The sequence below is a fragment of the Chelonoidis abingdonii genome, chromosome 3 (genome assembly GCF_003597395.2).
Source record: "Chelonoidis abingdonii isolate Lonesome George chromosome 3, CheloAbing_2.0, whole genome shotgun sequence".
Taxonomy (NCBI): Eukaryota; Metazoa; Chordata; order Testudines; family Testudinidae; genus Chelonoidis; species Chelonoidis abingdonii.
Genome location: NC_133771.1, coordinates 182,399,385 through 182,471,473, shown reverse-complemented (window position 1 = coordinate 182,471,473; position 72,089 = coordinate 182,399,385). Strand labels below are relative to the sequence as shown.

The 72,089-nt window shown below is 40.5% G+C and overlaps 1 protein-coding gene and 2 long non-coding RNA genes across 4 annotated transcripts; 2 read left to right on the top strand and 1 right to left on the bottom strand.

Annotated features, from left to right (window-relative positions):
• Positions 1-17,552: 17,552 nt before the first annotated feature.
• SIX3 (SIX homeobox 3) lies at positions 17,553-24,542 on the bottom strand. Its single transcript, XM_032774899.2, has 2 exons — positions 23,540-24,542; positions 17,553-21,035 (listed from the first exon to the last, which is right to left on the bottom strand). The coding sequence occupies exons 1-2, from the start codon at positions 24,295-24,297 to the stop codon at positions 20,843-20,845; spliced, it is 951 nt and encodes a 316-aa protein (XP_032630790.1). The 5' UTR covers positions 24,298-24,542; the 3' UTR covers positions 17,553-20,842.
• Positions 24,543-27,285: 2,743 nt separating this feature from the next.
• On the top strand, positions 27,286-52,086 carry LOC116821582 (uncharacterized). Its single transcript, XR_004372955.2, has 6 exons — positions 27,286-27,614; positions 42,890-43,004; positions 46,557-46,704; positions 50,515-50,569; positions 51,187-51,280; positions 52,008-52,086. It is a non-coding gene; the product is annotated as an uncharacterized LOC116821582 (long non-coding RNA).
• Positions 52,087-52,104: 18 nt separating this feature from the next.
• LOC142046503 (uncharacterized) lies at positions 52,105-65,429 on the top strand. Of its 2 annotated transcripts, none has more exons than XR_012655446.1 (4): positions 52,105-52,125; positions 53,448-53,553; positions 55,027-55,102; positions 62,943-65,429. It is a non-coding gene; the product is annotated as an uncharacterized LOC142046503 (long non-coding RNA). The 2 variants fall into 2 exon arrangements; XR_012655445.1 differs by lacking the exon at positions 62,943-65,429 and adding an exon at positions 55,357-56,332.
• Positions 65,430-72,089: the final 6,660 nt, after the last annotated feature.

Here is a 72,089-nt window from a genome sequence, read left to right as displayed (position 1 = left end):
CCTAATATCCTGTTTGCTTTTTTGACCACCTGTGCACACTGCATGGACATCTTCAGAGAACTATCCACGGTGACTCCAAGATCTTTTTCCTGACTCGTTGTAGCTAAACTAGCCCCCATCATATTGTAGGTATAGTTGGGATTATTTTTTCCAATGTGCATTACTTTACATTTATTCACATTAAATTTCATTTGCCATTTTGTTGCCCAATCACTTAGTTTTGTGAGATCTTTTTGAAGGTCTTCACAGTCTGCTTTGGTCTTAACTATTTTGAGCAGGTTAGTATCATCTGCAAACTTTGCCACCTCACTTTTAACTCCTTTCTCCAGATCATTTATGCATAAGTTGAATAGGATTGGTCCTAGGACTGACCCTTGAGGAACACCACTAGTTATCTCTCTCCATTCTGAGAATTTACCATTAATTCCTACTCTTTGTTCCCTGTCTTTTAACCAGTTCTCAATCCATGAAAGGACCTTCCTTTTTATCCCATGACAGCTTAATTTATGTAACAGCCTTTGGTGAGGGACCTTGTCAAAGGCTTTCTGGAAATCTAAGTACACTATGTCCACTGGATCCGCCTTGTCCACATGTTTCTTGACCCCTTCAAAGAACTCTAATAGATTAGTAAGACACGATTTCCCTTTAGAGAAACCATGTTGACTTTTGCACAACAATTTATGTTCTTCTATGTGTCTGACAATTTTATTCTTTACTATTGTTTCAACTAATTTGCCCAGTACTGACGTTAGACTTACCGGTCTGTAATTGCCGGGATCACCTCTAGAGCCCTTTTTAGGTGACAGCCCCAGCGAGGATGGTCCAGTAAAAGATATTACCTCACCCACCTTGTCTTGCTTATATCCTGGGACCAACATGGCTACAGCAACACTGCATAGAACACCAGGGAGATACATTTTATTTACATCTTCTTTGGACTAGTCAGAGCTAGATTGTGCAGCCCACTCCCCAGGTGGGCAGCGCTTACTCACATGAGTAGTCCCATTGACTTAAATGCTCACTCTCATGAGTAAGGGCTGCACAACCTGACCTCCAGGGTGTGCTGCGAAGCTTTTCCCTTTCATGTGATTGCATAGTGTTAAAATGCAGGTGACGTAATCCCCTTGTTAATTCTCATTTGCCAGGGTTAACCTTCTTCCTTCCTCCAGCCCCCCACCCCCACCCCACCACCTCCACAGTAACAATAAATAAATAAACAACCAAAAGCTACTGAGTGAAAAATTATATTGATTAAACAGCGTTTCTATTCGACTACAAGTGCCCTGAACTCAGGTTCCAGCTGCCCTTCATTTCTGTATAGTATTTAAATAAATGTTTAAGTTCTCACATGCCTTGTTCTATGTCATATACATCTGTGGTGCTGTATACATGATTTTGATACAGAAATCATAATACTAGGAATGAACATTTGAGGTCAGAATTATTATTTTGCAGAGCTATCAGTTTCTTTATTCTGCTGTCCACATCTCTTACATTGTGACCAGAGCTGGTCAAAAAAATTGTGATTTATTGATTTACTGATTTTGTCAAATTTTTGACAAAAAATTATTGAAAAGTTTTGTTTCAATAATGCTGAAGCACTTCTTTTTGACTTTTCTTGTTTTGATTCATTAGTATAATAGTACAGAATATTTGAAATGATAAACCTGAGACCAAGCCATTTGACTTCATGGAAATGAAGCATTTCTACAAGATTGTTTTGATATTTCTGAAATCATTTTTTTCAGAAATATCATTGGGTGGGAAATTTCAAAATTTCAATGTTTAGTTCCAGTTCGGGAGACAAGGACATTTTGAAATGCCAGAATTTCTTGTAAAACAAAATTCCAAGTTTTAACCAGCTCTAATTGTGATGAACCCTGGACTTTTGCTGACGGAAAGGCAGCACTTGTATGTTAGGACCAGAAGTACCGTGAACCATCTTGAAAAAAAAGTGTATTACTATGAATTAGTGCTGCAGTAAAATGTTCAAGCTGTGGTTATCTTTCACAGCGTCACATACTGAACAGCACCTCCGGGCCTTTCGAGATCCCAGAGATCATCCTCATCCTTTTAACATCCTGGAGTTGTGGTCTCCCCTATTCAAGGCCCCCCTGGCTAGTGTTAGTCATTCTCTTAAGTAAGGAGAGCTGGCTGTGGTTCCCAACACAAAGCACATCACTACCACTCTTGACTCATCCACATATATAACTGGAAAATGACACAAGACACTCACACCCACCTCCTCTAAGGCTTGGAGGCTGCCTCAGCCATGCTTCCTGTGCAGAGACCAAGCTTGCATCTCAGGTCCAGATCCCACCCATCCATACACTGTGTTACCCAGCAGTAACTTTCTCATATCCAGGAGGCCAGTGATTCTCTAGCCATCTGTTCAGCCTGTGAAGCACAGGTACTTAAGAACCACTCACAGGTTAAATGCACATAGCAAATATTCCCTGCAGCACATATCTGTATTGTATCATAATGCATTAGTACATTTTGCAAGTATAAGTGAAAGTGACAATTGGGATACAAAATGAATGTTCATGTGTCACGGCAGACTTTTTTGATATTGTATTGTTAAAGCTATATGTATAAAACAACAAATACATTCCACTGATTTTTAGACAATACTGTTAAATGCATTTAAATGAAATATACTGTCTTACAGTTTGCCGGTTGAAATATGCTGGAAACAGTAAGTATTTGACATTCAAATTCCAACTGTTAATAAAAATAAGAAGTGAAGACACTGAGATAGTGGGGTGATCAGCACATCTCTGCCTAATCCATTTAGGCCTCAGTTTGCAAACCCTTACTCAGACTGAATAAAATTCACTCCTGTATATTGGGCCCAGTACAAGGTCTATGCGTCACTTAAATTTTAAGTCCTCAAACAAGGACATGAATGGCACAGAGGTCTCACATGGGGTATCTGAATAGAAGGAGAATTTCATGAGATTCCCAGGCAACGTGCCTCATTGAAGCTACTTGCCACAGTAGGCACGACTCACATGAGTAAAGTATTGCCACAGAGATATGTGTTATGACATACTGTGAATAGGAATCACTTACAGATTTTCTTTAAAAAACAACTAACATTTGTAAAGACATAAGGTCAAGCACATTGCTTGTCTTAACACATCTTTGAAGAGAATTGGGGAAGGTATACAGGAGAAAAAAAGGCAGGGTAGGAGTCATCTGTACAATGTAGATTTTACTCATCTTGTAAAGCACTTTGGAAATGCTAAGTATTACTACATCTATGCTCTCTATCTCTCTCTATATATTCTCTCAAAGCATCATATATGATGCATGTATATACAGTGTATCTTTCATGTCACAAAATAATGTACATATATTGGCATAAATTTCAAAATAGCAGTTTTAAATCAGAGACAATAATATGAGACAATATACCATGGAAAATGCTTTTGCTATAAATACAGCACATTAAAGAGAAAATATTCATAGAACAACAATTTATGCTGCTCTTATAAAAGAAATATGCCATTTTGGGTATTTTGAGGATGAGGTCCAGATAGATAAAGAGGTATAGGGATAGGAAACATCTATACATATTGACAAATCTGGGATAGAAATTGATATAGCACATTAATAACATCTTTTTCAAGGGACTCGCTGGTCCAATACTTAGGATATTTTGTTGATATCAGTGGGTATCAAAAGTATAAGTATTTCAACATCTAACTATCCCTAATTTGGCATCTTCTCATATTTAGGCCTCAATTCTTCAACAATTTATGTATATGCTTAACTTTAAGCATTGTTAGTATTCCAGTGAAGAAAATTGGACTATCTCCACTTCTTACAACTAAACGTGTGTTAGTCTTTTCAGGATTGTGACCTTAATGTTCTATCAACATGTTGACCAAAACCATCATATAACATGAGTACTTACTGGGAGGTCAGATACAGCAATCTATAAAACTGTTGGTTCTTACCAGCCTTAAACACTAGCCATTGTGTCAAAACAAAAATCTCTAGGGAACAAATGTAGACAGTAAACAAACTAAGCTATAAATTTAAATATGAATCAAAGATCCCAAATGAATCACAAATGTATGCTTTGTATAGGTTACTTAGAGCATGGACAGGACAGCAGCAGCACTCCAAGCTGAAACAGGCATTCACACTTCTATGGCCTGTGTTTAGTTCTATGGCTGGTGTTATACATGAGGTCAGACTAGATGATCACAATGGTCCCTTCTGAAGGCTTGACTCTCCGAGAATGTGTGTGTGTAAAAGTAATATAGCTCACTTGCTCCACAAGCAGACATTTCTAGTTACCTTTTTCACACACAATAAACTCCCATATAATTGGCTACAGCATATCAAAATAGATCTGTTTATTGTGAAATACATTTTCTCAAAATTTTGCCTATAGTAGAAAAAATATTTCATTCCATCTCGGAGTTTTTCCTCTTTGAGAAGATTCTTTGAATCTCACTGTGAAAAACCCCACTGAAAAAATATAAACTCTTAACAAATGAAAAGCAGAAGTTTTAAATTGAAATCTTGTTCATCAAAAAGAAACAACTCTTATATTAACTTTTTTGAGCCCGTAGTCTGGATGGAGAGAAGAGTTATGAACCAATAGTTATTGGTTAAGGCTGGTAGGGACATTATGCTTTATTTAAAAAGTAGATTTATGTCTCTTTTTTCGCATTTTCTGTTTGCAAGGGATGTTTCTTCTGCCCTCTGGGGAAATGGAAAATGTTTCTTGAGAAAATAACTGAATATTATATGACCAGTAGATGGCAGCATAAACACACTGAAAATGTTTTATTGCCCATACATTTCGTCTGATAAGTGGTCCAACTTTAAATAGGTTCAATATTTGTCTTTCATATTTGGAGAGTGAAAAGTATATGCGGCAATTAGAGGGAAATGCAATATTGCAGTGTAAACAAAAGGGTAAAATGAGTGTGTAACCACCGAACAGTTCCACGTTTTAATTTGTTTGTCTGTCCAAACTTCTTCTGCAATTGCAAACTCACCTCTGAAGAACTTGAACAGAGGGATGGAGCTTTGATTCCTTTGACTCCTAATGGATCATTTTTAATTGTCCCCGGTTTCCCTTTGATGTTTGTTTGTTTTTTCACTGCTGCCTTCTATAGTAAATGGAGAAGAACGATTATTCCCCTTAGCCTCAAAACTCACCGCAATTCTCTAACGAAAAGGAGCAGCATTTACCTGGTCATCAAACTTCTGCAATGTAAGAGATTCTCCCCTTTGTTATCTGGGCAACTGGAAGCCTGTGCCGATTCAAAGTGATTAAAACAAAACACGCACACACTAGGATTGAAAAGTCAAAAAGAAATTTGGATTTGGATTCAGTTGCAATGTGTTTCAGTAATTAAGAATGTGAGTTACAGGAAACTGCCGAAAACATATTCACATTCTCAAAATCAGTGACTCAAAGGGGCAGCTGGGGGTCTGTCTACTGGCAAACGTATTTACATAGAAATATTTAGCCAAGCCTTACTTGAATGAAAAGTTCCTGTGAAGTGACCTTTGCTTTCCTTTGTTTCGTATTTCTGCACACCTTCACGACTAGATAGATAGATAGATAGATAGATAGATCACACACAGTCTAGCCAAAACGCAAACGGTCCCTGAATAAAACGGAGATGAATATGAAACGAGACATGAATGCAGGCACCGATTTCAGAACTGTGAAAATATGTCACAGAGCATCGTTTTTGGTTCAGATTGATAATCTGGAGCTCAGATACAGTCAGCCCCCCTAGAAAATGACCCCTCTAGCCTATGTAATAACAATCACTTCAAATGCCGGGCTCCGAAGGCAGCCGGGGAGGAACAGATTGGCTCCAGATCAGTATTGATTATACGTATTTAAAACATCCAGATCAGCTTCACTTCTCTGGAGTTTTCTTTCCCCCTCCAAAAAGTGATTCTAACACATTACACGAGCCTAACGGGTGGCTTTCTTATGCTGTGGGAGAAGTCAGCATCCTATGAACAACACAACCCGGGGAGCTGTTCCTGGCAAGGATCCATATTTGCCGCCAGTCGGATACATGTTAATTTTCTAAGAGAGTGACTGATTGACTCATGCACATCCGCAGCAGACAGGTGTAACATTCAGTGCCTCTGGAACAGGTTCTGAACCTGCAGTTAAAATTAAGAGTCTCCTCTACTGCAGTGACACAAGGACATAGAAGTCAGTAGCCGAGGGAAAGGGTGCATTTGCCAGAGGAGTGTCAGCTACATTTCTCCTCTAACTTTTCCCAGTGTCACAATTTCGTAGCTAGCCCCCCATGGAGAGAAATCTCGATTATTTTATAGGCAGAAGGAGACTAACTGTGCCCTTGCAAAAAGGGGCAGAAGAAACAAATCCTTGTAGAACGAATCCAGGTTCTAATGCAGATCAACCTGTATTGTATTGCGAATAGGGAAACAATGCTTACAGATAGGACCAGCAGTTTCAGGACTTTAGTTGGGGATGGGATGCTGAAAATTCACCCAATCCGTCTGCTACAATGGGAGGAATACGATTTGAATGTTGCTTCTACCGAAACCGTGCGGTAGAGCCCTGGGGTGTTTCGAAGGGGGTTTTATCACTCTGATGGTAGCGGTTTCTCCTCGTTTGCGCGACACCGCGGTTTATATTCACCGTAGAGTTAGGTGGTGTTTGGAATACATTCCGCACCAGACAGGAATCCTCGTTTGTTAGGGCTCAAGGCTCGCCCACCAAAATGCCCCCGGGCCCGAAGATGGAATCAGCCTGTATCTGGATTGAATGGCGTTCCCCTGAATGCGAGGCATTCGCAGTCTGTCACTCTGCCTGAGCCCCAGAGGAGGCTCCATTGGCACTCACAGATGCTGGGCACTGTCCCAGCCAGCTGCAAAACGAGGTACAAGAGATTAAACAAATTTCCAAACCCCTCTGACGCCTGCACTTACTCAAGATGAGCAACATGTAAAACAGCAAAACAGAACAACCCCGCAAGGAGCAAGTGTTCTCGTTACACTTCTGGGTCCCCTTTCCCCAGCTAGTGACCCAGGGGGCTCAGTAACCGCCACGGCTGCAGTGTGGACAACACTAGGGGATCTCGGTGGTGTAATTAGCAGGAACCCCAAACTGGCTCCGTTTTTATTTTGCCACTAATAAAACATCCCACGTTTACAAAAACAAACCAAAGTCAGGTCACTGACCGAGGATTGCAGTTTGCACACATCAAGAACGGTCACTCTTTCGGGTGACCACGATAATGTCGCACTTCGATGCCAACCAGGTCTTTTTATCCAGTAGCAAAATCATTTCGAGTGTCGTGTTAAAAAGCCAGCAAAGCTGTCTAATCTGATGCCTCTCTGTAATATCTCTTGATAGATAAATCCTGTGTGTAATTCAAATCTTTCTATCTTGAGAGACAGAGAGCGATTGCGTGAGTGAAATATACATAAACTAAAATACACGCAAGGCTAATATATGTACTGCTATAATATCTATCTATCTATCGGGGGCTATAGCTAGCTAGCTAGGTATTTTGATATATATACATACCTATACATAACTATCAAAATACCTAGATAGATAGATAGATCTACCTCCCTTTTTGAAATAGGTATATATCTATCTATTTTCATTGACATAATTTTCTCTGTATTTTCCTATCTATTTACGTGTGTGCGCGCGTGCCTACTTGCGAACGAGTATATATGAATTAGTCGTACATATGTATATATTTTTGCACTCACTTAATCTCTCTGCGCCTATCTAGCTCGGAGGATTAGTTCTCTCTTTACCTATTGAGAGTTAGAAAGAGAGAGGGATTGTAAATCTATCTCCAGACAGACAGCTGATGTGAATATGAAAAGCTAGGTACCGATGTAAGGCTAATTCAGGCAGCCAGTCAGCTGTACAGCTCGTCTTTATGGCTGTTTAGTCTCATCACCCCCAAAGTCTTTAGACAGTTTGCTCTGAGTGTCTCCATCAAGGTAAAAGCAGAAGATGACTGTGCCGCACACCCCTGCTTTTCACATCCGAAGTCTACACAGAATGACATATGTCACCGCCATTCCGGTACTTCGCTGGGAACTGGCAGCTTCCCCCACCCCGGCGCGCACACACCTTTTGTTCCAAGCAAAATAAACATTTCTGAGGAGCTGGTGAACAGTGTCATGTAAGGGGGACAGAAATGTGAGGCCAGCCCTCCCCCCACGCCTTGCCCTGCAGCTCTACTGCGCTGATAGGTATCCCAGGGAGCGCATTAGCCCTTTCCTTTGCATCGGGTGCGAGGGGACCAGTGAGACCGAGAGGGGACCCTGGGGGCAGGCGGTAGAGAGGGAGTGGAGGGAAAAGGAGAAGGGGCCCCGGGGTGCAGAAAGTGAAGAATGTCTCCAGAGACGGAGAAGAGGGGAAGAGGCCCCAGAGCGCAGGGGAGTGAGGATGAAGCCCCAGGGCGCACGGGAATAGAGTCCCAGAGCGCAGGAGGATTATGGAAGGGCCCCAGGGCTCGGGGGAGTGGAGAAGGGCCGCGGGGTGCAGAGAAGTCGGGGAAGGGACCGAGGGAGCCCGAGAATGGGGGTGGCTCCGGGGTGCAGGACAGTGCGCCAGGGCCTAGGGGCGCGAGGAGGCTGTGGAGGGGTCCCATGATTGAGGGAAGTCCGGGAGGGGACGTGGGGAAGGCGGTCCATAGGGACACAAAAGCAGTGGGGTCCCCAGACCTGAGCAAGGCGCAGAGAAGTGGGGAGAGGCTCCTGGGTGCGGGGAAGGGCTCTCGGCGGCGGAGAGGAGGCTCCAAGGGGCCGGAGAGAAGAGGCGGGGCTCGGAGAGGTGGCGCTAGATGCAGACACTGGGGAGGTGTCCCCGAGTGCAGGGAGGATCTGGGCTCCCAATGCAAGGCCCGCTGAGCGCAGGGCGAGGGGCCGAGGAGAAGGCCGCAGCGATGCGCTGCTGAGGTCCCTCTCTGGTTCACAAATGCCTGCAAAGGACCTTATTTTGTGGCAGAAACTCTCTTGAGCGCAGACAATGGAGCGGGGTGTTTACTGAGCGCGGGGAAGACAATTAGCAATTCATTGCGAGAGATGTGTCACCCAAATGTCACAGGGAAGCTAACATGACATCTGTTTTAATGGCTCCTTGCTAATAAACTCCTCTCGAAGGGCGTCTTTGTAGGGACGTCAAAGATTATTTACAGAATGAGTCAATTTCTAAATGGTTTCCTGATCGCTGGGCTGAGCCGCTGTAGGTGGTGGCGAGGACCAGAGTGGATTTAGGGGGCCAAGTCTCCCTCCTCCCGGCAGGGGGGGCGCTGGGGGAGGGGAAGGAGACAGGAGGAGCCCTCATTGTGCAGAGCCACAGAGAGAGGGGGGTTAGACCTGCTCGCCACAGATTTAGCATTTCATCGTCTCAGGGAGCAAGTAACCTTCTCGCACAGCTCCCAAAACACTGACATAAACACGGAGCCAGGCAAACAAGGCAGCGCAGAATACAGGGGGCTTGGCTTCCTCATGCTCAGTCTCTCCCCTTCTCCCTCCACCCCGCAGCCCCACATTAACGCCGTGAGTGGGACAGGACGCGAGAACCCATGTGCCCAGCGGTGCTTGTTCCAGTGCCCCGGGGAAACCTGCTCTGAGCCCATAGGCCGAGCTCTCTGAGCTCCCGACTCCCTCTGTCCCCGGCAATCCGATCATCTACGGGCCCCCAGCAGCCTCCTCCTGCGGGTCCCCATTTGCTCCTTTGGAGGGAGTCTCCCTGGGGACTGTCTTACTTGCCCCCTTCTCTGGCTGCTTTCTCCGCCCTCCTCCAGCAAACTCGGGGCTCGCACCCCGCTCCTCTCTAACCAGCTATGAAATGGTTGTGGGGAGCGGCCCAGCTGCTCACGTGGGGTTTCCAAGACCCTGCTGGAGCCCAGGATCACGCTCGCTAGTCCCTCGTGTTTGTGTGTTTGGATTCTGTTCGGCTCACTCCCACCGAGCTCCAGTGTTCCCTTTTCATCTCTTCCCCTCTTCCTTTGCGTCACCGCTCAACCCCTCTACTCTGCTGTGTTTGCCAACTGGCATCCGGTTCATTCTCCTGGGCACCTACCAGCATCCCCCCCCCCGTCCCTTCTTCTCCTTATTGGCAGGCATCATTTGGTGGAGCCTCTTTGGGGATTTTGATTTAACTCTTTAGCTCTGCCCCCTTCTGCTCCTTTGGCAGCATCTAGTTCTGCTCAGCCCCTTCACCCCCCTCCTCCAGCAGCCCTCAGTCCCATGTCCTGCACTTCAAATACCTCCAATGACTATGCAGCTGGGGAAATTTCCCTTTTTTATTGGCTCACTGAGCCCACTACAGAGGGTCAGGACCTGCAGAGAAGAATCCCCCCCCCTCCCTTTTGAATCTAGGCCTTCACAATCTCAACACAAGCTTAATGGGGGACCCAAGCCGGGGACTGATTTTTTTAAGAGGGCTTAGATGGGCTTTTTCAACAGAATACAAATCACTAGTAAACAGCTCCCTGTAGCTCCACCGCTGACCTTCCAGATAAATTCCAACTAATATAATCATAGTCGATTTCTAAACACTCAGGGACACACAGGAGGGAAGGAAGTGGGGAACTCCATAAGTAAAGCAAACGGTGAAGACGTCGCTGGATTTTACATCTGTCTAAATATTAATTCCCGTTTTAAACCCTTGCCCAATATTTTTTATAGCTAAGTGGAACAATAAAGGGAGGCAGCATCCTCCAAGTAGGGTTAAAATAAGTTCAAGAACTCTAAAAGATTTCTATGTCTGCATGAAATAAACGAGATTTGCTAAACTGTTTTATGACCAGGAAAGTCAGATCTAGGAACAAGAAGAGCAGATTGCAGAGCTGTAACCCATCCCAGAGATGCCAGTGGATCTATGAGAAAAAGTTATTCCCATAATGGAACGACAAGATTTGGATAAACTACAAGATTCCTTCTTGTGAGATGACTTGATTTCCCTGTGAATTTAGCGGTGCGAGTCTCTGTCTGTGAAGGGAACATATAGGAAGAGTTTCTGGTTCATTGTCTATATGTGTACAGAGTAAACACACGTCTTGTTTTGTCGTTTCACTAGGGAATTTTGGGAGCCACAGTCTCAGACAAATACACGCTTTACCTAACGCCCAAGTGCTCACTGCACTGACAGTGAGTGCACTTTCCTTTCCTGCTCCTTCTTTTCGCTCTGCGAACAGGTTGGTAGCAAAGGCAAACACATACTGGCAAGATGAAATTCCATGACGTTTAGAAGTAAAAAGGCCCCAGAACACCCACCAGATTTCCACCAAATGCCACATTCCGTGTTATTTAACAAGACGTGCTACAGTAAAACACGTAAGTAGACAAACCGAGAGAATCCATTTGGAACAGTTAACACAGCCTGACTCGCTCACAAGCACACAGTAGGGGAAGACAATTTAATTTCACTCAAATCCATCAGGAGGATCTAACGTTCAGATGATTGCTTAGTTGGCATTAAGGGTTGCTTTAAAAAAAACAACAACCTTGAAGTCCCTGGTCAATGGTCTATATCTTCATACTTATTTGATTTTCCTACTCTGTAGTGGATGGCTGGAAAATATCACTATACATAGCTGGCGCTTGTCAATAAATATACAGTTTATGCAGAATTGAAGCCTAAACTTCTTGAGAGGATAGGTAGACAGATGAATAGAGCCAAACCTGGAGTATATACTCAGTCAAAGCTCCCATTGACTTTAATAGAGAGTTAAAACAAAACCATCTTCAGGGCTTCTTAATCTTTTTATTGTATTATATCATCCCATAGTATAATTTATAGAGAGAGTGAGAATAAGTTACAGAAATGCAAGTATCCCAGGTGTTTAATTCCTTCACGAACACCGAAGACATATGGTAGTGGTAGGTCTGAAAGTAACAGAGCCATCATAACTTAAAGAGACAGTGGGAATGGAGTTTGGGAGGACGGAGTTTGCAGGAAAATTCTCATTGTCCATAACAGTAAGCATGAATTCGGGGGGTCCACTATATACATATAACTTAGTTTCCCTTTACAAAAGCTGTGTTCTCTCTTCCCCAACATATTGTGTTAGTCTATGTAGCTGGTAATTCTGTTCCGGCCACAGTGCGAAGACAGGATGAAGGGCTAGATGGACCATTGGTCTGACCTAGTCTTATGTTCTTATGCTCGTGGCTACTTCATTTGAACATAAACGTTCAGGGCAAATGGGTGCCGACTGTGCATGTGCAAATGACCCAGGAGACAAAAAGACACAAAGACAGGGTAGGCTGCTAGAAGTTAGAGCGCTGAAGCTGGAACTAACTCTACACTAAGCAACTCCGTAGTTCCCAAGCCAATGTGGAAAAGACAAGACACTTCTGTCTTGGCTCCTTGCTTAAAAGAAACTGCGTTACAAAAGGCTATATACCTGTCCCTCTCCCACACACCCATCCCATTTTAAAGAAAAACTCAGTTTTTAGGATCCACTTCCGTTGGCTTTAACTGAGCGTAACAATTTCTCCAGAATGGCTTATGCAGTGCCCGAAGCTAGTTCACAGAGTGGAAAATGAAATTGGTATTTTTTCTGGAGCAAACCATTACTCCCTGAGCCTTTTTACCTTTTGGTGGGCAGGAAGGTATAAATGACATACAGCATTTCTATGAATAATATCTGAGCCGCTCTCCAGTCTTCAGCGTATGCTGGTCACACTCCTTTGCTCTCTGTGTTTTTATATAGACGTACACTATTCAGGGTCAGCCTGCCTGATACACTTTGTAGCAGGGAAGCTAAGGAAGCTAACAGCACTAACCTGAGAACAATGGTGTACTCTGCGGAACAACCACAAATGTTTCAGCTTCCTGAGCTACAGAATGGATGTGGACAGACATCACAGGACTGCCAGTGTAGGGCTGTAACAGCTCAAGAGCACGGTAGAAACAAAAAAATCCCATTCAGTATTTCATTTCTTTCCACTTGTTAGGAATCTGGAAAATAAAATGCTCCTGTTATCTAAATGCACAGATAAGGCGGGAATGGCTTTCTTTAATAGCATGATTGAAATGTGAGGGGTCTGATGCCTCCTCGTTAGTAATATTGGCTTTGCATGCAAAGCACAATCCCATCCCTCTAGACTGCTTAGCCAAAACAGAGCGTAAACTCTGTAATTAGTAACGTGTTCCATCATTAAAGAGCCCTGCTGAGAATTTCTATTTAATAATGGTCTTAAATTAGTTATGATGGTAAATACTCATCTGAAAATTCAACATCTAAAACCATCTACAATCTGGAAGTGCTCCAGTATTGCTGTAATCTCCTGTAACACAGAAATGACTATGGCAAGCAACCATCGCATTAGAAATTCTCTGTACCCTTTGGTCCACGAATATACAGTATGGATGTGTTAATTAGGTTAACTCATAAATTGTCTGCTTTACAAATATTTAGAACTAAACAATGAGGGGGGGGGTTAAATAGGATGCCAACAAGAGGCTGAGAAAATCTGCTAGTGAGATTTGAGTCTTGCAACTGGAAAATCTTTTGTTTTCAGATAAGGTGGCACGACACGATCTTGAGGCCTAAGAGTTCACCAACACAATACAATACCCCCCAACACACTGCTCCACCAATACCCACTGTACCTGTACCGGCTAATAGGCAATAGAGATTTTACATAGCAACATGCTTGATTTTCATTTAAGAATTTTGTATTTATTTTTACCTTCTGAATCAGAGAGATCTATTCCTAACGCAGTTTTTTTGAACCCCTCCCCCCCCCCCACACACACTGTATTCCTTTTCTGTAACGTCCACAAACATTCAGCACGGCTTTGTTTAGCGAGCCCTTTGAAGAAGACAATTATATTTAATAAGTAGTGAAACAAGAGGGTGTGACAGATAGCTGAGGAAAAAAGATTTCTGTTTCCTCATGTGAAAGTTGTTCCTTCCATCCTCTTAAAAAAGACCAAACCAAACAAAAATCTTTCTAGCTATTAGCATACAATGTGGAATGAAAGTTTCGAATATAAAATGTGATTCCAGGTATAAATAAATAATTCAGATATAGTTCATCCCCGTTGGGGATATAAACAAAAGTTTTTTACAATAACAAAAGAAAATCAGTAACTGAGATAGTTGGGGGGGTTAAGGGGGAGGGAAGAGGGGGACAGAACATTTCCGCATTCACCTAAACGTCTAAACGTTTATCCTCTCCTGCACTAACCTTTCATGTTTAATGAATGAATCTGCATTGCAGGTTTTTTCCCCTCCTTGTGCCGGCTAGTTTTAAATCTGCAAGCATCACAAAGAGGCCGTGATCCCATCTGCCTATGATTCCAAATTAAAGTTCAAACGGACGGCTTACACACTGCTGATCCTGTATCATAGCCTCTCGCGACCCTTCAATTACTATTTAATAGAATTACAGTTTTAAATCCCAATAGTCTTAAAGAATGTTTTATCACAGACAGAAGAGAGAATATACAGGCACCTTCAATGTTATTGCACTATATTGCTGACCTATTTAGATATTAAAGGGAACGTTTAATGTTCTACAAGATATTACAAGAGCTACTTTAATCTTCAGGTGAGAAAGAATATATGCATGTATGTATGTGCGTTTGCATATATACACACATATATGTACTATATATGCAAACATACTTAGGTGTGTATACACACACAGACTGAGAGAGAGGTCAGAAATCAATACATCTACTAAACTATCCAACTAATATATTGTTGACAAATATTGCTAGATAGATTATTCCAGTAGGAAACCAAATTCCCGTCCAGTCATTGAAAGATACACTTTAATGGTCCTTATTAAATGAACTTCTCATGATGTTTCTGTGCGGAGAAAAAGCAAATATTTGCAGTAGAGCTAAGCCTCCCTCTAGTAGCTACGTTTGAAATTAAAGTCAATCGAAATCCGGCTGTGGATATCGTAAATCTTGACTTCCACTGTAGGTTCCTCCATTCTTCAGACCTGTTCAGCAAAGGACCTGCCATCCGGAAGGATGATGCTGCCACTTCATCTCCATTACAGTAAAGCGATTCTAACCACACACTTCCAGATATTTATACCTAACCTTTACTTATTAATTACTCCTTTGCATTCTTCTTCTTCTGCATGTCCCTAGATGTCGGAAGGCTTTCAAACCTGCTGTCTCACAAACGTCTTAAAATTAAACTAAACTATCCCCCCACCATACACACACATTCACAGCTTCAAAATCCACCTTAGCGTTATTTAATCACCAATATGAGCCATCGCCCCAGTTGTGTGTCTTGCTATTAACTTGCCAGAATGTAATATTTATCCGTAACACTGGTAATATCCCCAATGCCTTTTTCCCACCACCTTCTCTCCCCCCGACCCCCATCTGTCCTGATTTTGCAACTGAGTATTTTGTTTATTTCTTTTCCCATTTGCAAACTTCTTTCTAATTGGTCTTTCTATAGGGCTGGGGGACTGCAGCTTCCCACTCCAGGCCGCGTGTCCTTTTACAAACTGGACTCCGTGTCTGTGAGTGCAGGGGGAGGGAAGGGAGCGCGCGCGCGCTCACAGAGGCAGCGTTTGTCTGTCCTTTCCCTGCACGCCGAATCCGGGCCAGTGCAATGTGGAGCTCAATAAGAAACTGCATGAATAAACACGAATAGAAAGTTGTGCTCAGCTAACCGGAGAAATCAGAGCAATACCAGGGCACCAACGTCCACAATTCTTTTCACTTTGGGCCGGGGCTATAACCTCATCTGGGTATGCTAAAGATTAAGGGCAACGGGCAAGCAGATTCAGCCTCTTCTAAAAGCCAGCTGTAACTGATCAGGGAGAGGGAGCTATAGCTTATCGAAAACCTATCGTAGCCGGGAAAGGACTACGATCAACGATGGTATAGCGTGCACACAAAGGACACGAAACAACGGTACAGGCCCCGGGCAGACATTTAGGTAGCTAAAGCAGGGAGGGTTTGCAGGTGACTTTATTGGCTTTTCAGACAAAGACGCTGCACACACGCACACACACACATTATGGTCGCACTCCGAGGAACTTGCACACTTTATTTCATAGTACTCTTGGAAAGGTGGAGCTCACCGCAAGTCGAGATCTCTGTGTATGGACATAGATGCACAAAAATAACGCGTGGATGTGTCTGTCACAACATCTAAAAATTGTTGTCACAACTAAACTGTAACATAGTGTCTAACAATGCTTTTTAAAAAAATCGTGCAATGCAAGTCTGCCTGTGTGTGTATAATGTTTGCAAGCCGTGAGACAGAGGAGTTCAATATATAAATCTATATTTACAAAACTCACTTTCCGTTCCCCTTTTGACTCATCACAATAAGTTCTGGTTAACAAGCTCCTATGGGAGAGCATATCTCTGTGCCATGAATTTAAAGTTCCTATGAGGCACCGGTGGACTCTGGATGTGTGAGTTCTCTGCCATCTATCTCCTATCCTATGGCTTTCGTTTAAATATAGATCAAAATGCTCTTCAGCTTCCGAATAATTTCATCTTAATCAACAGGCAGGCTTGCCACGGATAATAAACTAATACTGGAGAGGGCTTGTCGATAATGATCGGCCAGAGGAAGTGAAGAGGTAAGCTCCCACCCCGCCCCTCGCCGCCCCTCAGTTTGGAGTTTCCGATAGGCCCTATCTTACCAGGGCAGACGGATTTAGTGGGTGAGAAGGCTTAAACGCAGATTTTCATAGATTTACACCTCAATCAACCATTCAGGTTTTTAATGCAAATCCTAGAACAACATCGTTTATCTATTATGGGGAGGAGATTTTAAACAGAGTATCATTAGCTGTAGCATTTTCAGATATAATACAAATAAACACAAATATATGGTTTTATGCGCGTGTACGTATGTATATGTTATATACTGTATCACACAGATACACACAGACAGACAGACGCACACACACACTGCCTGAGAGAAATTACTGGAGACAAATACTTTACAAATCTGTATATTTGGGCCTGCAGCCCCATTATGAAAACCAGCTGCGTTTCATGGAATCATTCCAAATTACCAAGCGTCGCTGTTTCTAACGTTAAAAGATGGACAGTAACTTTCTGAAATTAAACAATAAAACCAAAGGAAAGAATTTGAAAATCACTCCCAGAAGTTTTAGGGAAGAAAGTTGATGATGAAGGAAAGTTATAAAAGTTATGAAACGCTATGAATGTTTTATGAACGGCAGTGAAAATATTCCTATTTAAAAGAGTCTCTGGTGGTATCCCAGGAAAACAAATGACATAAAATATTGTTATCTTGAGCTTGAAAACAAAGATTAAGACCTAGAGAAATTAGACAGATTCAGGCATGATATTACTGTGAGTTGACGCCTAAAAATGCAGTTTTTAGAATCTAAAATGATGAAGAAGAAACTTTCACATCTCTGAATCTTTCCAGGTATTTAATTCTGTTACAAATAGCAGAGGCATAATGAGACTCATCAAAAAGAGAAATAGAAATATTGCACTTTTAAAAATTTATAAATATTGTCGATAGCTGCCCTGGCAATGATCTTGAGTAACTCCTAGATGCTGTGATTTTTTTCTACAAGGGCCTTTGCTCCTTGCTAACACATATTGGGGTTGACGAAGAAAACAGTTATAAATGGCTCAATTCAAACGCCGGCTGCCTGTGAAGTTGCGGATACTTTTGAAGTATGTTGCCCCATGTTAGTATTTTTCCTGATCTTTGAATCTGCACGGGGAAGATGAAGGACGAATAATAAAATTTAATATCCTCATGCGATATAATACGATTCTCTTTCTCACATCTTCAAATCAACGCTAGTTTTGCATGCGCCACGTTATTTTTTATTTAAAAAATCCGTCTATGCTGCTAAATATGCAATTAATTTAGCAAAACTAATTTGCAGTCTATTAGATTCAAGTTATTTGTTAAGTTAACAGAACGCTGTTATTGTTTTGTCCATGCCTGAGTATTAAATAGGGTGTACCTATACAACGATGCACATTTCAAATTCTGTAAAATTCAAATGCACTTTTCATTTGAATAAAAACGGGAATGCACGTGCAAGTGTAAACGCTGAACGCATCTGAGAATTGTTTTTATTATTTCTCCTTAGCAGAGGATTTTTCTCTCTCAGGGAGTTGGGTAGAGAAAGGGTGCAGATAGGATTTTAAATGTAGGTGAGCAAATTCACTGAGTTTCACTATTACGGGACAATTCCTAAACGCGTCTAAATAGATTCCAGTCCACTTTACTCCGTGACGTGTATGATAACAGAGCAGCAAAATAAAGGCGTTCTGATTGGAAGTCTTCCAGGTAACAGGGTACAGCTTAATGTCGATGACCATAAACGATAAAGAGAAACATTCCACAGACTCCTTTTCTCGCTTTCTTTCTCGGTAGCATTTCAAGTGATCACACAGGTCTGTTCCAAAGACTGTTTCTTAACTAGTCCTTCATTTAAAGCTTTTGGGCAATCTTCCCTCAAAAATATCAATGGTAATAAATATGTTCCCAACAACTGTTTGTGCTGAAAGGAAGCTGAGTAAATACACATAGGATTTTCTGAAAAGATCTATAAATATATTTGCATTTCAGCTTATTTTCAAAATAATCAATAATGTTCTTTGAATTAAATTCCAAACTACAGGGCATGGACTTTTCTTTCTCCCCGTAGAGTTTCCTTTTGGAAATGCCTATAGTTTTCCCTAAAATTTCAGGAGCTTCCTATTCAACTAGCCCGGACCTTCAAATAGAGGAAAAAATGCAGCCAAAACAAAGTCAAATCGGAAGTCAAAATTAGTTCTGGAATGGTCAAGAAATTCCAGGCACGTTTCTCACTAATCCTAATAAGTTTCAAAAATGTATTTTCAAGTAAAAACAAGTTTAGAATTCACCTCTTGTTAATTCACGGTTGAATAATCTGCCTGGGGCTAAGCAAAACTTTAATGCAAAAGGTGATGCTGGAATACTGTTAGTCATGCAAATAAAGGCTTCTTTCAGCACATTACAATATACTTAGGATTCGAGGGGAGGAGCTGAAACCTGATTAGGGAGAGTAGTTTATAGTTTTTGTTTTCATTTAAAGCTACAAACAAATACTAAAACATCTTAAACATCTTAAATGGAGAAACCTGCTAATCCCAATAGATGGGCAAAGTGATCATTTAGGCTCAGAGTTTTTTGAAAAAAATGTTTGAGCCAGTGGTGTGAAAGCAGGATTGAAATGACATCACTGTGTCTTGGAAACACAGTCAGAGCAGTGGTTATATCAAATCAAGGGGGCAAAGTTTGCCTATACAAAAGTGATGTTTTCTTTTCCTTCCCCTTTACAGACACTGTTCATTTCACTAAGGCAGACTTTTAATGCAAAGTTATTTTATATTATTTTTAAATTAATTTTAAATGTGCGACAAACACAGAACTTTACTTCAAAACACATAGAAATTCAAACCAAAAACAAACAAAAAAGCCAAACTCGCCTCGCTGTTATATACACACAAGTAAATTCCAGATTCCACTGGCGTGCATTGCTAACCAGCCTGAGCGCTTCAGCACATATAAACTTGAATAATTCATAGTGGCTCACCTGACCAAGCGAAGCTTGAAAAATAATTTCTCAGTTAGGGTGTGGGGGGTAATATATAGATATAGATATATAATTTGCAATAGACAAAAACACCAACATCGCTGAATAGATAAGAAAATGGAATACTGTATTTGATTTAGAAAGTTTGTACATATAGATAAACACTCAGTTAAGGAAACAATAGTATAAGCGTCCTACGTGGAGTTTAAGAAGAGACCCCAAAGCTGCTATGAAATACTCAAAATAGCTTTTGCATAAGATAACTACAGTTGCACTCTAAGCTGTTTTCTATCGCTGAGGTCCCTTTTTAAAACCTAGCACGTCACCTCGTGACAGCTAAGTTTGTGCAAGGAACACCAAGTCAAGGAAAATAAAAAGGAGAGAGAGGTGGAGACAGAGAGAGAGAGCGAGAGAGAGGGAAAAAGGAAGAAAAGAGCAAATATCATATACAGGCATTTCTACACATATATTACAAACTGGGGAAATGACCGCATCATTAAGATATACATAATTCATATAAAATTTTGAAATAAAAATAAAAATCTGTTACAGTCATAACTATTCTTTTTCCACATTTATAACCAGTACCCACACAGGCAGTGACAGAAGTGTAGAAAAAAAGGTGCTTACGAATAAAATGATTGTCTGCTGAACAAAAAAACAGAAGATTGCATCTTGGCTGGACCATCACTTGGACTTAAAAACAGAGAGAAAGAGAGGGGGAAGGGAGAGAGAGAGAGAGAGAAAGAGAACCAACAAAAAGGCGATAAACATTTGTTATTTCCCTCTTCAAGGAGTTCCTTTTAATTTTTTTTATTTTTATTGTTTTTATACAAATTCGATCGGAGTTTTTGTTTGTTTGTTTTTTGTTTTTGTTTCTTTACTATAGAGAATATTTTTTTCCCAGATACAAATTTAATCATCAGCATCATTATCATGCAAGTGGGTGAAATGCGTCCATGGAAAAGCGCAAAGGAGAAATCGTGCTTGTCCTAAAAAGAATGCAATTGTCACTTTTTTAATATAATTATTATTATTCCCCCCGCTGCAGCCTCAGTGTCAGCGACTGTCTGTTGAAGTTTTAGCTCCATCTCTTGGTGGCGGCGGTGGCTGTTGGTGGCGACGGTGGATTCGCTTTTTGTTTGTTTGTTTGCTATTGTTTACGCGTTTGCTTTGCGTTTCTCTTGCTGAGTGTGTGTCTGTGTGTCCTGATTCTGGGGCCCTTGGTCTGGGTCGGGGAGCGGGTGCTTGGCTGGTTGGTTTGGCTTGTTTGCCGGTATCATACGTCACATTCCGAGTCGCTGGAGGTCACCGAGAGGATGGAGGTCCCCGTCTCGGCTCGTTCTGTCAAACTGGAGACGCTGGTGGTAGGACTGGCCGCCGTGGACGGAGACTCGGCCGAGTTGTGTGTAGGGCAGCCGGGCTCTGCCAGCGACCGCATGCCGCTCTGTCCTATCGCCTGGTGCTGGAGCCTGCATCGCACGGGGAGAGAAAACAACGACACAGTCCTTCTGAGAGAGGAAGCGCGAGCCTCAGGCAACTCCCCTCTTTCCCCAGCCCTTGCAAACGCACCTCCGCAAACAAACACTCACCAAACAGCCTCCCTCTGCAACGGGCTCCAGCCACATCCCCCCCACCCCCGCTTCTCTAGGGCTCACAGCCCCACGCCCGATCACCTTCTCAGCTCAGCCTGTCTGGCTTTTCCATAGCGCCCTGCACTCTATAGAGCGCTATGCCCGTGCACCGTGTACACACATCCATATGCATGCGTGTGTATACAGGCCATCAAGGTTCAATGAGTGAACCCTCTCTCTTTCTCTCCGTCTTGTTTTGGTAAAGCTGTCGGCCGTGAACTGCATTGCCTCGACTTCCTGTCACCGCAGCTGCAGACAGCCTCTTGCAAGTGTTTCAAAACAGATCAGAGAAAGCCCACTTCAGATATGATCGGGTGAAGCTCAGATATAAATAGACAGATCACAACTTTTAAAAAGCATGGTGGGGGGAGACTCATTTATTGCGCCTGAGATTTTGTTTAAAAACTCCCTCTTTGTCGTCTCCCCCCACCCTCACTAGTCCATTTTTCCACCACAGACACCAGGGTATTGTGGGCCTAATCTAAACTAAGACAATATGTGCGCGTTTCTCAAACGCACAGTAGATATGGAAAGCTACAAAGAGTGTTCTGTAGTAGAGAAGAATTGCAGCTGAAACTGACTTATCTTGTCTGATAATATAGATATTTATATATAACATTTTTTAAAATATGTAAAGAAATACCCTGGTGCTCTGGAGAAGGGGTGGGGGAAGCAACATCTCGTAAGTATTTAGCGAAACGTCTATAAGGCATTTTTCCTGTCCCTCTAAAAGGGAGAACGTTTTAATTTCAAGCCTGATTTCGTTTTGAAAAACTAAAACTAAAACTAAAACAAAAGACTCCAAACTGGGGTCCCTCGCAATGTCAACACACGGGAAGGGATTTGATTTTAAATAGACAAAATAAATAAAACAAAATAAAAATATTCAAGTGCATCATCGTATGCTGAACATTCTCCTGCGCTTGGTTATTCGGTTCTAAACACAAAGAAAAATTAATTCAAGTATAAGAGAAAGAAGCTAAAAGTCCTGAACTGACCAGCCATTCACAACGCATAACAAACACTCCCAGTGTTTATCAAAATGCATTCCTCAGTCCACTGCTTCCCATCACAGCATTTTTTCATTTCAATGTCTGCAAAGAGCTGAGAAATTTATCTCGCTTTAAAATTTCCAGTCATTTTAAAATTGTTTAATTTTGGCGTGTTTGGTTATTTTCTCCTGTTAGAATTCCTGGTGTATTCTTTCCGCTGTCAACGGCGTTCAGTCAACAAAAGCATCCGTATGCAACTTCTGTTTACTTACTGTACTAAGCTGCTCTGCCTTCCATTTGATGGAAATCAAATAGTGAAGCAGTTGCAGTTTGTATTTTTTTCAGGACTCCGAATCATCAGTACCAACAGTACAATTAAAAGGAATTTGGGGGAGACAATATCAAAAAGAACAGTGAGTTCTATTTACACACTTCCCGCGATAATGAAATGTATTTTTTTAAAATCAGTCTGTAAAGCTTGTTGAAAGGTCTCTTTTACATTTTAAAATAATGTATAAAAACTACGTTGAGACCAAACAGGAAATAGTTGAATTTAAGGTTTGTTTTCAGTGGACACTTTAAACACAAACACATACACAACACACACACACACTATATTATACGCACACCAATAGCTAATCATTCTGTGTACATTTATAAATATAAATGCGAAAGAAAATGCATTTCTGTGCCTCAGCGCTTTCCCCTATTTTTCCTTCTGAGGCAAATTAGTGTGTTTGTTTTTTATAATTAATAAGAACAATAGGAGAACAGCTGCCTTCTTTGCAGAAGCACACTTTGAATTATGATGTTTGTTTAAACTGTTTGGAGTGTGTGTGTGTGTGTGGAGGGGAGGCAGATTCCACTAAAATGTGCCAACACGAATGACATTTAAAAATAATGCACCAAGCATAGTATTGTGTGGCTTCCCGTCACTTTTACTAATCCACAAGAAAAGGAGACACCATTCACTGCACTTTGGGGAGGCCGCGTGTAAACTGACTTTACCGGTTTAGAAAGAAGGAAAGTCTTTTTGAAAAGAATAGGCTCATGGACACCCCGGTATACGTGTGTGTGTGCGAATAAACTTTGTTCTGGCAAGCCGCGAAGGCTTCCTGGTGCTGGGCTTCACAACAACTCCTTTGCCGGCTGCATCTTTGCAGCTGGAGCAACCAGATTGGTATGCAGGACTCGGCGTGATTCTTTATTAATTATTATTAAAAACAAACAAACAAACTCCCCCACCGCTAGGGCCCAAAGAAAGAACTGCGAGAGCACTACCAGTCCTAGAAATCAGCCCAGCCCTGCCTCTCGCTCTCCTCCCAGGGTGGGGGTGCCGTGTGCACTGACCTGTTTTTAGCAGCGGCTGCTCTGTCTCTTTGCCTTCGGTTTTTGAACCAGTTGCCTACTTGCGTGGGGGTGAGGCCGGTGGCCTGCGCCAGTTCCCTTTTCTTGCTGGGGTTGGGGTAGGGGTCTTGCAGGTACCACTCCCTGAGGAGGCTGCGAGTCCTCTCCTTGAAGCAGTGCGTCTTCTGCTCTCCATCCCAGATGGTCCTAGGCAGCGGGAACTTCTTTCTCACCCTGTATTTATCAACCGGCCCTAGTGGGCGACCCCTCAGCTTCTCGGCCTCCTGGTAATGCGCTTCAAGCCACATGGCCTGCAGCTTGCCATGGGACTCCTTGGTGAATTTGTGGTTCTCCAGGATGTGATAGAGGTCTCGGAAGTTGCCGGTGTGGAAGGCCACAACCGCCCGGGCTCTGAGGATTGACTCGTGCTTGTTGATGGCCTCGCATGCCCCTGGCGCCACGGGCAGCGACCAGAGGAACCTCCCCAGCCGCTCGATGTCTCCAGTCTCCTCCAGCGTCTCGCAGACACTGGCCACTTGTTCCGGGGAGAAGTTGAGTGTGGGCAGCTGAAACATTGACAACTCTTCTTGCGGTCCCCTGGAGCTGCCTCCTCCACCGCCGCCAGCACCCGGGCTGCAGCCCGTGCTGCTGCTGCTGCTGCTGCTACTGGCGAGAAGTAAGGAGCGGTGATGCGGGTCGGTGGTGAAGTTTGGCAAGAAGAAATGGGTGGGATAAAGCTCTAAAGGGGATCTGAAAACCATGGGATGACCTGAGAGAGGGGGAAATAAATCAAGGAGAAAAGAAAGAAAGGCAGGCAGAAGGGAGAAAAGGACACACACACCCCGCACGCATCCACACACGCACACACACACAGCCACATAGAGACACACAGCCACACACACACACGCACGCACGCACGCACACACACACACCAACCCAGCACCGCCACCGAGTCAAGATTCAATGATTCAACAGCAATCGCCCTAATGACAACAGCCTCATAATATCTCCCCTAAATCCACAGTGAGTGCAGCATTGAAACATTTTGTTTCGCTTTTCTATTGGTCTTCTGAGTGTCGTTGTGGCGTTGCCATGGCACCCCCTGCCAATCACTGTCAGCCCTGCCAATCATTAGTGAGTACGTAAGAAAGGTTTTTACCACTTCGCGCAAATGCACGGGGGGAAGGGAAGCAGGGTGGTTAGTGGAAAAGGATTTTTTTTTGTATCTTTTCAACTCTTAATCTCAGCACTTCCCCTTCTCTCCGTCTCTCCCCCTCCACACCCCTCCTAAATAAGGGATCAAATAATGCGAAAAGCAGTGTGCACATATTTGTTGAATGGGATGAGCAATTAGAGGGTGGAATATTATTGTGATCTTAACGAGCCTCGTTAAAGCTAAAGGAGATATGGGGGGAAAGTAAATGGGCCAGGCTGGGATACACGTTCGGATAAAGGGCTCCTAACTGAGACAATTTACACATGATTTGCACGTAGTTTCACTTCATTCTGCCTATCTGAACACTAATAGTGTCGAGGAAGAAAAGAAAGATGAGATCATTAGACCCATCCTCATGCCGGTGACCCTCCCAGAAGCAGCACACACAGTACGTCCTGGGTTTAGCCATGGTTCCCTCAAGAATTTCTCCCCCGCCCTTCACTTAACTGGGTACCTGCTAAAATCCAAGTTTAACGGGATCTGCAGAGTCCTCTGCACGGCTGCAGCGCTGCCAGGAGCATCGGTGCTCTGAACGGGCCCTGTCTGCGGGCTTTTAGTTAGAGAAAAACACTTCGAGTAACTGGCATGTTAAACCCTCTTCCGCCTTTCTTTTTCAGCTAAATACCGCTCTTTTCCTTAGTTCCTTCTCTTCCTCTGCTTTTCTCTCCCTTTCTCTTGTTTCTTTTCTCTCTGTTTTTTCTTTCAATCCTTCTTTTCGCACATCCCTCTTGTTTATCCTCTCATTTTGCTTTCTTCTCATCTAGCCACTCGCGTACGTGCCAACCTCCGTTTTAACATATATCTCCTCTTTTACATACAATTTCTGCCATAAACTTCGGGGAAAAGAAAGAAACACATTTGAAGATTAAATTAAATGTGTGGGGGTTTTTTTAAGTGTGAGCAAAGAAAGTCTACTTGCGGTTTTAACTCCTTATTACTCCAACTGCTAGCTGGGTCCTCGATCTTGCTCCCATGCAACTATATTTATTATTAGGTATGTTGCTTTTGAGAAGATTTAATCAGCATCTTGAGCTGGTAACTCTTTTGTTTAGTTTCTGTAGCTATGGAAGTGTGATTTACAGAGATTTGTACGGGTCATGGACGTCTTTCCAGACTTACTGTGTATATTTAGACAGGACTTTGCTTGGTGTTAAAAAGTGTATATTTTGAATAGGTTCACACACAGTAGCAAACAATACCGACATTGTAAAGGCATGTACAACGAGTATTGAAACGCAGCATCCAGACTTCAACTAATCTGCCCTCAATAAAGCTGAAATAATTATCCTAAGCCGCCTTTCTAGAAGAAAAATCATTGAGGAATTCAAAACTTTTTTAAAGATCTTTTCTGCATTCCGATGCAGATCTAGGGGTGAGGAATGGAGCCCGAACTACTTTCAGACATCAATGGAGGGAAGAGAGGGGGAAGAGATATTACAATTAAAATGTGAAAACATAGCGTGACTTGGCCTATCCGAAGGATAATAATAATGCTGCTGCTCTGGGTGGTAGAAGTTCTTTAGCTGGACTCCGAACTGGTGGTGATCCCTTTCACAGCGCACTCCTCATGAAATAATTCCAAGTGGCAGATGAATAGGTCCAGTTGGAAGAGCTGCTGGACTGGAAGACCCTCGTTGAATTACACATTCATCACATTTTCTCTAAACTGTCATCGGTGTGCTCTGTTATTCACCATGAAAATAACTCTCCCTCTTAATTTTTAGTGATCTGCTTAAACACTTCTGTTAACATACTTGGGGGAGAACTTTCTTCGTCTCTCCCCTCCCTTTCTGGCTCATATTTCCAGTAACACAGCTAAGGAAGCAAAGAGACGACTCAGCACCTCCACCAATCCACTTGAAAGTATTAATTGTACAACAATATGTTTAGTCAAAGATTTTAATACAGAAAAACTCTTTCCTTTGTAATCCGTTCCTTTTATGTAAAGGATTATAAAAGTGGGGGAGGGGGCGATTCCTGCTAGGGGGTTCTTAATGTTTGATTCAATTTTCTTAAAGCTGAACATTAAACTACCCCAAAAATTCATTTCAAGGGTCATATCAAAAAGGTCCTTATTGTTTTCTAGTCTTCCACACAATCAAATTCTGTTCACATGCTCTTGGTATTAGGATTCCTGGTGAACTTTGCAAAGCTACAAAAACTCACACCAGAATCTGCCTTAGCTTGTTTCAGGTATAATCCGAGCCCAACAAACTGCTTTTCTACTGAGAATTCTGTCTGCAAAAGATGTGTTCTGGGCTGAATCTCACACCATGACTAGATTTAAAAAAACAACAACCCCAACTGATGTGCCTATTAGCTAATACGAAGGTCTTAACAGAGCTCTGCATGTTTTACAGCATAAGCGATATTTCAGCCCGTGAGCTATTGCACAGTTGGATCCAACATCCTAAAATGTTTGAGGATACTGAAGTAGCTAACTCACCAAAGCGAGTTACTATGGCACGATATACATTAGACAAATCCTGGGAACGGGACTCGGTGTTTCCTAGCGTAGCCCGTGATTCAGTTCTCCTCTAAGCCTGTTAGGAACACATTCTCGTGTCCTTAAATGTACAAGCAGATAATTGTTGGCGCTCTATCTTTGTGTGAGGAGGCCAGGGTGTAAATGGCTTTTAATGACTGCAGCTGCTGGCTGAAAACTGTCAATGGAATTGGCTAATTCAGAGCCCCCGAATCTTGCGAGCTCTCTGCACATTGCGGCTGAATCCGGACGAGCTGAACTAGAGAGTTACTGCCGAGGGGAGAGATACGAAGCCATGATCGCCAGCAGCAGGGAACGCAAACAAGAGGACCGGGAAAGCAAACCCCTCTCGACTCGGAAAATCCTTTCCGGATCCTGTAAGTTTCTTATTCACACGCTCAAGACCCGCAGGGAAGAGTCTCGGTTTTGTTCTGACCTCCCCCCCCCCTCACAATTCCCCACTCACTTGGTGGCTTAGGCATCCGAGGAAATGATAAAGAGTTTTCTCTTTCTTGATAGACATCTTTACAGTGCTGGGGGAATCTTGGTAGCTAAACTCCATTTAAACTTAATCTTATTGTATCTCACATGATTCATTGTTTTAACTCATATAATGACATGTGGCTTTGCGGGGAAGAGCAGGAGTGAAATTTGTTTTCCTTTCTGCTGCACCAAGATATTCAGGTCAAGTTATGTGTCTCTCTGTTCAGCGCGCTGATGTTTCCAGCCTGCCCCGTTTCGGGGGTACCTTTTGTGGGAGAGAAAGGAGAGGTGGGCTCTTGATTTTACTGCTTGCTTTGATTTATAGCTCCCACTAGCTTCTGGTTTTCTGCTGCCCAGTAAGTGCCCCCTAAGCCTGACTTGAGAATGACTAATTCGGCGCTCCGGAGTGTTTCTGTTCAAACAGGGGTTCGGTGCCATATCTCATGTGCCTGGTCACCTTCTAGGCAGAGGGACAGCTCTAAACTACAGTATCACGGGGCCGAGGCGGGTGAAATTAAGAGAGGGAGAGAGAGAAGCAAGCAGGTAAAGGAGAACTGATCACATCCATCTATTTTTTATTAGGATTGAATTGAATTTTTGTCATTCGTAAGGTGGCAAGTGCCGACAATATTGTACAGCTGCTTTATTTGAAATTATCCTCCCTTTTTAAAGCCACGGTTTCCCAAGATAAATGACCGCGTATTTGATGTCTCTGTCAGAGCTGGCCCTTTCGGCTCCTGTAATTCAATCCTGTTGATGTAATGAGTGCAGTATATGCTTGTAAAAATGTGGGCAAATCATTCTTAACGGTTTTGGTGGGTGTGAGAGGCAGGCCGGGTATTTTATTACTTGCCCCAAACAATACCAAAGCTACGAGATTAACCTCTCCCCTTGCTTTGGGTAAACACGTCTATTGGTGAAAAATATGAAATATTTATTTGGGAAGGGAATTAAGGAATTAAATTTGTTGCAATTCCAAAGTCCAGAGTTCTTTAAGCAGCAAACTTTTTCGATTAGGCGTTTAGCTCAAAAGTGAACGTCAGTGCAGTATGTTTCCTAACGATAAACCCACATTCCTAATTTTGGAAGTGTCTGTTTAGCAGCATAAGCATACTTACCTCATCTTGCTTCTGAATTAAATACAACTCTTAATGATGCAGCATTATCAGCAAGGGACACTTGATTGATTGATTGATCTAGGTATGATATATGTGCTGTACATCTAAATTAAATATTAAGTGAAATACTTAGCTCTAATTAGAAAATGTAACCTAGCAATGAAAAGTAGTAGAAATAAATTACAGAGGGAGAAAAAAGCCCTCCAGCCTAGAAAACGGTACACTGATGAAAGTAGCATGTTTAACAGTCGTGTACAGATGCTGACATATTAACAACAACCAGCAGCACTGAAATGATTGACATGTCATTAAGCCATCAGACTGGTTTTAATAATTCTGTCAAAACCAGAACATTTTAGTCGTTTTTTAATTTCCTTTCTTTCTTATTTTTCAGTACACTAACCCCAAGAAAACATTATTAGGAGGGAGGGGGAGTAGAAGGAGATAGGAAACTGTCAAGGATTTACCAAAAACTAACAAACAAACAAACAAACAAAAACGACTCTAAAAACCCAATCCTCTCCTGGAGATAAGGTTTCCGAAGAGAGCTGGGTTTTCTTCTTATGCGATTGTGCCTTCAAAAGGTAAACAACGACACAGTTGCCTCAACTTTCCCCTTTAATAAAAAGTTCCTGGTGTGACGGAAAATCTGAATATTTTATCAATCTCTTTTAGTGACCCTCATTAGGTGGGCATCCTGCAAAGGCCCTCGCGTTATAAGAAAGCTGCCCAATCAGAGCATTTGCACGCCTTGTTAGCGATGGTTAATGAAGCTTCCTCATACACTGAAAGAAAGGCCCCCTCAATGTAGATTTACCTTATGTCAACTCGTTACTTCTAATGAATCGCATCAAAATTCTTCCTTGAATGGGACTAAAGCACACAGAACCTGCAGCCCCCTGGATTCCGCCCCCCCCTTCTCTTTCTTAAAGAAGAGTTTACGCATGCCAGACAGCAGAGCTTCTGAGATCTAGGTGACAACGTGCATTTATTGGAATGGAAAAAATATATACTTGCCTATGTAATATCAGAGCAAAGCCCCCAGGGCACCATGGATGTGGCCCCTGAAAACTAGTGCAATCAAACATTCCTTAAGAAAACATGTATTGAAATGATTCGGACACACTCTGCCTTTGCCTTCTGAAGTGCACACACACTGCAAGGTGAGGTGTATCAAATTATGGACGCTTCGCTGCTGTCAGGTATACATTTGCTCTTTGCCTGTGATTTGGAGCCCTTGCGCCCTTCCTCCCTCTGGGCTAGCACTTTAAAATCAATTAGTATGTTCAATTCTTGAGGTAAATTATTCAAACAAATGTTTGGAAGACCCCAAGGGAGAATTTGGCCATAACAAAAAGGTTTGATTAGCTTTATTTACCCCAAAAGCAACAAAGGCACAGGGCTGGGAGAACAATCCACTACATCAGTGCCTGGCCAATTAAATGAAAGTCATTAGCTTCTTCCTGAAAATCCTATCTTTAAAATAACATGGAGGGGGTAGGGGAGAGAGAGAGAGAGAGAATCGAGTGTTTTGTGATATGTGTAGCACCAGGATTTTTTTTAAACCCTTACCCCCACTAGAATTTTTGCTCCATCTAAACAACAGAAAACCCATAACACAGATTATAACATTCACTGATTCTAATCCATTATCTGCCCGCCACACTATCTCTTGATTCCCATATGCTTTCCATGGCTCTCAGTGACTGAGCAAACACTGCTTGAACTATACCTAACAATTGCCAAGACCGTGCCTGTTGTAAACATGAAGGTTTACCTTTCAGCTGTGAACAAACAAAAAGTAAATAAATTGGGCTGTAAATTGTAACTAAAAAATGAGCTCGCGTTCTACGAAAAAACACACACACACACACACACACAGAGATTCCGGAGAAACAGATCTATTTGGAGCCCTTTCTCTTTTGTCCCCCTGCTTATGTACTTCTAGCGCATTTCAAGATCATCACCGAGCTCATCATAGATCTACAAGGAAAGGTCCTTCTTCTCTCTTGCCTTAACTTTTACAACCTCTGCAAACTTTGGTGAGCAGAGCTAGCGACCATTAGCTCACCAGTGTGTGGCCCTGTGCCTGCAGGAGGCTTTCTTCCCAGGAAGAGCCTGCGGACCCAGGCTGTTAACGAAGGACGAGCTAAAAATCTTGTTTCTTAACTCTGCACCCCAGAAGACAAGAGTTGGAACTTTTTCAAGGATCCTCGGGAAGGTAGGGTAAGGTATATTTGGAACAAGATCACCCTCTGATGGCTTCATCCATAATATGATTTACATGTGTGTGTATGTGTGATATGACCTCACCTGAAAATGATTAAAGGGAGAGAAGAAATAGGGACATCAACTGCATTAACCTGATTTTTAAAAATTGTTCTTAAAAGAATGAGTAGAAACAACGTGTCAGAACCCAGAAGACAGATGGGTCTGAGCCCCAAGAGAGCGCTGTGGCTTGTCCCTTTGCTTTTTAACTTTTCCGTCCTGAATACTGCTCCACCTTGTCAGACAATGGGCCACAGGCATCTACACGGTTAAATAAAATATCCCCCCCCCCGCTCCAAAAAAAGGAGAGAAGCCAGAGGATATGCAGGAGATAAACCTAATTCTTTTTATATACAACCCGGAAATAATCCATTCCGAGTTTGGACTGGGTTGGTGAGGTACAAATAATGGCTTAATTTTTTAGATTTCATTTGGTTTAACTAAGACTGCCTTTAAACTCGAAATAAACAAACGATCTATTGGCCTGGTAAGACTTTCTCAAGCTAATATGTGAAACTTTAAATAACAGCATGTACAAATTTGCCCTACTTAAGGCTATAAATAATACAGAAATTCAAGTGCCTAAGAAATTGGCCTTTGTACAGTAACTCGAATAGGGAAATTGCATTATACATAACCAATTATTTATCATTTTTACTGAAAGTGTCAAATTCTCCTTAATGATGGCATAGGTGAAGTTGTTTCAAACTGACCAAAATGGACATTATTCTTTATCATGTAAATTATCATTCACTTGACCCCAAGTTAGTGGAAATGCTTATACGTGGATCACACTGAAACTTATTTAAACCACAGAACTAAACAAATAGTTGACAAAATCCGAGGCAGCAAATTGAGATAAATAGAATTCTTCAATTAAAAAGTGGAAGGTTTTAGGAGGTTTTAATTAAAATCTTTGATCATTGTAACAAACTTTAAGAATCAGGATTTTTTAAAAATATTAAACTTATGCTCTCTAGGTGTCACAAAAAATTAGTATATGTAATCTCCCAGCACAAGAGTAAAAGAACAGAAAACGTATGAACCATAGGAGTGTTAGATACATAAAAGACCTCCAAGTAACAATTACTCTAATATTTATTTTAAAATAGTAAAAGAAATGAAAAGATATTTAACACTCGTGTACAACAGAAATGAAGGTTTGATAAAGAAATGCCGCTTGCAGTTGCTATTTGATTGGATAAATATACTTTTGGCATGGAGTGACATGATGTTATTTTGACACAAAATGAAAAAGTTACTGCAGCTATAAAGACATAGCTACAGATAAATACAGATATATAAACTCATTTATAAATGAGTGGGCACACGTGGTATGAAATCAGAGAGTCAATGGCGTACAACGTAATGTAGGAAAATACACCATAAGTACAGCGCTGATATGAGGTAAGTTTTAATTTTTAACTCCTAGAGATTATTGGAAATCAAATAAAAATTCGACATGCATTGACCCATTAGAGGATTTAGCAGTGAGGAGCGAGAGATTTTCCAGGGCTTTTGTCACTAATGTTTCAATGCTCTGCACTAACTTTAAGAAAGTGTCAGTAGAATAACAAATTGAGGGCATGAAAGGCCATAGAGAGAAAGCAAGCAAGGATGCTCTTGACTTCTTAGCAGTTGCTTAGAAAGGAACTCGAGCTTAATATGAGGACTTAATCAGTGGATAGCACAAAGCTGGGAAAAGGGGAAGAAAAAAGTTGGACTCAACACGTGCAGTTTGGTCAAGTCGCTTGATTAAGCAGTAAATAAAAAACTCCAAGGCTCAGAGCCTTTCAGTGCAAAATCACCTTCTGCCTTCAACTTTTCTAAACCGACATGAAGCCGCCACTGACAAAAACTATATTCAAGCAAGAAACCTGGGAGTGGCAGGGTAAGTCTTTAAAAAGAAATGCGTATTTCATTGAAGGAATAGGTGTTCTAATATCACCCACACACATACACAATGTGTGTACAAGGATGGATGTACACGTGTGTGTAGTTTGTTTGTCGTATAATATAAATTATGATATATTTATGTAGCTATATAGCTGTATTTGCGGATATGTATAGAAAAATCTTTATATCTATGCATCCATACGTACACTTGTTATATACACACATACAGATCCATATATTTTAAGATAGATAGATATAGTATAATTTAGCCATTTAATAGACCTAGAGAAGTAGATTTTCTCAGAAGATGCTGTTATCAGACTCACTCCTCCTTAAGAAACAGCTGATTTTAAAGCCAAGCTGTAAAGATTTTTAACAGCTTAGCGAATATCACAGATAAGAAAAATGTGGAAGATGCTACTAGGACATCAGATTTTAATGGGCTTCTTCACTGGTGAAGAGAAACTTCATTCTGTTGCCTGTACGTATAATAATGTAGACAGACTTCGATACATACTCCATTTAACCTTTCTGTGTGACAGAGCTGTTTAAGTGTATACCATGCCTACATTCTTTGTATCAAGACCAAAAGGATGCATTGTTGAAAGAAAACTATTCAAAATCTTTCATCTGATAGAAACGATCCAGCAACTGTGAGGCAGCTCCAGTACAATGGTTCTGTCTACATAACAGTATCTGATAAAAATACAGCGTGTCAGTGCAACAAAAAGTTAAAAGTCTTAAACGTTTCCATCTCATATATTGTATGTACTCAATAATAAGGCAACCCTGCCTGTCCCCCCACTCCATCTGGTACATGGGGGCACTTTAAAATATAGGACTTTGTGTTTGAAATCCCGGGTTCTAGGCACAGGAAGAGGGGCGCAATAGCTTTCTTACCTGCTGCAAGGTAAGTTAAGCGAGAGCGATTAAAAGTGTAATGACCATAGGGTAAATATTCATTAGGAAGAGGAGATTCCTCTTTTAATATCTTGTTTATTTTATTTGGAATTCAATATCCTATAGCCTAATCTATTACCAAGACCAAACATTTAGAGGGAGAATATATCTACCTAATATTTTCTTTTTTTCCAGACACTTTCTTCAGTGGGATAAAAAGATATTAATCATATGCACGTTATTGTCCTTTGCAGCAAGAGAAGAGCGCTATTTACCAAACCCCAAAATGTGAAGCAGAGAACAGTTGACTGACTAATGTAGTTTACCAACTCTGCCTGGGGTAGAAGCATTTAGCTAGCTAACTGGGAGGATATTTTGCTGCTTGTTCAATCCAGTGAGATGGAGTTTTCCTCCTAAACTACTCTCCCCGAAGAGTAGTAGCTCTTTTCCCTAGAGCAGCCATGAGCAGCTGAGGATGGCGCTCATGTGTCTTAATAGGGTCACAAAGGAGGTTTTAGTCTTTAATTTCCAGCCACAAAAAGTAACGTAGAATTCTTGCTTTATCTCATATAAATAAATAAATGCAACAATTAAAAACAATGGCACATCTGGCTTGTGAGATCTGCCCCAGTGTTTCTGTCCAGTTTATTTTTATCAATAGGATGGTTGCTTCGTTATGAAATTTCCTTTTGGGCTGGGTTACACCCTGACAGCCAAGCGTGCGTAGTGCGCACCAAGCTGCCTCCTAGCCCCCCTGACACGCAAATGCATAGCCCTGAAGATCTCAGGCAGGAAACGAACAAATTGCCTGGTGTGACCTTCAGGGAGTACATTTCAACTGCTAAACATCAGGAAAGTGCTTCTCTCGCTTGCAGGCGCCATATTAATGCAGGGAGCTGCTGAGCTGGGGAGAGGCCAGTAAGGCGGGCGGGGGTGGGGGGGAAGGGAAGGGAAAGCAGTTTCACAATTGGACAGTTGATCTAGTTTTACACAGTTGTTAATTCGGACTAGACGAACTCTCGACGGCTGCACGGGAACAGCGGTGCTTTCTCAGTTCTTTCTCCCCTCCCCCACCCCCCCGAGAGACTGAGCTTTATAATAGTCATCTCTGCCCTGGGACCCCACTTTGCAAAACAGCCCTACCGCTCTTTTTTAAAACAATGCCTTAAAGCACACCCTGAAACTGGAAGCACTGAGATAGCATATCCTCGTGTGGGACAATGTCTGACTCTGCAGGGTTAGCCTCTCTCTTTTTTTTATTTTTTTTATTAATCACTTTTCAGAAATTCTAACCGGTCCTCAGGCAATAGTCCGAAGTCATCCATAAAACAACGATTGTGATAAATAAATCGATCAAATTCCCTCTCCTTCCCCCATACGCCCTACCCCGATTTTGCTAAAATCTTTGCCTTGTTGAGACAGATACGATGAGGCTGGGTCTTTATTTTAGGAAAGGGAACTTTCCCCTCCATGCTGATGAAGTCTCAAAAACGTGTAAAATTATTTCCGAAATGTATGTGGAGTTGTTTTGTGCTTCAGTCTTCACCCTCCTAGTTCTAAAACGACTATAGCATTAAACCTAAAACTTAAACAAGAGATTTTTTAAAAATAAGTTCTACTGATATACTTCAGTTGGTAAATTAACATAACATACAATCATAGGTAGTGCAAATACCATTCAGAATCTACACACTCCATATCTGAAAAGTGGATGTAATTCTAGGAATCAAATACACTCTAAATAATTCATAACAAAGTACCCACGCTCATCTTTCTGTCTCTCTCTCTCACACACACACGTTCATTGTATGCTGTCCCATATTTTTGTCCTTTCTCCAGACTGCAGTTATTGAAGGTCAGCTGGAGAGGTCATGGCTCTGCATCCCCTATAAATAGATTTTGATATTTAGACAGCTATTGCTACTCAATATTAACTTACAGGATAATGGCGAGAGATACCGCATGCACTGAACCTGTTATTCACGAGTGAGCAGCATCTGTCGAATACAATTCTCGTCTTTTGCCCTGTTTGGACATAGCGCAATCAATAGGGAGCAGGAAGTCTTGAAGCTGTGCAGCAACAGAGCTGCAGGTACAACACAGAACTACACAGGGGCTTTAGCTTAGCACACTAGTCAGGTACAGGCCGGTGGCACGTGGTTAAACAGATGCGGGTAACTAAAAGTTTCCAGGCAGACTTGGAGTGGACTTTTAAAAGTATAGGACAGTCTCGCTTGAAAAGATGACAAACTTGGTCTAATTTAGTGTTAACCCACAGAGACACCTGGTCTCCCCTTATTATTTGAACATGCGAACATGCGTTGATTCAAAACATATAAAGAAGTTGAGATTCAGAGCCCACCGTTAACCCATTTATTAGCACAGACGATTCAAGGAAAGGGAAGGTCTTCAGCTGTAGGTAAAATCTTGAGGATTAAAAATAGTTGACGCTGAGTGTACTGTATTCCATTTCACCAAAATACCCCTTTACTTCTAAATGCCTGCAAAGGTTGGGTGGGTTTTTTGTTTGTTTGCTTGCTATTTTTGTTTGTTTCAGTATGGCCTCTATTTTTATTTGGTAATTAAAATGAAATGAGCTCCTGTAACTTCCATTGTGTGTAACAAAATCCAAAACCAAACACACAAACCAAGCTCAGGAACAACCTCTGGCTGCTGTTAGCCAAGGTGGTGCCTTTTGACAAGGCTGTATTGTTATCATTTTTACTCATTCTGTAAAGATGTCGACTACATTTCATTTGCTAATAACCAGGATTTGAAGCTGTGAAGCAATATTGGGGTGTGGTTTGTTTATGCAGCAGTCTGTGGGGGCAAATGCGTGGCTGAGTGTCACATTCGCAAAACCCTTTATGGAATGTGAATATGAGGTTTAGTACGAGAACAGCATTCTTCTCCTAACGTACAGTTTTGCTTTTTAAAACATGATTTCTAAGCCTTTTACAAAGCAAATCTCCATTTTACTGGCAAGATTGCAGCTCCCAACCTAGCTTTAATTAAGTTCTTTTGTGGGAGAAAAAAATGCATGTCTTTCTATATTTACATTGTATTTATCTGGAAATGTTGTGATGCAGGTTCTTTCTGCATGTGAACTTTATCAAATAAAAAGTATGGAGGGCAGTGAAGACTTTAATTTAATAAACAATGTGTGAAAAAGAGTTGGGAAGTTGTTTTTTTTTATCCCTGCATTCGTTTGACTCAATCTTTAATGGGTACGAGCAACATCTGGTAGTTTAGAGAAAGTTCTTATTTGAAGAAAAGGGATTATCTCCAGGAAATAGGCACAAAAGAACAAGATTTAGTAAATTCAGACTCCATACAGCCGGTTTTTTTCCCCGGACATACTTTCCCAAAGAATCTAGAGGACCAGATCACTCACCTTTCTGATCCGGGACTTGTGCATTTCGTTCCCAGAGTAAAATCAAGCCACATCAAACTACACGAATCCTCCGTATTCCCCCTTACTTGTATTCACTTCCGCCAGGCTGTTTTGCTTAGTGTGCTTGAAAGTGTTCTGTTTTGCTGGGGGCCGGGGGTGGACTGGAAAGAGGGGGAAACCCAGTGTAATTATTGTAGAAATTAAAGTCGGTAAGTGTAACACTTCCAGGACAGTTATTCAGACTCTTATACGGCGCATTGTTTGTTAGTGCGCACATAGTGTTATGATCTTCAGCTTTTTTAAGAGAAGAAAAGTAGAAGCAATTCGGTAAACAACTGGGAACAAACTGACGACTGCAACTTTTTCAACCTTCCTCGCCAGACAGAAAAGGGGCAGCAGCCTCCCCAACAGTTCTACGTTATTTCATCTGCCAGCCACCCTTCCTTGGAGCTTGACGCAACGTCTGAAAGTGCCCTGTGCTATAGGCGCAGAGCTCTCTCTCAAAATACTGTCTTGGATTAAGTGGCTCTGAGCATACAGATCCCCAAGAGCGGTTTGGGATCAAGCAGCGCAGTTTTGCCTAAAGGATGCAATGATGCAGTAATAACCTGCCCTCACCACTTCTCTATGTACAGCAGAGTACCAGCAATGACAATCTGCAAATAGTCGCTTCGCCCAGTGCCGGTAACAATCGAGGGAAGCCCTTAAAACGAGTGCCAGGGCCACAATGAGAGAATTTCACCCTTTGAGGGGATTTTGTGGGGGCGAATATTATCTATCTCGTGTTCGTAAATCAAAGAGGGGATTTTGCGAGGCGCAGTCCCATATACCTTTAACTACAGCGATTACTAAATTAATAGCAGGCACTAAGACAGATGTCAAAACGTCTTGAAAATATTTATCTCTGAATAATTGAGACGGTAGTAGGACGTATTATCTGATCGTATAATGAAATATGTATGAGGAACAGCTGTTCGCAATAGTCACCTCCCGTTGTTTCATTAGTTCCGAGTCCTCCTCATTTAAACAAGCGCTTTAATGAAGTTGGTCATTTACTTATGTCCACTTTTGTTCATCATCATCAGAGATTGATGATATTCGTGGCCTCACGAAAATATACCGGAAGGAAAAAAATGCTTTCCACTGACTCATCTCTATCTTTCCTCTGCCTGGATAGGAGTTCTGGGGCATTTGACTCCTGCACTTGCCACTAGATTCTTTGTTCCTAGGGACAGACGCACATACTGGATTAGTGCGTGTGTGTATCTATATATTCGAATCCAATACGAATCCATACGGCTCCCCTATTTCCGCCTGGCAAGAGCCAGCTGCCCAGGATTCCCTGAGAGGACGGATCTGAGATGCTCACCTAAGAACCACCAACTAATAGTCATTTATTAAGATTTCAGGCTGAACAGCAGCGGACTCCTAAACTGCTTGTTGTTGACATAAACTTCCAGACGTTAAGCGTATGCCTTTGCACATCATTGTGAATGTGTAGTACCAGATGTTGCTTTGCAACCTATTGTCTGGAGACACTGTTTAGTTCAGGTTAAAATATCTTTGCTCAAACGGCTCAGTTGGCTATTGTGTGAGCATTAGTGAAGTGTCATGAAAAGGTAATGGGAAGTACTGAGAGGTTAGCTCTCGGAGTGTGTCCAGGAGGTCCTTGGTTCATGGTGGGGTTACAATGACTATTGACAGCTTTTGTTTTCTCTCTTCAGAGAACCCTTTTCCTTCCTCTAAAAGGATGTGCCCCGTTTTCTTTCCCTTAGTAGCTTTCTCCACCTATGTCATTAGACGGACCAGTGTTTGTTTTTCTAGTTTCCCTAAATCGCTCCAAAGAGGAAAACAAATCGCTTTGTTGCGTCACCACCACCCGCAAGGCCCAGGGCTGTCTGGGGGAGGGGGGAGAGGGGTTTCTAATTTTGGTCAGGGATTGTTTGCAGAGGAAGGGGGGAAACGAGTCTCTCAAGTTCATCTCAGACTGGCTGAGCCCGATCTCCGGAGAGAAAATACACCCTGTCTCCAAAAGTTCACGGCCAAACCACCCCAGCCCTTGCCTCACCTCTCTGACCCCCTTCAGCATCTTCTCTGTCTTTAGGCTTTCCCCCGCCTGCTTAGCCGCCCTAATGGCAGACAGGGCAGATGGGAACAGCGGAGTGGCACAGCTCCCCGGGACAAGCAGTAACACTGAGCTCTAAACAGAAAGGCGAGATAGTTGCTAACAAACTCCGATCGTGCTGTTCTCCTGACAATAACCTGTTCGGTTTTATTCCTTTCTTTGCTTATACCCCTAGCTTTGCCAGCTGCAGTCGCGGAGGTATGTGGAGACTTATGCTCCGGGGTGGGTGGGGGAAGCTATAGACGTAAATCGGCTTGTTCCTCCCAATACTTCTGGTACGCTGTTCTACTTCTATATGGAGATAATTATTTATACACGAGAGCGTGCAATTAGTTACAAAGACTTCAGTACTTCGGATTTGTTTCACTAAATTGAGGGCATAATACAGTGACTGAGCCTCAGTCTGTCGGACTGGGATCTGGGTGTTGGTGGAGAAGGCTTGTCAATGACCTTTAGAATAGCCAAAGTTATGTAATATTTCGACTTCTCTTTTACACTCTTTCATTCCAGCTGGTGTTTCTCCCACTCTCACACGAGACAAAATAAATCGGAGTCAGTTTCACGGTCCCTGAGATTCTGAGTTCATTTACTCCGGATTTACACAGGTGTAGCCTCATTGACTTCAGTGATATCGCAGTATCACTGCGAGTAGACTCAGGCCCATAGGTCTGGGACTAGCTGCGTTGCACACTATATAACGTTATTTTCTGTACTGGAGCGTAACGCCGCATCATCGGAGCATATTTCCTCACCAGCGAGATCATTCACCAATAGTGGAGACTGTGAGAACATCCTTCAGCGGTAGCAGATTTATACCTCAAGAGAAACCATGTTTCCCCTTCCCCACTCTGAAGTTTGCAAAGCCACTACAAGATGCAGTTAGCATATTTAACTATGCATTCCCGTAAATGCCCAAGTGATAAAAAAGCCACATTTTGTTTTTCAGCATTGAGAGTGAAGCTTTTGCAAACCAATGCACTATAGAAAATAGATGTATTTGTGTTATTGCTAGCATTTTTTCCTCGCGCATAATCCCTTATGCCTTTTATTATAATCCTACACATTACAGTTAATCTGTAATGATACTGCTTCAGAGGGACCTGTTGCACACAGTGATGGTAATTTGTAACCTTGGTAACAGTTTTAAATAAAGATTATAACAATGATGTCAACTGTATTTATTCACCATACTGTAGGAGGGGTCTAAGGATTACTACTATCGAGGACGGAGTTTAAGAAGCAGTGGAGAGATTCTACGTTAGTATAATTTGATGTATCACTTTTTAGTTTGTCTTGAGAAAACACAATCATTGTTCTAAATAGTGAAAAGATTTGCAAACTGCTGAGAACTCTGTAAACTTTAATTTTCTGAATGAGAGGTGTATTATTATGAATTAGGTTTATCAGGGGCCAAGTACCCTTAGGTAGAACATTTTACTCTGCCAGAGAAATATCCCAGAATAAGTACTACTTAGAGACCCTGATGAATAATGCTAACATCAAATCTACCATTAGTTTTCTGCATGAGCTTTCTCCCCTATTAAAGCTAACAATGAATTGCTCACTAGCTGAAAGCAAAATTAAATGTAATTGCTTTTATTTATCTATTGCTTTTATATCATTAAAATATTTTTAGTTACATTTTATAAAATAGCATCCACTTTGATTATTACCTGCCATATCTGTTGATCCACTTCCTGTATATGCAGAACCACAACATTAACAATTAAGAAAAAAAACATATTTTATATATTGTATCTGTCAAGATATATTACAGTTCCCATTAACAAAAATACATTATTCTTGTTGAAGAAGCTATGAAGCATATCTTTCATGAACACTTTATTAGTAATCATAGTTGTCAAAAATTAGATATGCACAGATTGCAGATGCAAAGGAAATATTATATGCAAAATGAAATATACTGTAGAATTGAGGCATAACTATTTTCCCTCTTTAAAATAAAAATTTTACAGAGTGAGAAACTGAGTTATTAAGCTTACTTAAAAGATGGCTTTGTTGGTTTAATTATACTGTAGTTATTTTATAAATATGTTTCAAAGGAAGCTTGCCATATTGAATGTCAATGAGGCCTTAAAGAAAAGATTTACAAAAGCTAATGCATACCAAATACCAAATTTTGGTCATTAGCATTCCTATTTATTACAAACTAAAGGAACCTATTAGCAGACAAGAATTTCTGTTTAGCTAGCATTACAGTGTTTGGCCATTAAAATAAAAAAGGGCAAAGTACGATTTTTTCCATTTAGAACTATATGTTCCTTTTTACCTAGAAGGACACAAGTACCCCCCCCTCCCCAAAAATCTTTAGAGTGGAAACTATGATTCTTCATTATTGTGGGTCAATATGGAGCCAAATCCTGCAGTCTTTACCTAGGGAAAACTTCCATGTCTCCAAATGGAGATGATTTTGACTGAGTAAGAACTGCAGATTTTTGGCCCATATGTTAACATTGTAGTTTTAATGATCTTCAATTACAATATAACATAGTTTTGTAAATCAAGTTTTGACTACGGAAGGCCTGCAGGATCAAGCCCTTGGGATTTAGGGCCTGATCAAAAGACCCTTAAAGTCAGTGGGAATCTTTCTGGTGACTTCAGTAGACATTGGATCAGGTCCATAATATGCATAGTAGCCTACCTGCTTAGGGTAGGAGAAATAGGAATTGGAACATGAATTAGCTGATGCAGGCTTCTAACCAACATTTTCTTTTCTGTGCCTGTCACAAAACAAGCATATTTATTAAAAGTGTTTGTCTGTTCTGGGAACTGCTTCAATAAATTTTCAGTCTGGCAATTCATATTTCTTAAAACATTTGAAGAATCTATACTATTTCCTCTGTTGACGAACATCCAACAGATGAATGTGTATGATGTGCTGCTTCTTAAAAAAAGTTACGCACGAAGAGAGAGACATTTTGTGCACAAAAAGAGGTAAGTTTTATTGTGTTTTACTGAACACATGTTTTTGATGTTGACCATTCTGGTTATAAAAAGTCTCTTTAGATAAGGCATCTGGAGATGCCTGATGATAAGGCAACAAATTAATATCCACTTTTTTCCTTTGTTGCCATGTGTATTTGCAATGTCCATCTGTCTTGCTATACTTGCTTAAGATTGTGGTATTTATTTTAATTTGATCCTGAAATTCTGAACAAAGGCAGAGAAGTTTCACAATTGCTACTGAATGACATTATTGATGTTGTCTAATGTCTATTTTGTGTCAGAAACAACTTCTATTCCCATAAGAAACTGTAAAAAAAAAAAAAGTTGGGAGTCATAGCCCCCAATCCAGTAAAGTTCACACAGTGATGCCTGAATTGCAAAATTTGCTTTTCTACTTTTCATTGGTCATTTATAAATCTAACTTTTAAAGTCAATTTAGTTTAAGGCAAGGTTTAATTTGACTAATAAAGCTCACCCTCTATTTTGATTTTGCAAGAACAGGGTGAAGAAACTTGTAATGATGTCTTGTATTCCATGAAACAAAATCACTGTATAAGTACGGTAAACATACAACTCAATGAATGAAGGTTTCTCCCTCAGTCCATCTGCAAGATCTGTAAGTATAACAACTTCACTTTACACAAATTTAAGTCCTAAATTTTTATTATGTCATTATAAAATAGGTTATTTATACATTCACAAGAACATATGGAGAGAAGTTTAAATGAAGTATTTCCATTATCTTTGAGAGCCTTAGAATGTATGACACATTCAACAAAGAAGGCCTTGTATGACCCTATGCATGTATGCTATATGTCCCTGCATTTCACTGATGAAAACAGAATTGGCCTTAACTTCTATGGGCAGGGATATTTAAGGGCTGATCTCAAAATGATCTAGTCTGCTTATGACTGTGCTAAAATAACTTGGAATGAAGGAAAATTTTAGGAGGAAAACAAAGTTGAAAAATTCATTATAAAAGCAATCAGACTTTTTGAAATGTTAAGAACTCTCATATTTCCATGGAGGTCTTTTCTGAGTCAAAGATCTTCACTTCCATTTATTATCATGAAAGGTAGAGGTTCAAGAAGCTGCAGACAATCCAAATTAATAATAAATCTGAGGGAATCTTGTTGTCTTCTCTCAAGAATTGTGATTTTCACAATGAGCAGTTTTCCAGGTCATCATGTCTTTAAAACAAATGGAGCTGATCCATTGATCTACCATTGATCTACAAATCAGATGCTCCTGGGAAGATAGGAGATATCTGGAAGGTCTTTCACTCATATTTGGATGATTTAGATAACTACTGTTAGAATATTTTCAACATAGGAGTCTTTTTTTGCAGTGATGTTACTATAAACTATCAACTAATTGTTGTAACTATAAATTTTTCTGTTAGAGTGGTAAATAGGGTCTATACTTGAAGGAGAAAAGGCTAATAATCTAATAGAATGAGTGTCAAAAGAAGTTTAGACAAAAAGACCAGCCCTTATGGGGGGAAAATGTTGTGATGAAGCATTCTTTTGTTAAAACCACCCTATTAATACAAAGTCAAACACAAGAGTTTGAATAAAAATGCTTAAATCACATCATTCTGCGCAATGATGTCTCCTTTTCACTCTAAACCATCCATAGTCTTTTATAGCAAGATATAGTACACAACAAGGTGTTTTGAAAAGCTTCATCTATCAAGTTTAACAACTTTCTGGTGTAACTTCTGAGAGTGCTTATTGCTTATTCATGTGGAAGTGAGTACGCCCAACTCGTTTTGCCTGGTTTTGCTACTCTTTGTTGGTTTGTGAAGCTGTTAGGGTAGCTGCAAATGGCTTCTCGAGTGACATTTGCTGACATTCAGTGAAGTATATTTATCAGCATTCTTCACCTCACCTCTATACATGTAAACCATTTCATTTTGTTCTTCATAGCAACCTCTTTTTCTCTATCCATGCTCTGAAAATAATAAATGGCAAGGTGGCATATTTCCCCAGCTGCACTAAAATGTCACTGTGAAAAATCTTTAATGGTCTAAGTGTAGCTTTTCAGGTTGTAACTTGTCAAGTAACTGAGAAATTCTAGAGTTTCTCTTTAATCCACAGTTCTTTGGAACCATATAACTCCAGGCAGAGACTAATTATAAGTTACACCAGTCAGAGCTGGACAAGCATAAACCAAGTAGAATACACTTGGTAGAGGCTAATTTTACATCTGCATTCTCTCTTTATGCTTTGTTACTTCATTTTCTGTATTCAGAAATGCTAAATGTGCCTTACTGTATTCTCATTAATAGGGGTGTGTGTGTATTTATGTTTGTTTTAATTACTTTGCTCATAATTATCATTGAACACACTTCTCCAACTATCATTAATTATTATTTATATTATGGTAGCATCTAGGCACCGCAAAAGATATTGGGCCCATATTGTGCTAGAAACTGTACCAACACCTAATTAGAGCACTGCAAATCCACAGATATCCACGAACCATTTTTGCAGATCACAGATCAGATACGGATACAAATTTTGTATCTGCACAGGGCTCGATACATAATAAGAATTAGTCTGTGAGGAGCTTACAATCTAAATAGGCTAGATAGAACAAGAGTAGGAGAAAGGAAATATATCCATTTTACAGGTTTATAAATTTTTAATCTCTGTAATAATTTGGGGATCCTTTTCCACCTCAACACCAAAGAGAACAAAAGGAATAAAATACTAATACTGACAATGAGAAATGTTTAGGAATAAGGGATGGGTTTCTTGTCTGAGTCACCATTTTGTTGATGCGGTTAGAATGAAATATGTTTCCCCATGGACAAAAAGTGGCTAAAAGTCATTTTATTTGATATCACCATTAACTGTGGGTCCATCATGCTTCCTTTACCAATGAGAAAAAGACTTCATAAAGCGTAAACTGTTATATTTGTGCCTACCATACAATATTTATCCAATCTCTCATAAATGAACCAAGATAAAAATCAGTAAGGGTAAAATTCACCACTGACCATGTGGAGGGCCAATACAAGATTTGTGCACCACTTATGCCCATAGAGAGTTTTGCTGCTGACTTCAGTGGGGCCAAGATTTCATTCTTAGGAGTTAAGTGGTAGATAAGCTTTGTGCTGGTCCTCTGCATAGTGGTGAATTTAATCCATAATGTCTACAAAATACTTATTTTTAGGAAGAACACCTGTGCTAACATTCTTTAATGTCACTGTCAAGCTTAAGAAAAAATATATTATGCACTTGACACATTTTCCACTCAGTATTTTCAAGGATTTTTTTATCTTCTGGTATTTTGCATCAGAACATGGCATTTGTGTCATGGATTTCACTGTATTTTCTTTTCTGGGTGTCAAAAAGGTGCCTCCTCCATGCAGCGTATGTATTTGTTGAGGTAAAACAAACCCACAGCTTTCGACATTTATTTCAGGCTGGGTTACAAGAACGCTTGAGTTAACTAATACATTTCTAGACCTTGCACTGCTGTTTATCTGCATGTGAAACTCCCACTGAAGTCGATGAAAGCTGTGTGCATGGATGGAAGTCAATACATGACCTAAAGGCCAAATTGTACTCTCAGATCCACACTTCAGGTCTCAGAAGTTTACCTTGAGTTAAGTATATATATTTGATATCTATCATGGGAAAGCTAGATAAATAAATACAACTACTACTTAAGTTGACTGTTTGAAGAGCTTAGAGCAGCCTTTGGGCCTCATTCTGCCTCCGAGTCACAGACAGAGCTCTCCCAAGATCAGTGTCAATTCTGCTGCTGATTGAGGTCAGTACATGGCCCTAAGTGCTTTGCTTTTGACGTTTTGGGATTATGCTACCCTTCAGAAAGTGCAGATCACTGTTTCTGTATCGTATTTGTGATGGCAGGATCCTCAAAGGAGGAGTGGTATTGCCAAAACTCAGGATTTTGAGCAAGATACTTAGGCAGACACACACTTATGGACAGTAGGTAGCTCTGTACTCTCTGTCACGTGTAGATCTCAGTAGACAGAAGAGCATATATCATTCCAACTGACATTGCTAGTTACTTATACTGAAGTGATCTATGTTCCACTTATTTCAGAATATAGCATTAGAACAGCTAGCAAATCTAATCTGTTTATTTAATCTGTCTATGGCATTTTGAATGCATCTGTCTTCTTGGTAGCCAGGTGCCAGTGAGGGAAGATTTGGCCTTGGTGAAAGCAGGGAACCAACAGAAGGCAGCCTCCCGAAAGATGATTTGTAAGAAACTCAGCCAGTTGTGGGTTTCCCCCCAGTGGAGAACATGACACGGCCCATTCTTTGGCATGTATGCAGGTATGATCTTCTGCCCTTTGCCAGCATCTGAGGGTAAAATATATTCTTGGTCCTGCAACCCAAGTTGCATGCACAGCTCTCCCAAGTGTTTCAAGCTAAACACTTTTATCTTCAACCAGGCACAGCTGGGCCTTGTATTAACATCTGGTTTATCTAAGATTTGCATATAGTACAGAATCAGAGATATGTTGGGCTGGAAAGAACCTTGAGAAGTTAGCTGGTCCATCCCCCTGGGCTCAGGTGAAACCAAGTGTGCCTAGACCAGTGGTCCCCAACCCTTTTCGTCTGGTGGGCGCCAGATGACGAGCCATGGAGGACCGTGGCGGTGGACGAGCATCTGCTGAATTGCTGCCGACAAGCAGCAATGTCAATAGGCGTCACCGCTGACAAGCAGGGTCATCCGGAGGCGTCGCCGCCAAAATTCCGCCGAAAATCGGTGGCATTTCAGCTGCGACACCTTCAGATGACGCTGCTTGTCAGTGGCATTTCAGCGGATGCTCGTCCGCTGGCCAGTACACAGGAGCACTTAGATGCCCCAGTGGGTGCCTTGGCACCCACAGGCACCGCGTTGGGGATCCCTGGTCTAGACTATTCATGACAGGTGCTTGTCTGACCTGTTCTTAAAAACCTCCAAAACCTCCCTTGGAAACCTACTCCCATACTTAATTATTTTTATAGTTGGCAAGATTTTTCTACTGTCTAACCTAAATCTCCCTTGCTGCTGATTAAGCCAATTACTTGTTCTGCCCTCTGTGGACATGGAGAATAATTTATCGTCATCCCTTGTATAACAACCTCTAACATATTTGAAGACTTATGAAGTACCCACTCAGTCTTCTTTTCTCAAAACTCAGCATGGCCGGTATTTTTAACCTTTCCTGTAGATCAGGTATTCTACACTTGTTATCGTTTTTGTTGCTCTCCTCTGGGCTCTCTCCAATTTGTCCACATCATTCTTAAAGTGTGGCACCCACAACTGGACACAGTACTCCAGGGGAAGCCTCATCAGTATGGGTAGTTTGCTTGTAAAAACAAAACAAAAAACCAAAAACAAAATCCCCAAACAGAAACAACATGCATTTTTTCTACATAAATTATGTATTTTTTTGAAAATGTTAACTACTGGCATGGAAGAAAGGTTCAAAATTACAAAAGGGAGAGAAAAAGATAGAGGTTGGGATTTCCAAGAGTATTCAACATTGGCCTAACATGGCTCCATTTATGTCAATGGTAAAACTCCCAATGGCTTCTGTAAGGTTTTCAGATCCATCAACCAGGGCCACAGGTTACCTTACAAACCTAGCAAAGCAGACAACCACTGCTTGCTGTAGCAGACAAAACTGTGACTAACTCCAGAATTCAGAACCAAGGAGCACAGGTACAAAGTGTCACACCCCAGTGATCTGTATAAACTCAGCCAGTGATCGGTACATAAAGGTAAAGACTTAAGTCTCTGTACACTATTTTATACTCAAGATGACACTCTCACTTCTATCAAAACCCTTCGTCTCTGATTTGGTACATAATTAGCAATATCTATGACCAAATATAAGATTCTGCATTACATACCAAGTTATACAATGTGCTTATCTACTTATTAGCAATAATAACAAATCTGAATATTTAACAGGGACTTTAGGGACTTTCCTTGTTTATCCTGATTATATGTAGCTGGGTCACCATGACCTCTCATTATAACTTCATCCTTGTCCTGTACCCAACTCCAAGGACATTTCAAGAGTTGAACAGGGTATCTTACTTACGCAGGTGGCTGTTTTGCCTTCCTTCCCAAGAAGTTATGTGAAACCCACCTTAAAAACTAGTGCACCCACTGTATTAGTTATATTGATTATGCACTTGCTTATATATTTTAATAACTAGTATTTGATGTATTATGTAATAACTAGTATGATGTATTAAATACATGATTAAATACACTTAGGCCCTTCCCATTTGACATGAGGTAAGTTCACCTAATCACTGGCTTACCGCCTTACAACTTCAAAGGGAGCATACTTAGGCTTACGCTGTGTGCTTCTGAAAATCCCACCCATAACAGCCACCCCTAGGTCAAAGGCAACATAGTATCACTTATTAAATAAAACTATGGCTTATAAGAAATTATCCACAAAAAAGTACATAGGTTGTTGCTGCTCCGGGGCATCCTTAAGTCACACTTCAGCAAGTTATGAAGTTATCTTTGGCAAGAAATCACACCATGTTGTCAACCATATAGGAGTAGGTTTATGTGTCTGTGACGTGTCAGTTGTCTTCTTTGTCATTTCATTGCTGTTATGACATCTAAGTAAAAGGCAACCACTGCTATTTTAAACACTATGAATCCACAGAAATTTAGTCTATAAACATTTGTTCAGTGCTTACCTGCGTATTTCTCCACCACAATATTGAATTTCTGAAGGCTTTACTCTCACTCACAGGTCAGTACTTGTCCGTATGTCTCAAATTTTATTCTTTCTAACCTGACTTTACAAAGCAGAGGATTCACAGAAAAACCTTTTGCCCACTAAATGCTTAACACTTGCTTTGTTTTTATATTAACCACATCCTTGAAAAGAATAAAAGGATTTACCATCTCAAAAAGTATCATTATGCAGTGAAAATAATAATATCGTCATAAAGAAGGGACCGAATACAGATGTTCAGTTGTTTAGTGATCTGTATTATTCTCATTTTGAGTGTCTTCCACTGTTTTGCCTAATTTACTCATACCGTGGTGTACTGATTTGCAGCTAACACCCATGATTTGTTACAGTAAAAACTGAAGTGAACAATTACAAAAACTTAATTAACAATGTTAGCAGAATGGCAAGCTTTCAGAAAAAAAGGCATCTCTTTTTTTAAATAGAAGAAGCTATTGAGATTTCTTAATTTTGCTACAACTTAAACCCATAGAACACGTATCAATGAGAGAGGCAGACAGTGGATCAGATTCTGATCTCAGTTACACCATTATAAATCCAGAGAAACTGCATTGACTTAAGTGGAGTTTCAGGGTTCACACTGATGTGCATGAGATCAGAATCTAGCAGAGAGAAAAAAGTATATACAGAGAATTGTGTGTTCTGGTATACATTCTTAGCATAAGATTAATGATATTGCTAGTATTATCTCAATTCCTCTACAAAATACCGTTTTAGAGAAATTAACAGAGATTTTATTTCACAAAATGAAACTGCACAGATCTCCTGAGGCCCAAGCCAGTGCCCTGTCCCCTGGACCACACTGCCTCTCTGCAAATTTGCCCCTCTAAATACTCACAATCACGAGTCACTGCACATGCAGGAGCAGCCCAACTGAATTCAACAACACTACTCACATGCATAAAGTTCAGCAGGATATAGCCTGTATATGAATAAGGGATCAAAGATATTTTGGTCACTGTCTAAATGTTTTGCACCAATAAATAATTGTCAAAACATAGCAGTCAGCTTAATATTATCATCTCAATTTTACAAATGGGAAAACCAAGGATCAAGCAACCTCCCTAAAGCCTTAGAGGTTATCAATGCTAGCACCAGAATTAGCATCCAGTTCCATATTGAGACCAATAGACTGTATCTGTACATCTCCCTGCCGAAAAAGGATTCCCTGAAAGCTGCACCTGAATTTCCCATAGAGCTCTTTGAAAAGATCCTCAGTTTTATTATGAAGAGGGTTTTCTTTCATGTAGTGCTATTGGTAGAAAGAAGTGGGTGACATCTGGTGATGTTTTGCAGATGTTTCTAATGATGTTTCTTGGGCATTTTCTGAGATGTTTCTGCAGCTAAGATTTCTCCTTGGGAATTGTAGGTGTGCGCACAAGACTTTACATAGAAAATGGAAATGGTGCTATAACAGGATCAGGGTTATTCATTTTAATTTCCAGGTTTTTCTGGGATATCATTTAGCTTCTGATGAAATATAACAATAATTATTATATATCGTATTATTTTATAATAATAATTATTATAATTAATGAAATAATATAAAGCAAAGATACTTAAATAAGACTTTATATTAAATTGTCCAAACACTCATTTAATTTCAATTCAATGGATCATGTTGATATGTTAGCAAAATAACAATTATTACAAATATGTTATGTGAAGTTGAATGGTGATGAGATGTATATATACATTGCATCGCTTCAAAACTATTGGGAGAATAGGACAAAAAAAGCTCCTATTAATAGTTGCTTGAATTTCAGAACAAATACATTTTGTCCATGCTATCGTCTCTTCTGTGAGGAAGATCTATGAATATCCAAGTACCCCTAAACCTCCAACTGCCAGGAGCAGGGACTGGATGACAGAGAATGATCGCTCAAAATTGCCCTGTTCTGTCCACTCCCTCTGAAGCGTCTGGCACTGGCCACTGTCAGAAGATAGGATACTGGGCTAGATGAGCCATTGATCTGACCCAGTCTGGCCGTTCTTATGTTCCTATCTAACCAACTGAGGTTTTTTGCACAAATCTTTGCAGAAACAGAATTTGAAAGTCACATGTCTTTTCATGCTGGAAGTGTCTGCACCCTGATTCATTGAAGGGGAAAAATACCACAGTCGAGCACTGTTAGGTGAGTTTTGGGGGATTTTTTTACGGGGGTCATGATTTCTAGATCTATAAGCCTTTGTCTCATTAATTGTTGGCCTTATCAAAATGGCCACCATATCCTATTATTTTCAATAAGACTAAACGACTATAAGATAAGACTGCCCCTACTTAAAACTGTTGCTAATTCTGTACAGTGTTTGCATTTGTATCTATTACAGATGGCCTCTTTCCTTTCAGGGGGACAGAAGCCTGGCTTGCCTCACTGAAGGTTGTTTTCCTTTGTGCTATATGGTTTGGAAATGGAACTGGGAATTGTGAGGTGAAAATAGATCATGGGATGGAAGAGGGACAGTGAGAGTGATATGGGAACTCAGAGACGATACTGAGAGGAGATGGGAATATGGGAAGCAGTACGAAGACTGAGGGAGCAGGCAAAGAAGCGGCATGGAGGGAGAATGTGAGATGTAAGAGGATGAGGGGGAAAGATGGGAAAATATGGAGTGAGGGCAGGTGTGGAACAGGAGATTGTGGGAGAGCATGAAAGGACAATGTGAATGAGGAAGGAGACTGTGTTGGATAATTGTGGAAGTGGGTAGAGCTAAATGAACCCCAAAGTGATCTTCCTGCTGCAAACACAGACAGAGATCTAGAACATTCTCAGAGAAGAAGCTGTTAGCTGGCTTTCTCAGGGAGCTGCTTGTATTCCTCCAATATCTTCTTTAATAAAATCTGCTTGCTGTTTCTTTCAGTGCCTTTATCTTTTGGTTATTGTTCATGGGGCAGGTCCAGCTAGAATATAACAATCACTAATGGCATTTTGATGGGTAACTGGCCTTATAGAAAAGAAGACAGCATGCCAAAATTCAGGTAGGTTTTGGATAAGCACCTGAGGTTTAGGATTTGTTTCAGAACTAACCTTGAGCTCCTGCACCTCTGGGAAGTTTTTCCAGCTTTGGAGAAGATGAACAAGAGTGGAATCCAAGAAGGGGTCTTGGCAGATCCCTCTGGGAAGGAACATATGCAAATATGATAGTCCTCATTTATAGTCTGACCTTTTTTTTTTAATCAAGCTTTTGCTAAATAATGTGGGTTTGCTAAAGAAAATACAAAGATTTCCAAAAGTCAGAGCTTTTTTATATATTTGCCCAAATTATCTTAGCTGGAAATCTCATTTGAGATAAGACATTCTCCTTTTCATTGGTGTGGGTCCTGTTATGCAATTACAGAAATAGGAATATGATGATTACACTCTTAACAAACATGCATTGTAAAATATAATCCAGCAGCTTCACTGTATTTAAAAATGCTGCAGAATTGCTGTTGGAAGAATGATATTTTTACTATAACATAATAAGCACCAAATAAGCTTCTTTAATATAGAAATTTACCATCCCCAGTATGTTTATTTGCAATCTCTACATTCTATTTAATATGTTTTCGGTTTCTTGCATGCTCAGAAAACTCCATGCCCTGTTACATTTATTCTTTCAGAAAAGAGTAGGAACTGAACAAATACCATCCTCCCCTCAACCAATCAGCAAAGCAATAAACTTAGGGCCAAATATGGCAGTCCTAATACATTTTACATTGGTGTAAATATCGACCAACTCTACTGATGCCGGTGGAGTTACTCGACATTTACACTGCTGCAGCTGAAACCAGAAGTGGGCCTTCACTTTTGAAGTCACTGGGAGTTTTGTCTGGACTGAGATAGGAGAGCAGGACTGGGCCTTTAGACCGCCCGCTAACCTATAAATAGTATTTTGCATTACATTTCGCCTAGCTACATTGATGTCATTTGCAAACATAACTGGCATTCAGATTTTTTTTAAATTCATAGATTACATAATATTATAAAACTGGCTACTACTTTAAAGTACAGCAGTGATTAACCATGTCATTATCTCCTGCTCTACTTGGCATGATAGGTATCCACTGTGGAAAACAAATTCTTTACATTTTAGCTGTCACACAACATGTGCAGGGCTTTGTGCCAGAGTGCATCAGTTACGTCATTTCAAGATACTGACTTAAACCAAAGCTTTGGATCTAAACGCTGAGAGTCTTTGAAATCTGAACTCAGATTTGGATCCAGACCCACATTTTGCAAATGTTCTTCATCTTTATATTGAGCCACGTCAAAGGCTCAGATGTAAAACACAACTGTCTTTGGGATTTTTCAAATCCAGATCCAGTGAATGGAAGTGGGTAATAATAGCCCATGAAAAGTAGATGTTTCACTGCTACCTTTTGGCAGAAGTGAGTAATGAATGTTCCATGGAAAGCATCAAACAAGTTAGTATATTATTTTCCCCTTCAATTTTTATTTTATTCATGCCATGCATGTTCTTATGTTGTGTGCAATTTCTCTAACGTATTCCCTCACTGTATGTCTCCTCCGAGTCTATTCATTCTAAAACATATGTGCAGATGACACAAAATGAAGCTACAAGGTCTTCTGTGTTAACATTTCAAAGCCAAAACTGCTCAGGCGGGTCAGAGAACTTCATTAACACTATAAACATCTACAACTCAGTACAAAGGAAAAGGTATAAAATTGACAATATTCATTTTCCTGCTAGTTCACACAATGACTGCAAAGTGCCTTACCATTCACATGGTGATATGCCTCATAAGTGTCTCTATCCTTAATGGAAAAAATGGTATGGGCAGAATACAAATCTAAGAGAGGATGGCTTTGTTTTAAAGAACTATTATATCACATCGCAAAGCGTTGTATATGTTCATTCTGGACAATCGTTTTCCTGTTGGTATGTTCTGACAATACAAAACATGCTAAAATCCAGGCTGATTCTTCTTTCACAGAAGCACTGTGATTGGAAATGCTCCAAAACTTCTGGAATTTGATTTTTCATTGAAATTTCAAATTTTGACACCTCGCCTGAAAAGAGAGCATTTAAATGACATTTTTTTTTCATTATGTGACCAGTTCCAGTTGCCCTCAGTCATCCCTCAATGCTGGAAATGCACTGACCAGGCAGGGACCCCCAAATCTTTCAACATCAGGCTCATCTATATAATCACCTTCCCGACCCTTCCTATTAGCTGCAAGTGACCCATCACCACTGCAGTGCCAAAAGAAGCAGCAGCATATTTCCCCAGCTCACGGAGCCGGTTATCTGCAATGACTGTCCGTCCTTCTTCCCTACTACTGGCAGCACTCATGGTGGGGCTGCTTAGCCCAACTGCTCTGCTTGATCTCTTCCCACTTGGCCCCAGTCACAAATAGGTCCTCATGTGAATTGCTTTGTGGTTAAAGCATTTGAGTAGAAGTCATGAGACCTGGGTTCCGGTCCCCATTCCACGTGACCTTCTCTGTGACCTTAGAAAAGTTGTCTAAGTTTTCTCTGTGCCTCAGTTCCTTATCTGTAAAATGGGGATAATGAATAATGGTATTTACCTACCTTAGGGGAGTACTGTGAGGGTAAATTCATTAACATTTGTGCGGTGCTCAGATATTACAGCAACAGGTGCCATGCAAGAACATAAACAGAGAGCCTGCAACTTACACTGAAGTCAATGGACCAATGTACTCAGATTCACTTACTCCCTACTTATGCAATCTCTCTTAGGTTCAGTAGAAGTTTGCCTGAAGAAAAATTTAATAAAGACCTCCCAGTGTGACCAGTTGAGGAATTGAAGCACTGCCCAAGAGTCTTTAAGAAACTGTGAAAATACAAAAGAACAATTGGAGGATCCTAGGGTTCATTTATGTCAAAGCATCTCACTATTACTCGTCCTTTTCAGATAACAACTGGAACAAGAAGTCAAGCTGTGAAACATGCAAATGTTGCATCATCTGGCTTCTTGGCAGACCACTCAGGTATGCTGTGTCATATAGTGCCAATGAATTGAGTGAGGTTATCCAAATGGCTTTACCCTTTTGAAAAATCATTCCAACTGTGTGGACCTGATTCTGACCTTATTTACACCAATGTAAATCTGGAATAACTCCACTGAAGTCAATACCATTACACTATGGTAAAATAAATGTAAGTGAGAGGAGACTCAGACCCTGCATTTCTATCAGTTCATCTTTGATTGTGTCTAATGTAATAAACATTTTTATGCCTCCAGAACAAAGACACCCTGTCTCCTGGAGCTCCTGCCTCACAGGCATGTGCCCACCCTGGATGTAACAGAACTACTATGAACATAAAACTGATTTGATTTATGAAAAATTTGCAAGATAATTCAGATTATGATTCAATGCCTACAGTCTGGGCCTATTCAGATTCGTAATATAAGCTATATGGATTCATACTCTGCAGATCGAGAGCTAGGATAGAAAAGCATCTCTCTAAAGCTCTAATGCAAGTTAAATCCCATCAGACCCAATCCTGAAAAAGCAAATAAAGCCCAAGTAAAAAGGCTGCATTTGTGTGAAATGCTGAGTTGCTGCAGCAGGGCTGCACAGCTTCTCGGCTGCTTCAGATACCAGAATGGGGGGAAAACATCCTTTTTTGGAGGCTTTTGGCCCTAACACAACCATGTTGGCAGGCTCAGGACTGGGCCATATATTCACAGGGTGAACGAAAGAAAACCACAAGTGAAAAACAAAATGAGTTAATTCAGATATCGGAAAAAGAACATCTGTAGGCTAACATGATGGGCCCTATCCTGGTTCCATTGAAGACTCACTGAGTTCGTTAGGAGCAGGCTCTCTCTTGACACTTCATTATTGTTGGAATATATATACGTAATATAGAAAGCAAATATATCACATTTGCTTCGTTATGCATAATTTCAGACATGTTCATAGGCTAATGTGGTTTGGTACCCAGTTATTTGGAGGATTACCTCTCCCAGTGCCATACTGCCACACCTGACATCAGTAGAAGCACTTGAACTAGAATTTCCCTCAGTGTAAACGAGAGGGAGCTGTTGTAGGGCACTTTATATGGGGACTCAAAGGCTTTGGAGTTTGTTTCCCTCATTTTTCTGCTAGAGCTGTATCATCAAAGACCATCGTTTTCTTCAGACATATTTAGGACGGTTAGGGGTTTATGAGCAGGTGGCTGGAGATTGAAGGATGGTTTAGGTGAGATATTTTGATATAGATGGTTAGAAAGTATAATTTTTCCTCAGAGAGTCTATTAAATTAGAAAAAAAATAGAAACTTGATGAATCAAAGTATTATATTAAAAACTTTGAGACTTACTACTTGAGTATTTTACATTTTGGGAGGTGCCTAAACCTCTGGATAGGTGCTAGAATTTTTTTAAACATTAAAATAATGGGGAACTAGGTGTTCAATGAAGAGTTAAGCAAGTGTGATATTATAATGAAGTGTACTGTTAATTATTGCATATCTTTGTAGTGCACCTTGAGTTAGGTGTAGGACATAAACATTTAAGAACAGAAGCTTGAGTGCAGTAGTTGCTCTGGATTTACAATACCATAAAATATGTCCCTGTGACTACATTGCCTTTTTGTTTACATTTTAAACAACACATTTATGAAATACTTTGCATGTTAATTCAAATGGATTTCAACTAATTGTGACTTAAAATACTTTTGATTAGAGTCAGTCCAGTTCACAATGGATGTGTCCACCTCATAGTGAGTACTAATCGACTGACACTCTCATAAGGATCTGCATGGCGGTCAAGCACTGAAAGCTAAAGTGCAATTGCAGTATTCATGTGAGTAGACCTGTTAATAGCAATGGAGCATAGACAGGGATAAGAAAATCGCAGTTTGACCAGGAATGAGTATATAATCTGAAGCTCCCTCTCACTCCTAGAGATGGTCTCTGCAGGTACTTCAGAAGGAACTTTTCTGAGGTAGTATCTTTTTTTTTTTTTTTTGATAAGTGAGAGGCTTCCATACGTTACCTTTCATGAGCGGTACATTTACACAAATGCCAAATAAACATAGAAAAATTAAAACTGCATAAGATTTTAAAGTGATCATTTCAGAGCTCTCATAATGCACCTGCAAAATGTGAACAAGCATCCTGCCCCTGCATAAGCAAATAGACACCAATATGAGAAAACATGCTTTTGTGTACAAAATGGTTTTATGTGATCAAACCTTATTGGGTGCATTTTTTAAATCCAGCTTGAAAATTTGCCCTTATACTATCTTAAATGCTGGTGCCAAAATAACAACTGGACTGTACAGAACTAATGGAAGCAGCCAATCTCGACTTCTGGGAGCTATGGCCACATCTTCTAAAAACTGGATATTCAGCCACTACTTATTCCCAAAGAGTGCCTGTGACCATAATGGAAAATGCATGTCAAAGATTTAACATATGACTTGTGGATCCACAGCTGAATTCTAATGGCCAGAGCCTATCACTGATCCACATTCAGAACTGCTATTGACCTCACAGAGAGTTTCACACATGGATGGACAGCAGGGTTCGGGTTACTAGGAGAATATCACCAGGCAAAAAACACAGGGATTGATTCTGCAGCCCCCAAGCAGGCAAAACTTTTAGTGAAGTCAGTAGAAGTTCTGCTTGCTTAGGGAGTGCAAGGTTAACCCCATTGTGAAGTTTCCTCATCCATCCATCCAGATGAAGCAAGTGCCAGAAAGAAAAGGACTATCACATTCATAACCCATCACCAGTTCCTAATAAATAGATGGGAGGATTGTGAGGCACCCATAAATAGGATGTTGTTTCATGTTCCTGGACAAATTTGGTACAGTCATAGTGCTGGGATTGTTAGGAGGAATTTGGCTGTGGTGGTTATGGTTGGAGGCTGACATGTAGGGGCCTGACAATATATCCTGATGATAACACAGACCACTATTGTCACTTCACAGTGATTATGTAGTCATTCTATTTATTAATAATGATGTGTGAGTTAATGTCATCTGCAGTCTTACCCTATCTGAAGAGGAAATGAGTACTGACATGCCATGGACTCAACTGAAAGGTGTTGATGATTTAGCTCATCTTAGTGCTGAGTCTGACTGTTGATATTTTATTATTTCAGCTTCACTGGATAAAACTGTGAGATGGCCAGAGAGACTCTTCTTTGCAGGGCAGAATGGCACTGATATCACATACAAAGGATGATGTTTGAGAGGTAAGGAAGCTTAGAGAAGCACAGGTAGCCACAGAGCTCCCTAATGACTAACACACAAACAGATCCTACAGAGTATAACTAATCCCACATAGGGACCCTGGATTGTGAGACACATTTTTGTACCTACCCATCCATTTTGGATGGTGTGGTTCAGTGTGAATATTTTTATTTGCCACTTTATGAGAGACCATACCCCCTTTTTTTGGATCTCAGAAGAAAAACACAGGTAAAATGAAGAATAGGAGATTTGCCATCTTTTGATGGGAGATGCGATTAAACTAGTGAGGATGAAAATTAAGAAAGCACCTTCCACTCTGCCAATCTGATGCAAATTAAACATATAAATATCTCCAAATTTTAGACCTCCACAAGGGATGGCTGACATTCTCATTTGGCCCAAAGGGTTTAATTTAAAGTACTTTAGAACATCCATTTACCTTTATAGGTCCCAATTTAGTTCCTATTCAAGTCAATGCAAAGACTCCCACTGACTTAAATGGGAGCTAGATCAGTTTATGATATATATTCTTAAGTACAGTCCATTAATAAAAATAACAAGCTTGATTGCTAGTGATAGCTAATGGAAAATGAGTAGATGACCCTCAGTTAAATTTTGCTGACTTATCTTTATGTTTTCCGTAAAACCAACAGGAGCAATGAAAAAGATTCTGTAGTTCTATTTACAAAATCTCTAGAGTAATTTGATGTGTGAAAAGCCTTGAACTGATTTTTAAAAGCAATTTTTGTTTGATCTGAAAATTTTGCAGCCATATCCTGCCCTAGCCAACATAGCTATGGAGAGAAGCAATACAGGCCGGTGTGTCCTGCCACAACAATCTAACTACTCAGAACAGGATTTCAAAGGATGTAGTAGGGCACTGCAGTGCAGGGAACATTTTGCTGCTATTCCTAGTAAATGAAATTCACACCCTTGCTGAGGGCCAGCAGAGTGCCCATGCATCACGTAAATCCTGTTTTGAAGTCCAGATCATCAGCTGGTATAAATTGGCGTAGCTCCTTTGACTGCAATGTGGTGCACAGACATTACATTTGCTTTGTGAAAAGAAGTGAATTTTATCCATCATGGGCAAAGTCATCAACAACCTGTTGTCAGCTTGCACTGTCTACTGCTTGGGAACTACACACATTTCTCTTAGCAGATAAGAGGCTCTTTACACCCTCTTACTGTCCTTATACACTAGCACAGCAAAAGGCAGAACTTAGCTACTATATAGCTGAAGAAACATTGCTTTTTTTACAATTATATTTAGAAATTTCCTTGAAACACCCTGGAAAGCAACTGCTTCTATGGATAAACAGCTCATATCTTAATAGATTCCCTCCTGACAGTTGGACAATACTGAGAATTTTATGCAAGTCTGTTGAGAAGATTCCACATAAAAGAGGATCCCATGGACTGCGGTAGTAGCTGGGACCACTTCTCTTCTCTTAAGTGCTTAGAGAGATTAGGCTGGAGGATAATGCACTGGCTGTTCCCCTACACACTTCAAAACTTTCTCTTTTCATACCACCCTTACGGTATGTCTACACTACCCGCTGGATCGGTGGGTAGCGATTGATTTATCGGGGATCGATATATCGTGTCTCATCTAGACGCAATATATCGATCCCCAAACGTGCTCCCATTGACTCTGGAACTCCACTAGGGCGAGTGGCGGTAGCGGAGTCGACAGGGGGAGCCACGGCCGTCGATCCCGTGCGGTGAGGACAGGAGGTAAGTCGAAATAAGATACGTCGACTTCAGCTACACTATTCCCGTAGCTGAAGTTGCGTATCTTACGTCAACCCCCGCCCGCTAGTGTAGACCAGGCCTTAGAATAAAACTCTATGGTATATGTGGTATAGAGAGCTCCCTTTGCATGGTCTCTCTGCAGCTCATTCTCTACCTCTCTTTGGGCATTGCAGAGCCACAGCAGCATCTGGTTTAAATTGTCTTTCACTGAAACACAAGGGGAGGGGTCTGATCCTGATTTGGGACTTCTAGGCACTACCATCATACAAATAAATAATAATAATGATGTTGTTGTGTAACAAAACAAAAAGAAAAAGAAAAAATACGTTCTACATCCACCACCATCAAACTGACTTTAGAAATAGAAATATAAAAAAACAAGTCCATATCAGGAGACTGGTTCCAGGAAACAGCAGCCAGTATACAAAAAGTTACACATGTCAACTTTACGTGTGGAATTAAAAGATCTTAAAGCAACTCCGAATTCAAAACGGCAAATTGTACAGAAACAAAACCCTTGTGGAGTCACTAAAATGTCTAATTCATTATTATTTTAAAAAAGATTAAAAAATAATTTTTTAACATTAAAGTGCAACCAAGCACTGAAGAATTTGTGTAAGCTTTCCACAGGGGAAAAAAATCCCTAAAATGCTGCAACGGTATTGATATCTATTAAATATTTACTTTTCTCTCTAGCTCACACTAGAAAGAGTAATTTGTAGTTGGCAGAAACGGGCTGCAATTACGTTAGTCAATCCAAAAGCCCAACTTGCTCATACAAAATGCAAACAAATTAGTTAAAATGGTCTAATTAGCAGACTGTAAAAATGCAAAGCAAGTCTGGCATAAAAATGTGTGCAATACAAGTATACTTTTACAAAATAAACAGAAAGACAGTTATGGAATAGCCTAATAAATCCTATACCATCAAAGAAACCTAATGAAAACTGGCATATTTATTGATGTTATATTTTAGAAAAAGTTTGTGTGATCTAATTAAATACTGTCATTCACGCAGCACTAGGACATGAAAACTGATTGTTACTGCAGTTAAAGCTGCAATGTGATTTAAATTCAGTGTTGCGTAGCTATCTAGGACCTTGTTCTAAATTCTCGACACACACAGACAACTCCCAGTGAAGTCAATTGAAGTTCAAAATAGTTTTAGGGGTGATGCAAGGAACTCACACTTCTGTCAACAGATAAAATTTTCAATGCACTTTCTTAAAATGCTATATGATTCCCCCCCTATAATAAAGGGAGACAATTTACTCTTATTTTTATGACTATAAATGTGTGCAGATTGTTGTTTGCAGTGTGCCCAGTTCACTATATAAATAGAGAATCTACAATAACTATTATTTTATATTAGACCACACAGGAACTTTTGGAACCTTTATAGTTTGTTACTTCACAGCACAGCTGAGGACTGTTTAATTTGTGGGTTTTTAACTCCTTAGCACATAGACTATTCACACAGTAGACCATTGTGATTTATAGTCTGCTATATGAAAGAAGCTATTGTGAAGACAGAGTCTTCATATGGATCCTCCCTCATATAGCCTACAATCCTGCAGAAAGCGTAGCTGTCTTTTCTATAGGTATGATGGCAGATCTCAGATAAGGATGGGAAGTAGGTGGATTTAGCATAATGCATTAGGGTTGTACACAAATCACGACGACTATGCAGAGGATTAGTATCATGGTATTTGGAACGCTGAACTTTTATGTGAAATATACTAATTACCTTGGGAAGGGTGGATGAGGATGACTTTTCAACAACAAAGTCATCCGTTCCACCCAATAGGGGAGAGCGCTGATATGGCGTGATCATGTACAAAGGAGAAGGGGCAGGGCAGGGCCTGGTGGTTATCACTTTTGATATACTGTATTAAAGTACATATGGGAGACATTAAGTGGGAGTGACGGGAGGGCTCTCTACAACAGTTACAACTGGCTTATCCAATTAGTTGCACTAAAATATCTATGGGCCTGATTCCACCACCTTTACTCACTTGAGTAGTACTCTATGGTGCAAGCGGCCCAACTGTGGTTAATATGCTGTTTCTGCCATCCTTACTCTTGATGAGTAGTATCTTACTGTGCAAAAAATGTGTGTTTCAATGGAACTAGTCGAGGTGTAAAGTACTCCTCAGTGTGAACAAGGGTGGCAGAATAAAGCCCAGAGGGACTACTTGAGGAGTAAGGGATTTTTCACTCTAAAGATGTCAGAACTAGGCCCCGTGTTATCTGGTATTTGAAGACTCAGACCTAATGCATTAGGCTGAGAGCTGGGAAAGGTGAAAATAAGAAAGTATCACAGGAATGAGAGAGATTGAAAACACCTATAAGGTCATGTAGTCCATCTCCTCCTACACAACCAGAACACCTCATATCCCTTCCTCACAAAATGTTTCAGATACTGGGAACCCAATGACCTTGAACTCCATAGAACTCATTAGGGCTGGGTAAACCAGGATGTTCTAACTATGAGGGAGGACAGGAACTCCTGACAACAGACTACAGTCTTTATAGAAAGCTTGTATAAGAAGATTAAGATCTGGGAAGTGGGAAAAGAGGAGCTCCAAAGCAGTGCAGTGTGCTTTTCCAGCAGTACCAGTGGTCACAGCAGGCTGGAGTGCAAGGGAGGAGCGCTGCTCGAAATCTGTTAAAATCAGCTAAAATATTCTGGTTGCTCTCCCTCCCTCAAGCCTCAGGCTGTGCAGGTCTCCTAGTATTTTGCCTTCACTGCCTCTGTAGACAATTGCAGCTAGACCAGGCCAGGTAAGCAAGCATTTGCCTGTCGGGGTGATCTGTTAATTCTTTTCTATATGTGCTGACAGTGCCTTTCTCCCTCTCCCCACCAGTCACTACACATTAGGTAAGGTTTACACAGCTCAAGCTTCAGAAACAATGAAACAGCTAATTCCACTGGATGCTATTCCCCACTGCCCTGTGGTTCACTAAGATGTGAGATCAGCTGATAAGAGACAGCTTCAGCCCCTGCTACATTCTGGACCATCTGATCAAACCAGGCCCCTGGTATCCTGATTTGTCACCAACATGCACTAGTCACAATTTTCCGTCATAACAACATGCACCTGATCAGCCATTCAAATCAAGCAGGCCAACAGCAGGTTTTGCAGTAGACTCTAACACCCACATTTGCTACCATCTGAAGAAGAGTGACCACTTCTGTCCATCACTAAGACCAGACCTTCAATCTAGGCCATTTTCATAGACAGCTTGACTCAAATTCCATTGAAGTCGGTAGAGAGACTCTCACTGAATCACATCTAGAATGTCTGCAGATGGGTTCCATCTTAAAGAAAGAGAGCTGGATAAGGCAAGGAGAGAAGAGATGCGCATGTGTGGTCACCGAGTGGATTTGGGTGAAGAGATGTGCAGAGAGTGAGGAATGAGAAATGAGAGAAAAGGAAGGCAAAACCGAGGAGAAGTTTGAAAGAGAAAATGAAGGAGTGAGTGAGAGTGAAACAGGAAAAGAGGAATGGAGGGAGAGTGAAGAAAAAAGACAGGATGATGAAAGAAGAGATATGCCAAGATGCAACATAAGGAAAGAAAAAGTGAAGAAAAGATGAATAGCAAGTGAGACCCCAAACGATACATATTTTATTATTTAAAACAAGGTTTTTAGCCATAATGTTACAATACTAAGGATGCTTGATTTTTATAGACAAACTGGGTATGTTCATCTTCAGGAGTGACCTGGCTGAAATACTACCTGAGAGACGAAAATAGCAAATGTTTTAATCTTGTCAGGGAAAGGAATGGCTTGAAGGGGTCCTATTGGGTAGAGTACACTGAAGAAGAGCTTGATTCAGTTTTATTCCTAAGAGGAAAGTAGCAGCACTAGCCCTCCGCTTTGATGTAGCCTGTGGAAACTGATGTTTTAGGACAGTCTGACATCAATTAAAGCCCCACACTGCACAAATTAAAACCTGCTTTTCTTCACTAATTTCCTTGCCTTATACTATTTTCAAAATCATGCAGTTCAAACACATACAACAGCCAAATACGTCTGTCATCTCCAACTGTCTTAAATACAACAGTTTTCCCTACGCTACTGTTCTGAAATAAACAGATCTAGAGCTTGTTTACTGAGCATAATTTATTCCAGACCCATGCTGGAATAATAATGTTCTTGAGTCTTTGCAGATGTGTAGTCACTAGAGAGCTGCCTGCCTACATGAGTTTTTACACATATTTCAACTAAATCAATGCTCTAAATGCAACATTGAACACTCGGGGATGTTGTGTGGATTTGTAGCACTCCCTGGAGGACTCTGTGTCTATAAACCAATAAACAGTTTACACTTCTCAATATATGTCATTTTTGTCATTTTTGACACATAGTGCATCGATCATATTCCTCATGTTAATTCAATATTCTTCACTGAGAATAACTGGTTACAAATTAATGAAGGAAGTGAAAACTATTCTCCATATTCTTATTTCTCGTAGACTATCAGCTATAAAAGAACACAGCAAAATAGAAATTTCTCATATAAACAGGACGGAATTCATATTAATCAGATAAATACTGAGTTATATGTATTTTGTGATCAAAACAAATACACAGGACATGAAGAAATGGGGAGAAATAGTTTATATTTTATGTCCTCATATATGCATCTTTGCAAGCATGTTTGGACACTGCAGTTTCAGAAAAAAAAATATTTTCTTATATAAGGGTAATGCTGCAACCTGCATGCGTTTCTGTGGATGAAATCTTGGGGGCATTACACTGAAGTCCATAGGTGTTTGCCAGAGAAAGGATTGAGTAAAAATGGAGTAAAGACCTCAGGATTTAGTCCCTAACCATAGAGCTATTTTAATTTCATGAATTAAGAGATTCTGAGACCTTTTCTGGATTGGCCAGTCAGAATCAGACAGATTGCAGACCTAAAAATACTTAAGTACACACACACTCACTGGTTTTATAGATGGTAGGTGTTTGCACAAGTCAGGAGATAAATAATCTCAATAAACAGCTACACCAAAGTATATGTAGGCTTGGAAGGATTAGACTTTTATCTGTAAATACTGGTAAACGTCAATTTCACCATGGACGTATAAACTGATGAAAAATATTCCCATTTATAATAATCTAAATGTATAGATAGACAAAGTAAGAAAAATGCTGCTTGAGAGCTTAGTAGAGTTTGATTTAAGCATATTTACTTTGTATATTTTACATGTGATGTTGATAATTTGGGTTTTAATAATCATAAAGCTTTAACTTATGGATCTCAACATCTACTGTCATTGAATAATTATTGTTTGAACCCCTCTATTGTCTGACCCATCCCATAAATTCCTGCAATTGTTAAAATTTAAAGAGGTAAAACAAAAAAAAAAGATTAAAACCAACAATGTTGTGTAACTCAGAAAATGTAATAAATAAAAATAGGAAAAAATGCTTAAAAATGAACATCAATATTATCTGTTGAAATTATAAAAAATAAAAATAGAATTCTGCCTAGTCTAGAGAAATACAAAGAAAAGAGTCAAATAATTTCATTGTCCTGAGGATATATTATTGTCCTTATATAAATCCATGGTACGCCCACATCTCGAATACTGCGTACAAATGTGGTCTCCTCACCTCAAAAAAGATATACTGGCACTAGAAAAGGTTCAGAAAAGGGCAACTAAAATGATTAGGGGTTTGGAGAGGGTCCCATATGTGGAAAGATTAAAGAGGCTGTGACTGTCGAGCTTGCGAAAAGTAGGAGACTAAGCGGGGTAGGTCAAGGGTTTTTTTTTCTCCGAAATTTTGTGAACTTTAGCCGTCCAAAAAGTGGGAACCTGCAATGATTTACTTTTAAGCCTTAAGATTAACTAGTTAAAATTTTGGTACGGCTGCCACCAGCCAAAAATATAGTCGGTTTGGCGCAACCGACCTTCTGTTGTCCCCAAAGCCTTCCTGGGGAACGCAAAGACCCAAACCCCTTGGGTCTTAAAACAGAGAGAAAATAAACCATCCTCCGTTTCCCCCCGCCACAGACTCCCCTCCTTAGAAGTGGCCTGGAAAAAAGCTTCACACCAAATTCCCAAAGTCATTGGCATTTAAACAAAATGAGAATAACCCCTCCCCCCATCCTTTTCCCCCAAACCAATCCCTGAGAGTTTAAGACTCCAATCCCTTGATTTCTAAAACAAGGAAAAATCAATCAGTTTCTTAAAAAAGGAAAGCTTTTAATTAAAAGATAAAGAGCGTAAAATTACTCTGTAAAATCAGGATGGAAAATTCCCTTTTAAAGGGTAATTCAAATTTTAATATAAGAACTAAGAGGGGACCTCCCCCGCCGCTACAGCCTTTGTAATGAATAAACAAAAGTTTTTTACAGCCAAACAGAAGGTTAAAAATCCTTTTCCAGCCAAAGGAAAAACATTTAACAAGTTCAAAAGAAAACAAAAACATAAGAACTAATCTGCCTTGCCTGCTTTTTATACTTTTACAAATTTTGAAAACATGAAGAAAGACTGAATTTCAAGAAAAGATCTGGAAAAGTGCCTGGGTGTACGTCCTGGTCCCCTCTTACCCCACATGAGCCGAACAAACGACAAAACAAAACAACACAAAACAAAAGAACTTCCCCTCCCACCGAATGAATTTTGAGAAGTATCTTGTCCTCCCATTGGTCCTCTGGTCAAGGTGTTCAGCCAAAGGTTCAATGAGGCTTCTTAACCATTGTAACAAGAAGAAAGACATTAAACCCTTAACCATCTGTTTAAAAGAACAGGGGGAGTATGAATAGAGGTCATCATAAAATCAGAATTGATGTTGAGAAGCAGGTCATAAGAAAAGTTATTATACTTGTTCCCATAATACAAGAACTAGGGGCCTCACAATGAAATGAAATTCTAATAGGGCAGCAGGTTTAAACAAATATAAAGAGCAAAGTTTTCGTTCACACAAGTGCAAAGTCCAACTGTGGACTCCTTGCCGGAGGAGGTGGTTAAGGATAGAAATATAAACAGATGTTAAAAAGAACTGGAATTGAGAGAGTTTCAATGGTGGTGAAAGGTCCAATTAAAATGTGCTAAATTGCCCACGATGGGTGAAGGAAATAAGGCGTCCCTAGCCTCTGTTTGTCAGAGGGTGGAGATGGATGGCAGGAGAGAGATCACTTGAACATTACCTGTTAGGTTCACTCTCTCTGAAGTACCTGGCATTGGCGACTGTCGGTAGACAGGATACTGGGCTAGATGGACCTTTGGTCTGACCCAGTACGGCCGTTCTTATGTTCTTATGATCACAGAGAGAAATTACTTCCTTTTGCACTTTTTTCTTCAAAAACGGGGCACAAATTCAGTCAGCTAACATTTTTTAATTTAAGCAAGTGTTCTGGAAAAAAGGTTGCTAAATGGATCACATACTCTGCCCGAGATCTGGAGTTCATAGTCTTCAGGGCCAAAAATGTCACATCAGCATAGTTCATCACCACTTCAGAGTACATCAGCTTACTTCTGCAGCTGGCAAAAGTGCAAAATCAGAGTCCAGGGAGAAATTTTCAGCTTCTCAGCATAAGGGTAGTGTTTAAATATGGTTGTGAAGGTAAAGTATAGGAAGTGAATGAGATGCCAAAGCAGAATGAAAGGGACTAGGATAATATAAGTTCTTGATTTAGATAGTTCAGGTCCTTGTTCTAAATCTAGCTAAACATGTTAATAAAATCCATTTTTTTAAAATTGGCATTGTCACATTGTTGACTTTAGAAAAAAAGAATTACATATTGTGTGTCTATGTCAGAATAGTTCTGTGTGTAGAATTTCATGTGAAAACATAGTTTAAAAAAAAATTGTAAGGGGGGTGAGAAAGAGCGATGGAGTTTGTTCAGGTAGCATTTCTTCTGAAAAGAGATTGTACAAGAGTTTACATGCCAAGTATGTGACTCCTGGTGTTACGCAACACACCAATAATACTGGTTCTATGCCTACAATGTGATGTAACTTTATGAAAAATGTTCTGGAATGAAGATATTTCTGTGTCTTCAGTGGCTGACTAAAATATGCCTTCTTTCTTTATAATTCTAGATACTATTTTCAGGAGTTTTTTTGTTATGAAAACTTAGTAGTATAAACCATTCAGATGGAGTAAATGGGATAGCTCTGGATTTACACTAGTATACCTGAGATCAGAATCTGGCATGTTAACATCAATGAGACTATTTGCAGAGCAAAGGTTGCAGAATTAGACCCTGTATATTTGTAATAAAAAGTACTGGTGTACAGGGGCGTCTCTAGGCATTTTGCCGCCCCAAGCACGGCAGGCAGGCTGCCTTCAGTGGCTTGTCTGCAGAGGGTCCACTGGTCCTCCGAAGCTGCAGGACCAGCAGACTCTCCGCAGGCAAGCCACCAAAGGCAGCCTGCCTGCCATCCTCATGGCATCGGCAAAGCGCCCCCCCATGGCTTGCGCGCCCCAAGCACGCGCTTGGCGTGCTGGGGCCTGGAGCCGCCCCTGCTGGTATAGTAAACTGCACACTGAAATGATTCTCAATAAGCTGTCATATAAATGAATGAAAGAGGGGCATTCATTTCAGTTTAGTTTATATATCCAGTAATATCATATTACATGTGATATTAAACTTTTGATTTATCAGAAACCCTAGAGCCATGCAAATTGTTGATAAATGTGATGTGCAGTTTAGATTATGGACAGTGTAAGAGTGACAATTAAGGGCTGAATCACCTTCCACCCCAAGATCTGCCTGCAGAGAACACCTTCCACATGTTGATTTCTCCCTTTGTACAGAGAGGGCTCTGGGGTAGCGTTTGTGGCAACTGAGCAGGAGTGTGACAGCTGTAGCAAGGCGAATGTACATGATCCATCCCCTAAAGGATGCACAGGGAGGTTAATGCAATCTGAGATGGCAGACTTTTCCATATATGCCCTTCTATGCCATGGAATCTTTAATGGAGTTTCCAGAAGCAGCAATGAATGAAGAAAGCTAAGGAACTGGAATGAGGAGAGGGGGTGTCACCTTTTGCAGGTTATGTGGAGTGACCATCCGTGGGTGTTTCATGGAGTTTGGGGAAATGTCCCCACCCTACTCCAACCCGTCACAGACTGGAAACTCCTACAAAGACAGTCCCAGGAGGAGTTAATCTTTTCCAAAATAATGTAATTAAGTGACTCTGGAATGGTTACACTGATGTCACTGCAGTTAGTTCCTGGGCCATTGGCTTCAGTGCTAAACCAAATGAACAAGGCCTAGGTTCATGAGTAAGGGCTGCAGGCTCAGGTCCATATGTTTGGCTTCTAGAAAAAGGGATAGACAGACACACACACACATAGACACACTATGGAGGAAAAATATATGCAATCTAAAACAAATGGAACAGTTACCCTCTGACTAAGTATTGAATGTATTAAATTTATTACAAGCTGAAAGCCTGTATTGTCACTCAGCTGCAGTCTGTAAAGTCATGTGTGGAAAAAAAACAAACATGACAGAGAACTTAAAACTGGACCGTAATGGACTGTGAATCCCATTGGTGGTTGAATCTTGTGATATTCTAAACAAAAAGAGCTTTCAGCCATGACTGTAGCTGTTTCCATTGCTTCACACTGACACAACAGCCATTCTAGGCTTCAGATTAATGCTTAGGGTTACTGTGTATGCTGGTTGTATTGCTTGCTGTGTAAGTGGCTGTTTTATTGTGTGTAGGGGAGTTGCACTGGGAGATGTGTGTGGATTTGTTGAAGGTGGCGAATGAGGGGTGTATGCTGTCATGGGAGCTATGTGTGTTTGGGATTATTGTATATGCTGGTTGTGTTATTGTGTGGGTGGTTGAGTTGGGAGATTCATGTTAATTTGTGTGGGTGGCAACTGGGTACACAGGTGTGGCTATTGGGCCAAGTAATCCACCCTCTCTGCAGTCTCCCTCATACAAAAAATGAAACTATTGCATACAAAAAATTAGCTGTAGAATAGGGGTAGTGATTGGTTGTTACCTCTGATATCACAGTTTTCTAGGACTCTTGGCATAGCAGAGTTACATGCCTGATGGTAACTGTATATTGTATAGGTGTAACTCCTCATGTCAAAATGACTAAGAATTTAGATATTGGACAATAAGAGCAATAAAAAAGTAATATCTAGCCAATGGAAGAAAGGGGAGTTGATAATAAAGAATCTAAATCTGAAGTTTGGAATTGTAAAACATTGATAAGGGAATCAAAGGGACACAAGGAGAAACATATGGCCAGAAAAGTTAAGGATGATCAGAAAGAGTTTTAAAAATACGTTTGGAATAAAAAGAATCCTGAGAATGGTACTGGTCCATTACTAGATGGAAATGGTAGAATTATGAATAATAATGCAGAAAAAGCAGAAGTTCAATAAGTTTTGTTCTATATTTGGGGAAAAACAGATGATATAGTCTCGTCACATGGTGATGATAACTTTCTTTCCATTCCACTAGTATCTCTGAAGGATGTTAAACAGAAGCTACTAAAGTCATACATGTTAAAATCAGCAGGTCCAGATAACTTGCATCTAGAAGTTTAAAAGAGCTGGCTAAGGAGCTTGCTGGACTGTTAGTGCTGATTTTCAGTAAATCTTGGAGCCCCGGGAAAGATCCAGAAGATTGGAAGAAAAGTAATGTTGTGCCAATTTTTTAAAAGGGTAAACAGGATAACCCAGGTAAATATAGGCCTGTCAGCCTGACATTGAGCCCTGGCAAGAAAATGGAGCCGCAGATATGAGACTCAGTTCAGAAACAATTAAGGGACAGCAAAGTAATTAACGCAAATCACATGGGTTTGGGGAAAATAGAGCCTGTCAAACTAACTCGATATCTTTTTTCAATGAGATTACAAGTTTAAGGTAAAAGTGTTGACATAGTATACTTAGACTTCTGTAAGGCATTTGATTTGGTACTGCATGACATTTTGATTAACAAAGTAGAATGATATAAAATTAACATGGCACATATTAAATGGATTTAAAAATGGCTAACTGATAAGTCTCAGAATGTAATTGTTAATGGGGAATTATCATCAAGCAGATGTGTTTCCAGTGGGGTCCTCCAGGTATCGGTTGTTAGCTCGATGCAATTTAACATTTTTATTAATGATCTGGAAAAAATACAAAATCATCACCGATAAAGTTTACAGATGACACAAAAATTGGAGGAATGGTAAATAATGAAGAAGACAGGTCACTGACATAGTATGATCTGGATCACTTGGGAAACTAGGCACAAGCACACAATATACACTTTAATACGTCTAAATGTAAATGTATACATCTGGGAACAACGAAGATAGGCCATACTTACAGGATGGGGAACTCTGTCCTAGGAAGCAGTGACTCGGAAAAAAAATGTGAGCGTTGTGGTGGATAAGCAGTTGAACATGAGCTCCCAGTGTACTGCTGTGGCCAAAAGAGTGCTGGGATTTATAAAATCAGACCCAGTAATACTAAATTTATCTAATCTCTCATTGAAAAGGAAGTCTTCCAAATTCCAACTGGTAAAATCTTTAAATGAATACTGTACCATATGAGTCATGCATTCCATTGTTGTATCACATCTTTAGCCATTAGATTATCTCCTATTACATACTGTGTGCAACTTATCCACATTCACTAGCAAATTTAGCTCTCCAAAAACATATGTTTGAGTGTTCCTAGTTCTGTTTATGTTTATGGCTATGTGTACAGTGTGTACAGTGAGATCATGCAACCATGCAAATGGTCACAAAGTGTATCTACACCCTATTCCCCAAGATGACACAGAAATCTCCATTTATGGATTTTTCCACAGAACTGGCTATTTTACTGCCATCTTTACCATGTCCAGTTCCTGTTTTGCCTGCTTCCACCTTTCCGCGTATTGTTCAGTGCTTTCCCCACAAAGTGGAGCTCACCGGATTTCTTGTACCTGCTTTTACCTGGCTGCAGAAAAAGATGGTGTAGAGATCTGCATGCAATCCAAGACAGAAGCAAGACCACCAGCACTGATTCTTTGTGATGAGAGAGATT

Excerpts from the sequence above, each read along its gene's own strand:
- SIX3 (XM_032774899.2), bottom strand. The coding sequence starts at position 24,297 with ATGGTTTTCAGATCCCCTTTAGAGCTTTATCCCACCCATTTCTTCTTG. Across the intron at positions 21,036-23,539 it reads GCAGCCGCTGCTAAAAACAG|GCTCCAGCACCAGGCGATAG; the intron begins GTCAGTGCACAC and ends CGTGCGATGCAG.